At 44.5% G+C, this 72089-nt stretch overlaps 2 non-coding genes across 2 annotated transcripts; one reads left to right on the top strand and one right to left on the bottom strand.

Moving 5' to 3' along the window:
- Positions 1–31650: 31650 nt before the first annotated feature.
- On the top strand, positions 31651–31723 carry Trnaa-cgc. The gene has a single exon. It is a non-coding gene; the product is annotated as a tRNA-Ala (tRNA).
- Positions 31724–37833: 6110 nt separating this feature from the next.
- On the bottom strand, positions 37834–37908 carry Trnat-ugu. Its single transcript has one exon. It is a non-coding gene; the product is annotated as a tRNA-Thr (tRNA).
- Positions 37909–72089: the final 34181 nt, after the last annotated feature.

Below are 72089 nucleotides of genomic sequence, written 5' to 3'. Positions count from 1 at the left end.
AAAAACAACGTAGCAGCAGAACCTTCATACAGGCGGCCGTATTGTCAGACATTCGCCGCAAGTCAAAACAAAAAGACATCGCCAACGCCTTTGTGGAACAATACGGTCATCTCTATGAAGAAGTGGAACGCGATCAGGCAGATCATGAGGTCCCACGAACGCTATACGAGTGCCTCGACGTGCCGTCCGACCAAGAGTTAACTGGGGAAGTCACAGGTAACGTCGTTATAGAAGCGCTCGATAACGGAGCGTCGAACGAGTCACCGGGGCCTGACGGGTTTCCGTTAGAGCTTCATCGCACATTTTAAGATTTCATGACTCCGCAATGGAGTGCCATGTACCGCGAATTGACGTCTGCCAACGTGCCTCCTCCACGCTACTTCGTGGAAGGAACCATCATCCCTGTTCACAAACTATCCGGCGGCTCAGGGATATAGGCCTACCGGCCACTGACCCTTCTTAATTGTGACTACGAGATCTACGCCAGGATACTTGCAGCACGCATTAAACGCGTACTACACCAAGTGATATCATTCGATCAAACCCAACTAGGAGGGGACAGCAATATACAAACGGCACTCAGCGAGTACCGCAATGTTATCACTCTGGCAACAACATGTCGTCTCCCGGTTGTACTGGTATCGATAGACTTCGATCGTTCCTTTGACAGGGTGAGTCACGCCCATCTAATGGAAGTGTTGACGCAAATGAAGTTTCCAGAGAGATCTGTCACCGTCGTTATGAGACTGCTCCACGGTGCCTCATCCAGAGTGCTCATCAATGGACGCTTGGTGGGGCCCATCACCATCTCACGATCGCTCAGACAAGGGTGCCCGCTGTCGACGGTACTGTATGCCACCGCTGTCGAGCCGCTGCTCTGTGGACTCCGGAATCGACTCCAAGGAATGACGATAAGGAACACCAAGTTTATATGCAGAACATACGCGAATCACTGAGTGTTTTTATCACGGTCGGGCGACGAGACAAGAGTGGCCTTGCATTGGATTAATTTGTGTGGCATGGCTACGAGAAGTCGTATGAACATGGCACAGTCGGGAGCGATGAACATCGGGAGAGGACTTACGACGGGAAGTATAGCACCACTACAGCCGATAAAAAAGAAGAAATGCCAAGGAATTATCTTCACTACAGACGTTCGACGCACGGCGGCACTGAGCTACAGACATCTTCTGCAAACAATTCGTGCGAGTGTTCGAAGTCACAAGTTAAGGTCTCTGGACATGATACAACGGGTCGCCTTTGCCAACTCTTATCTAGCTTCTCGCATCCCCCACCTGGCCCAAGTTCATGATACGCCGGTGGTGTTGGCGCGCCGAATCCTGACGGCATTAGGATATTTTGTGAGCATAGGTCAGGTTTGAAGATCGAATGCGAAACTCTCACCCTTCCTGGTAGTCGCGGCGGTCTTGGATTCGTCCACGTCCGCGACAGAGCAGTGGCTATTTACGTAAGCACGATGATAAAGACGTGGACACGATACCTGACAAGTCTGACGGGCAGCTTGATAGACGAACTGGCTCCACCTTCTCGTCTGGCACCGGTAGTGCTGTCCAACATCTCACCATCGGTTGCCCACATGCGAACCTTTTTTGTGGAACACAGTTATGTCCATGTGGAAATGCCGACTATAAGGACGCCAACGGCACGTGATATATACCGCATCTTGACTCGACGACGGCCGAATAATGCCATAGAGCGCCGACAATCAACAGCCACATGGTCAGGAGTATGGCGTACGAACGCCTTGACACGGGGACGCGCGCACTGTGGTATCAGGTAGTAAATGGGACATACGTGACTCGTTCCAGCTTGCATGCAATTCACATGGCGGATGAGCCACTGTGTCAACAGTGCAATGTTACAGACACAGAGGGACATCGCCTGATATGCGGGTCTTCGGCGGACGTGTGGTGTTTGGTCCAGAAAATGATCGCCTTCCTCCTTCGGGTGGTGCCGGAAGCCATAGAACCACGGATACTACTTCTCCCGGATATGACATATTATCTCCGAACGAAGGCAAACATAGTGATTTGGATTCGGTGTCTGGCTGTGCTGTACCTATACCGAGAGGGCAGTAAAAATGTATTCGAGTTTTGGGCATTACTACAAGAACATCACTCACAGATTATGAGAAATCCGAGATATCGAACATATTACGCTAATTTTCTAGGGCGTGCCTTGCTTGATCCCCCACCTAGTTGGGATGTACCTGGTACGAGAATGTAATTATTGCCTGTAAGTGTTCAGAACAAGAAAGGATCAGGACAGTGGAGAGGATCCACCACCATACGTGAAGACGTATCCGGCACCAACGCGAGGTACAACGGGCATAGGGAGAAACAAGGACAATAAGAGGGACGCGGTCCGTTATTGTTTTGTACTAATAGAAGCAGTTAAGTTTGTTATTGTTAAGAAATATTTTATTTTGTTAAGAACATCGTCTTATTTTTTCCACAAGGGAAAAGTGGTCAGCATGGCGGAATGCTATGCAAAGGGCCTCGGGTTCGATTCCCGGCTGAGTCGGGTATTTTACCCGCTCAGGGACTGGGTGTTCTGTTGTCTTCATCATCAAATCATACCCATCGACACACAAGTCACCAGAGTGGCGTCAACTAAAAAGACTTGCACCAGGCGACCGGTCTACCCGACAGGAGGCGCTAGCCACGCGACATTTCATTTCACTTCTAGTGCACGGCATGTTGTCTTACCGTTCCTTTCCTAAAATAGTGCTTGAGAAGGATTTAGATGTGAAAATATTTGATTTCGGGGTGTACTCTGACTTACACCAAGAATACGTTTAATTATTTACGTAAATGCCTCCAGTTAATCAGACTACCTTTTTTAGTGTAGTATTTTAGCTAGTATGTATTTTCTGCAGTTTGAGCCTAGTAAGTTTCGTATTACTGTATCGATCTTTTAGACTTAACCTGGAATGTCAGTTGCTAGTTTATCGTGTTATTTTTAACTATCTAGGCATGTAAATAGCACAGGATTACTTACTTCAGAGTTCAGAGTCTAGGTTTAAGCACTAATTTGTCGGTTATGTGTCTATAGGGGAAAGGAGATACTTGACGTATCTATTGAACTTTTTTCATTGCTGACGTATTTGTCCAGACATTTAAGACTTGGAAAGAACACGACACTTGACATGCATCCTACATGTGGAAAATATTTAATTTGAGTCTCTGTTGTACTTTACCTCAAGTATGGTACTCAGATCAAACTATGAACGTTGTCACCTCTTGGCGAAGACAAGCAACAGTATCTTAATTTAATAGCTGATATCAATTCACGTTTTTGAAGTTTTGTGGAATAATACTTAAAGTAAAAGTGATCTCTGAAAATGTATATTGTTGTTGTTGTTGCTGTGGTCTTCAGGCCAGAGACTGGTTTGATGCAGCTCTCCATGCTACTCTATCCTGTGCAAGCTTCTTCATCTCCCAGTACCTACTGCAACCTACATCCGACTGTATCTGTTTAGTGTATGCCTCTCTTGGTCTCCCTCTACGATTTTTAACCTCCACGCTGCCCTCCAACGCTAAATTTGTGATCCCTTGATGCCTCAGAACATGTCCTACCAACCGGTCCCTTGTTCTGGTCAAGTTGTGCCACAAACTACTCTTCTCCCCAGTTCTATTCAATACCTCATCATTAGTTATGTGATCTACCCATCTAATCTTCAGCATTGTTCTGTAGCACCACATTTCGAAAGCTTCTATTCTCTTCTTGTCTAAACTATTTATCGTCCGTGTTTCACTTCCATACATGGCTACACTCCGTAGAAATACTTTCAGAAACGACTTCCTGACACTTAAAGCTATACTCCATGTTAACAAATTTCTCTTCTTCAGAAACGCTTTCCTTGCCATTGCCAGTCTACATTTTATATCTTCTCTACTTCGACCATCATCAGTTATTTTGCTCCCCAAATAGCAAAACTCCTTTACTGCTTTAAGTGTCTCATTTCGTAATCTAATTCCCTCAGCATCACCCGACTTAATTCGACTACATTCCATTATCCTCGTTTTGCTTTTGTTGTTGTTCATCTTATATCCTTCTTTCCAGACACTGTCCATTCCGTTCAACTGTTCTTCCAAGTCCTTTGCTGTCTCTGACATAATTACAATGTCATCGGCGAACCTCAAAGTTTTTATTTCTTCTCCATGGATTTTAATACCTACTCCGAATTTTTCTTTTGTTTCCTTTACTGCTTGCTCAATATGCAGATTGAATAACATCAGGGAGAGGCTACAACCCTGTCTGACTCCCTTCCCAACCACTGCTTCCCTTTCATGCCCTTCGACTCTTATAACTGCCATCTGGTTTCTGTACAAACTGTAAATAGCCTTTCGCTCCCTGTATTTTATCTGTGCCACCTTTAGAGTTTGAAAGAGAGTATTCCAGTCAACATTGTCAAAAGCTTTCTCTAAGTCTACAAATGCTAGAAACGTAGGTTTGCCTTCCCTTAATCTTCTAACATAAGTCGTAGGGTTTGTATTGCCTCACGTGTTCCAATATTTCTATGGAATCCAGACTGATCTTCCCCGAGGTCGGCTTCTGCCAGTCTTTCCATTCGTCTGTAAAGAATTCGTGTTAGTATTTTGCAGCTGTAACTTATTAAACTGATAGTTCGGTAATTTTCACATCTGTCAACACCTGCTTTCTTTGGGATTGGAATTATTATATTCTTCTTGAAGTCTGATGGTATTTCGCCTGTCTCACACATCTTGCTCACCAGATGGCAGAGTTTCTTCAGGACTGGCTCTCCCAAGGCTGTCAGTAGTTCTAATGGAATGTTGTCTACGCCCGGGGCCTTGTTTCGACTCAGATCTTTCAGTGCTCTGTCAAACTCTTCACGCAGTATCGTATCTTCCATTTCATCTTCATCTACATCCTCTTCCATTTCCACAATATTGTCCTCAAGTACATCGCCCTTGTATAGAATCGTCTATATACTACTTCCACCTTTCTGCTTTCCCTTCTTTGCTTAGAACTGGGTTTCCATCTGAGCTCTTGATATTCATACAAGTGGCTCTCTTTTCTCCAAATGTCTCTTTAATTTTCCTGTAGGCAGTATCTGTCTTACCCCTAGTGAGATAAGCCTCTACATCCTTACATTTGTCCTCTAGCTATCCCCGCTTAGCCATTTTGAACTTTTTGTCGCTCTCATTTTTGAGACGTTTGTATTCCTTTATGCCTGCTTCATTTACTGCATTTTTATATTTTTTCCTTTCATCAGTTAAATTCAATATTTCTTCTGTTACCCAAGGATTTCTACTAGCCCTCGTCTTTTTACCTACTTGATCTTCTATTGTATTCACTACTTCATCCATCAAAGCTACCCATTCTTCTTTTACTGTACTTCGTTCCCCCATTTCTGTCAATTGTTCCCTTATGCTCTCTCTGAAACTCTGTACAACCTCTGGTTTAGTCAGTTTATCCAGGTCCCATCTCCTTAAATTCCCACCTTTTTACAGTTTCTTCATTATTAATCTACAGTTCATAACCAATAGATTGTGGTCAAAGTCCACATCTGCCCCTGGACATGTCTTACAATTTAAAACCTGGTTCCTAAATCTCTGTCTTACCATTATACAATCTATCTGATATCTTGTAGTATCTCCAGGATACTTCCATGTATACAACCTTCTTTCATGATTCTTGAACCAAGTGTTAGCTATGATTAAGTTATGCTCTGTGCAAAATTCTACCAGACGGCTTCCTCTTTCATTTCTTACCCCCAATCCATATTCACCTACTATCCCATCATCATTTAACCATACAGTAAAGCTGCATGCCCTCGGGAAAAATTACGGCCGTAGTTTCTCCTTGCTTTCAGCCGTTCACAGTAGCAGCACAGCAAGGCCGTTTTGGTTAGCGTTACAAGGACAGGTCAGTCAATCATCCAGACTGTTGCCCCTGCAGCTACTGAAAAGGCTGCTGCTGCAAACCATACGTTTGTCTGGCCTCTCAACAGATACCCCTCCGTTGTGGTTGCACCTACGGTACGGCCATCTATATCGCTGAGACACGCAAGCCTTCCCACCAACGGCAAGGTCCATGGGCTCATGGGGGGAGGAAATAATTATATTATAATTCGTTAATTACATTACATACGGAAAAGTTGATTTTTAACTACGTAACGGGAGTATGTCTTATACTTTTTCGCATATTACACTGCATAAGCAGACATTGGGTTTCAACTATTTATGGAGAGTATGTTATATAATCAGTCTAACACTCCATAGCGAATGATATATAGCTTTCTATGAAATTTATCAATGTGACTCCTGAACCATTCTGTAAACGATTTTTTGAAATCTGTAGTGTAGGCATAGTCGACATTTTCATCGCTTTACTCAACTCAGCTGCTTTTTAAGTATCTGACGTATTTTTTATAAATAAGTCAGCTTGTTTGGATTCTTTTGAGCACATCCCTGATGGGGTTACACGTACCTGGCTGTTTACACATACCATGCTCTTTGATTTTACTGATGGCTAAACTTTCAGGCTCTGACTGAGGAAAGGCTGGGAAGTTTATACAGAATCTCTCTCTCTCTCTCTCTCTCTCTCTCTCTCTGTGTGTGTGTGTGTGTGTGTGTGTGTGTGTGTGTGTGTGTGTGTGTGTGTGTGTGTGTGTGTGTGTTCGTGTGTGTAATATGTTTACTATTTTATAGGAACTTGTCATTGTTATGTATCATTTTAAGAGTATGCTGTGATTGTCTGGAGAGGGGGATGGTGTGGGGGAAAGACGTGTGGCTCCTGTTTTAATTTTCCTACTATCACAATTGGGCTAGTTCCACCATCTTGGATCCTTGATTGGTTGTTTCATTTTAATACTAGATTGTGAGTGGCTGGCGAAGGTTCGGGTGGAAGATGCGAGGAACATGATTATGTAATGCATTCAAGCTGAGGGTCGAGGCAAAGGTGAAGGTGAGGTCAATGACATGCGCCAACAGATACAAACAACATGCAAAAGAGTCGTCTCATGTATACTACTTACAGTGATTTAAATTTTATTTGTTACGTTTTACCAGGCCGATTATTTGAACGATAGGAGTCATTAATATCGAAAATTGCACAGAAGCTACGTCAGCTGCAGCGCTGCTTCTGTGATACTAATATAGTAAGTCGCACAGTTAAGAAAACCAATAACTGATTTCCTTTCATATGAGAAGAACGGTGTCTGTCATGTAGCCACTTCACAGCGCGTAGGGCCATGCAACGATCTGGTAATATATTGACAGTGACATAGCCACAGAATTCTTTTTGGTGGTAGGCAGTGTCATGTCGTAAACAAATGTACCAGTATTTGGACCACTGTCGCCCATAATCAGGATATATAACACTACTGTGCCAATGTTCATTTAATATGCTGTCTTCTCTCCTCCACAGGATAGAAAACCAACTAAAAAGCAAAGCAAGTACAATTAGAGCCAATTAGTGCACCAGAAGTGCGGAAGCGGAAAGAACTCTCTGTGGTTTTGAAACACCTTGTCTACAAGCTTGATGTGAGCCACGTTTGTAAAATTTCGGCACATACAAGGCAATGAGAGATCTCAGGGAATCAATAACAAGTTACGTAGGTAGTAAGAGCTACGATGTTAATTAAGGCTTTCCGAAACTTGAGCCGCATCTATCATCATTGCATCCCATGATCAACTTCATAACTTTCAAGAAACGTCCGAACATGAGTACGTAAGAAAATAGAGTTAGAAACTGGCTGTCTTTGTGACTGCTACTGGTTTTGAAATCAGCACCTGAGGAACCACAGGACCTGTGACAGGAATGAAGCCTGAAAAGTCAGGTGGCCCTTTTGGCTGCTAAGGGACTCACCCCACTAATTTTCAAGCAGTTATCATTTCAACATATTAGGTCCAAGACGTCATTTCCTCGCTAATTATGAGTCACTAATCAGTTACTGCGTCACATATCGATCAATGCCTAGCCTGTTAATGCCATAACCTGGGGTGAAACGCTTTACTTGCCATAGCCAGTCTACATTTTTTATCCTCCCTACTTCGACCATCATCAGTTATTTTCTTTCCCAAATAGCAAAACCCGTTTACTACTTTAAGTGTCTCTTTTCCTAATCTAATTCTCTCAGCATCACCTGATTTAATTCGACTACCACCCATTATCCTCGCGTTGTTTTCTTGATGTTCATCTTCTATCCTCCTTTCAAGACACTGTCCATTCCGTTCAGCTGCTCTTCCACGTCCTTTGTTGTCTCTGACACAATCACAATGTCGTCGGCAAACTTCAATGTCTTTATTTCTTCTCCACGGATTTTTATTCACACTCCCAATTTTTCTTTTGTTTCCTTTACTGCTTGTTCAACATACAGAATGAATAACATCGACGATAGGCTACAATCACGTCTCACACCCCTCTCAACCACTGCTTCTCTTTCGTGCCCCTCGTCTCTTATAACTGCCGTCTGGTTTCTTTAAAAATTGTAAATAGCCTTTCGCTCCCTGTATTTTACCCCTGCCACCTTCAGAATAAGAGGGTATTCCAGTCAACGTTGTCAAAAACTTTCTCTAAGTCTACAAATCCTAGAAAAGTAGATTTTCCTTTCTTAAACAATCTAATAAGATAAGTCGCAATGTTAGTATTGCCTCGCGTGTTCCAACATTTCTACGGAATCCTAACTCATCTTTACCGAGGTTGGCTTCTACCAGTTTTTCCATTCGTCTGTAAAGAATTCGTGTCAGTATTTTGCAACCGTGACTGATTTAACTGACAGTTCGGTAAATTTCACACCTGTCAGCGCTGCTTTGGGATTGGAAGTATTACATTCTTCTTGAAGTCTGAGGATATTTCACCTGTCATGGCTGGCTCCCCCAAGGCTGTCAGTAATCCTAATGAAATGTTGTCTGTTCCCAAGACCTTGTTTCAACTTAGGTCTTTCAATGGTCTGCAAATTCTTCACGCAGTGTCATATCTCCAATTTCATCTTCATCTACGTCCTCTTCCATTTCCATAATATTGCCCTCAAGTACATCGAACTTGTATAGCCTCTCTATATACTCCTTCCACCTTTCTGCTTTCCTTTCTTTACTGAGGACTGGTTTTCCAACTGAGCTCTTGAAATTCATTGAGGTGGTTCTCTTTTTTCCAAAGGTCTCTTTAATTTTCCTGTAGGCAGTATCTATCTTACCCCTAGTGATATATGCCTCTATATCCTTACATTTGTCCTCTAGCCATCCCTGCTTAGCCATTTTGCATTCCTGTCAAACTCATTTCTGAGACGTTTGTATTCCTTTTTATCTGCTCCATTTACTGCATTTTTATATTTTGTCCTTTCATCAATTAAATTCAATATCTCTTCTGTTACCCGTGAATATCTACTAGCCCTCGTCTCTTTACGTATTTGATCCTCTGCGACCTTCACTATTTCATCTCTCAAAGCTACCCATTTTTCTTCTACTGTATTTCTTTCCCCTGGTCTTGTCAGTCGTTCCCTAATGCACTCTCTGAAACTCTCTAGAGCCTCCGGTAGTTTCAGTTTATCCAGGTCCCATCTCGTTAAATTCTTATCTTTTTTGCAGTTTCTTCAGTTTTGGTCTAGAGTTCATAACCAATAAATTGTGGTCAGATACCACATCTGCCCCTGGAAATGTCTTACAATTTGAAATCTGTCTTACCATATATAATCAATCTGAAACCTTCCGGTGACTACAGGCGTCTTCCACGAATAAAACCTTGTTTCATGATTCTTAAACCAGGTGTTAGGATTGATTAAGTTATACGCTGTGCAAAATTCTACTAGGCGGCTTCCACTTACATTCGTTATCCCGATTCCATATTCACTTACTACTTTCCCTTCTCTTCCTTTTCCTACTATCGAATTACAGTCCCACTCAACTATTAAATTTTCGACTCCCTTAACTATCTGGATAATTTCTTTTATCGCATCTTACATTTCTTCATTCTCTTCTTCGTCTGCTTAGCTAGTTGGCATACAAACTCGTACTACTGTGGTAGGCGTGGGCTTTGTGTCTGTCTTGGCTACAATAATGCGTTCACTATGCTATTCGTAATAGCTTAACCGTGTTCTTATTTTTTATTCATTACTAATCCTACTCCTACTTTACCCTTGTTTGATTTTCTATTTATAACCCTGTATTCACCTGACCAGAAGTCTTGTTCCTCCTGCCACTGCACTTCAGTAATTCCCACTATATCTAACTTTAACCTATCCATTTCCTCAGGTTACCCTCCATTCAGAAGGCTGTTGTACGCAGCGACTGTTATTGACTTATAATAATAGATTTCAGCTGTCAGTCGTCCTTTTGAAATTTTATTGGTAGATATGTATATTTGAGCTAGAAACTAGACATTTTCAATGCACAATCATTTTTGATCAATGCAAGTAATGCCTGTTGGTCGGGCTTCATCCACAGATTCGCGTGTTGGGAATCTTGTTGTTCTCGTTTTACATTAATCACCTTGGGACAATATTAGTTGTAACGTAAGACGTTTCTCCGATGATGCCATTGTCTATAATAGTGTACTGTCTGGAGAAAAGCTGGGCAAGTATTGAGTTTGATCTTAATAGGACTTCAAACTGGTACAAAGAGCGGAAATTTGGTTTAAATTTTCAGAAATGTGAAATAGTTCACTTCACAAAACGCGAATACGTAGCATGTTACGACATCAGTTTCAACGAGTAACTAATGTGATCGTCAGCTCATACAAATACTTGTGTGTAACACTTCGTAGGGATATGAAATGGAAAGATCACACGGTCTCACTCGTAGGTGAAACAGGTGGCAGACTTCGGTTGACGTAGAATAATAGGGAAATACGACCAGTCGACAAAAGAGACTGCTTACAAATTACTCTTTCAACCTCCCCTAGAATACTGCAGAAGTGTACGGTATGTGTACCAAATAGGACTAACACTGAACGTGTACAGAGGAAGGTATCACAAAGGGTCACAGGTTTGTCTGACCTTTACGGAGTGTCACAAGAGAAGCTGACGAACTTGAAAGGGCAGACACTAGGAGACAGAGGCAAACTGTCCAGAGACAGTTTGCTTCCAAAGTCTGAAGAACCGGTTTTAAATAAAGTTTCTAGCAATATATTACAGGCCCCTACTTACCTCTTCCACAGGGATCGTGAGGACAAGATTAGGTTAACTACAGCCATCACAAGAGAATTTAAACAACCATTCTTCCTGCCTTCCGTACGTGAATGGAATGGAAAGAAGCGATAATAATTGATACATTGGGAAGTATCCTCTGCCGTGCGTTTTCCAGTGGTTTTCAGAGAAAGGATTATGATGCAGATGAAGAACTAGAAGTTTGTGAAACGTTCACCACCTCAAAGCAATCTAAGTGATTGAACAGATAGCTCCATTATGAATAACTGTTGTGGAAACAGCAGAAGGGTCGCTGATACGTTGCCTAAGAGAGTGCACGATAACCATCCAACTATCTATCGTGGCCAAGCTCACTGCCCAGATGAATAGGGCAATTATATTGTGTACAACTACAATGAAAGTGCTGAAGGGAAAAAAAAAAACCTTGTGAATAGGTACGACGGGACTGAACCCGGTTAGCTGGTGTTACGCACATTTGGCGCCTCTAGTGGATCTAGCTTCTTGCTTTTGTAGGACTAGTAGATTTTGAACTGTCCAGAGCTGAGGTGGTCAGTGGATTTAGTTAACTGGTGCGTGACTCGAAGATTCCGAGTAGTGTGCAACGTCTCCTCTTTTTCGGATACCAACTTGTATGAATGGCAGCCGTTGAGTTTCTGACGTATGAAGACTGGTGGCGGTGCCCTACCTTTGTGATCTGTTTGGCGTTATCTTTCAGCAAGGTAAAGCAAGACTGCACGTGCTGCTGACGCTGCCTTGAACTACGTCGATACAGAGGGTGTTCGATCATTCCATTGACCAACACGTCCTCCAGATCTCCTACCCATTGAAGAATCTGGCATCTACTGTAGAGAGTCTATCATGCCAGAAATCAGTAGCCACTACGTCTGTTGAGCTCTGGCGAAAAGTTGAAGCGAAGTGGATTACATACCTGCGCCTATCATATAAAGAAAGTTCAAGTCGATGTACAACGAGGTCAAGCGGTGGTTGCTGTCAGAGGAGGTACTCTAGGGATCGCCGACTCTTGGGCTGTGAACAGATAATTTTTCATCGGGATGGAGGGGAGGAACCCTTGTGGTGTCGATAGACGCAAAAAAAAGAAAAGAAAAAAAATTGTTCTATTATTCCTCACAATACAATTTGTCGCCATGTCTTCTGTGGTGGCTGGTGACTTCACAAGCCAGAGTGGAATCTGCTGAATCCAGCGGAGACTCAGGGCTGCCAGAGACTGCTGTATCAGCCCTCTGTGCAGGCTAGTGAGTTGGAGTGTGGCGGGCTGCCCCACCCATTGGTTCAGAAGACAATTGCCATTGGTGCAAATGTGGCTGTGACTGTGGTGTGTGTGTGTGTGTGTGTGTGTGTGTGTGTGTGTGTGTGTGTGTGTACTTGGTCCCTCTCAGGTCACTGCCCGTGTTGTCCCAACAGATGGACTGCGATATTGCCATATTGGATGTTGTTATGTCTTCTTAAATTCTGATCCTGGCTTGCTGATTTGGTAGACTATCTGACCTGAATGACGCTGCAGTTCCAGACCAATTGGTGCCCTGATCTGCAATGGTGTTGACTATCCATATGTGGCAGCATCAGTACCGGATAGTGGTTCACAGCCATCCCTAGCTACAGCTTGGTGGTTATAACATCAGGCAGCAAGAATATGACCAATACAGGAAGTATCTCACACAAGATGTTACGATATAGTAATCAGACAATCAAATGTGTATGACATGAATGCCATCTGTCTTCCTGATCGACTGCCTGTAGGCTAACAGGCTGGTGCGTTTATGGCACCAAAGAGTGGCTTTATTGTATGTCATTTGTAATGACTGGTCTCTCTCATTACGAGTTGTAGTGGTCTTCAGTTCTGCTGTACTGACTTAATCAGTTTCTTCCAGTATCATAACTGCTTTGTCAAACCAGTGATAGGTGTTGAGTTATAGCTAGTGCTTCTTACATAATGTTACATGAGCAGTGCAGGCAGGCCGGTCTGCACTTGACTTAGACTTGTCCGATGAGCTCGCTTGATTCACACACAGAAATGTTGATGTCACACTCTTAGTGACCGATTAACTGTGTCGAAATGTTTAGGCCTGTCAGCTGGCTCGTGTTGATACTTCCGTGTGCTTTGAACAATGCTGGACTGTGGGGACTTTTCTTTCTGCTGCTCCTTTCCTATCTTGATGTGTATCAGTACTAAATTCGCACCTTTTACACCCTCATATCGGCTAGAAATTGACTTGTTTTCTGGAGTAAAATTTCGCTGTTTTCTATCTTTCCTGGTGTTGCAATTTTAATGGACAGCTGTATATCTGCCACAAAACAATATGTGTGGCGCCGTTCATAGCAGGGTGTGTCATTAGTCTGGATTAGCGCTTAAAATCACTTCGAAATGATCGCCATGACAATGTCGATGCGAGGCACCAGAGACACAGGACTGTACTCGATGTCGGAAAAAGTCGCTCAGTTAGAATCGACATTCGCTTCTACGGCACAAAGTGCAATCCGCCTGACACGGCCGACCGGAGGGAAGCGCTGGCTCGGTTTTATATTTTTTTGGGGGCCGCACAGAGAGAAGTCGCGGGGGCGCGCCCGACAACGGCGGCACAGCCCCTCGCCAAGTCAGCCGTCAGCGGCAGCGGGGGCGGGGGGCGGCGTCCCCCACCCTCCACCCCCCACTCCCGCCAGCCCACTGGCAGCCGGGCCGGTCTGGCGTCGGAGGCGGGGGCGGGGGCGGAGGCGGGGGCGGCCAGAGACGGCCGGATTCCAATATAGCGGGCGCCGGCCGGGCCGCCCACCGGCTCACATCAAGGGGAAAAACCGCCGGCATTTGCATACAGCTGCGGCGCGGCGCCGGGCCGCGCCGAGTCGAGCGGCGCCCGGCCGACGCCGCCGCCGACGCCGCCTCCACCAAAAACGTCTCCGCCATTCGCCCGGCCCGCCGTGGCCCGCACTTAGCGGTGACCGGGGGGTTTTGCAACGAGGGACGTCATTACAAACAATGCGACACTGCAGAGCTAGTGACGTACACTGAACGAATGGCAAGTGCTACACCACAAAAACACCAACGCGGTATTTACGGAACTTGTGGACTCCGCGTCGGATTACTGAAACTGGCTGTGAAACCTCCCACTGCAGACGTTACCACTGTTTCCACCGTACTGAGATCAGCACATGTGTGCGGGTCTTCGTTGGATCTTAAACCAGCGGAAAATACCCCAGTGTTTTGTAACTTTTATTAACCTGACGTCTTAGCTTCAGGTAGGCTGCATGACAAAAAAAAAAGTGGAAGACGCAGAACCCGTGCTGAATCATCAAAGTAACTTGCTACACGTACAGAACTTCGGCGGGTATGCAAGTGAGCAGCGTTGCAACTGCCTGTGACACCAACAACGATCGCCAGAGTGGATCTGACTTGTTACCAGGCCTGGCAGGGGACACAAGGCACGTGAAAAGCGTCAGATGTTGAGTGATTTGCTGTGAAGGACAAGTAGATACCGCGCACTCCTGTGAGACAGCGTTATTAGCACCTGCCGAGTTTGAAATATGCCTCATTGTTTGTCTCCATTTGGATAGCTGTCAAATCGTGCAATATCAAGATTTGTGGAGTATTTGGATGTAACAGTAGCTCGAAGTTGCACAGCATATGGGGACGAGGGTTAGGGCATACTCCTCGTTAAGTTTTCCGTGTACCACGTCTGACCTGCATAGGGGAAGACAGACTTCTGCTTTTGTAGTGGTAACGTGACAGGAAACCTAATGAATACCGCCCCACTGTGTTCAGCGGTGAATCATCGTTTTGCACGACTGTACTCCGCACGACCGTCGTCTGCGAGAATGGTGATGGCCTGGGGAGCGTTACGATTCCTGTAATGTTTTGCAGAGGTTTAGTGTTTCTGGACCTGGCATCATGGTCTGCGGGGCCAGCGGTTTTGACTTCAGGTCACCGCTGCTAGCGATAGAGGGAAATCTGACAACACAGTGGTACTGCGTCCTCATGTATTACCTCTAATGCGACAGTATTCTGGTGCAGTTTTTCAACAGCACAATGCTCTTCTACACATGTTAATGTAAATGTGAACATTTTACATTAGGGTTTACCGTGACTGTTATTGACATCGAATGAAGTAACAACTTTAATGTTACCAGATACTGCTTATTTATCTCCCACATCCGTTTGAAAGGTTTTAACCTCTACCATCAGGTAGATGTATGTTTGTTAGTATGACATAAATGTGTGTGTGGTATTACGATTTTTTGGAGGAACTTGTGGCACTGTCTAGCGGCAAAAGCCGGCCGCTGTGACCGAGCGGTTCTGGCACATCAGTCCGGAACCGCGCTACTGCTACGGTCGCTGGTTCGAATGTTGACTCGGGGATGGATGTGTGTGATGTCCTTAAGTTAGTTAGGTTTAACTAGTTCTAAGTTCTAGGGGACTGATGACCTCAGATGTTAAGTCCCATAGTGCTCAGAGCCATTTGAACCCCTTTTTTTTTTTTTTTTTTTTTTTTTTTTTTTTTTTTTTTTTGCGGGGGGGAAAACAAAACACTCCAGCGGTCACAAGTTCTTTTCACTGTCGTAACACATCACACGTATTCTGTCACATTTCGTTTTTACAACAGTAAACTTGTTTCATTCCATGACGTTAATGTATTCCTGTAGTCAACAACATCCCCAGATCTACACCCGATGTAACATGTGTCAGGACGTCGACTTCATCTCATTCATAATTATTCTGAGGGGGACGTTTCACTAGTATAAGGCGCAAGAGCAACAATGTAATGGCGGAAACGCAGTAGAGTATCTTGCCTAAGAAAAGGATGCTGCGGCTTTATGACACCTTTTCTAAGCGAATTAGTTCACCCATCCAAGCTGCACGTTGTGGCACGTCATTCTGATGTCGTACTGGGTTAATACTGTCCAGTTCTTTGTAAATTTTATTCAGTAACATTACATAGTCTCTCAACGCCTGAAGTTCCATTTCGTGTCCTCTCCCCCTTGTGGCTGCTTCATTTTTTTTTGCTTGTTTTTCTTTTTTAGTCAGGCACTGTGGTTTGTCCTAGCCCGCAGTCACTGGCGAGGCGTCGATTCTCGATCAGGCAACTAAGTAAGGTGGTCGAAATTTTGCAAGGGATTCGAATTGTCTTATTTCCAGTCTTGGGTTTGACGAAAATAACAAAATCGAAACCACAAAACTGCATACTCCCAACGATTAATTATCTACTGCCCAGACCCAAAAATAATCCACATATGTTACAAGAATATTTTTCATCCTCAACGACCGAGGGATAACTTTCCTGATGGAACAAATTGATTAACCCAGTACAGCAGAACTGATGACCGGTACGACTCCTAAAGAGAGAGATCAATTCAGTCGTTACAAATGACATTATATAACGAAGCCACTCTTTGATGCCAGTCAGTCTACAATGTCACCACAATTCCGCCCAATGCAACAGCGGGCGTGTCACATCCCTCTTACTCACATTTCACCCCATCTTTTGACGCCTCTGCGATAGAAGTCAGAACTGCGATGCTCAGCGTTAAAATCACACGGTTTTCTCATGGAGAAAACATTTCAGGCACATTGCTGCTCAGAATCTATACGAAAAGCCCTCAGTGATTGGCATAAACGGTGTCAGTGAAACAATCCCTTCACCTGGGGCGTTGATTCCCACACATTTCGCGGTTGGAAGCGACAGGCGACAGTTCGCAGTGCGATGGGCAACAGAAAGATGTTCGTCACAACCTTTGACAGTGCTGATGTCCTCGGACGTTTGGCCGGCCGAAGTGGCCGTGCGGTTAAAGGCGCTGCAGTCTGGAACCGCAAGACCGCTACGGTCGCAGGTTCGAATCCTGCCTCGGGCATGGATGTTTGTGATGTCCTTAGGTTAGTTAGGTTTAACTAGTTCTAAGTTCTAGGGGACTAACGACCTAAGCAGTTGAGTCCCATAGTGCTCAGAGCCATTTGAACCATTTTTTTCCTCGGACGTTTCAGCCCCTCCTATAAGGATATTGTGGGCCTGCATCCACATCGACCGTTATCCCACCCGTTTGGAGAGCAGTGCGACCGCAGTCTTTGGTCCGGCTCACAGAATGCGACGAAATCTAAACATGATCCGAAGCAATAAAGGAAGTTTGTGCTCTTTCAGCGCCCCTGTTTCGTGTGTTCCTGTGGCGTGGTCGTGGGGGGATGTGACACCGACACATGTGTAACTAAAACGGCAAAGGGTTGCTGTAACAACCTCTAGTTCAGCAAAATCCTCGGTGGCAGCCGCACACTTCTATCGAGCACTTTTAAATGAACCTCTAGGGACAGGGCGGATACACTATTGTGTTTTCACCATTACATTGTTGCTCTTGCGCCTTATACTAGTGAATCGTCCCCCTTAGAATAATTATGAATGACTGTGCTAGTAAACTTCTACGTTATTTGATACAAGGTCAGCTGAGTAAAACTGAACGTACTCAGATAGTTCTCTTTTTACTTATTCTGATCATCACTAAACTCGCACACAATATTTTTTTGCGCAACGGAATCGGACTTTCAATAATCCCTATAAAAGAATGACTAACAATAACCTATACCTTTGATGAATCACTTACCTCACAAAACTCTTCGTTACTCGAACTACTGCAATACAGCGAGCGCCAATACTGCCAGCTATATAAAAGATTCTAACTACTGAAGGCACTAACTACTGATAGGTATAGTTAGCAAATTAAAGATTTTGATAGAGAACAAACAATGTATTTACCTTAATAGTGTTCAAAATTCATCATATAAATCTATCAGTTCATGACATCCATCTTTACAAATTTCCTTTTTCTGGCGGACACACGTCCAGATCGACCGCCTATAGCAACCTCTCAAAACTCCGCCATCTCTCTCGCCACATCCACCACTGCTGGCGGCTCACCTCCAACTGCCCAACGCTACGCGCTGTTCACCTCCAACTGCCCAACACTACACAAGCGAATATTCCAACAATGAGTCCAACCAGCCACAGACTGGACACATAACAGTCAGTGCTTTTCATACAGAGCGCTACGTGGCGTTACCAACATAAAAACCTAAACAGCCTACTTACATTAGGTCATCTGGAACTGGGGAGTACACAAGGGGTTGCCAGTCTGCAAGCACCTAGGACGTCGTCGCGAGTTGTCTGTAAGAGTATATTTTTAAAATTCTCAATAAAGGTGTGTGACGCCACCAAGGGTTTTGCCGAAGTGGGGGGCCTTAGAAGGAGCCATTGCCATTTTATTCACGCACCTGTCAACGTCGCCTCTCCCCGGGATCACACCACAGGAAACCACGAAATAGGAGTGCGGAAAAAGTATGAGCACACTCTGCTGCTTCGGATCAGGTTCAGATTTCGTCGAGTGGCTTTGAATGCTCCCTAACGGTCGTACCCTGCAAGGCAGACCAAAAATGGCGGCCGCCCTGCACCCCAAACTGGTGCGATCACGTTCAATGTGGATGCAACCCCATAACGTCCTTAATGAAGGACTAAAATGTCCGAGACTGTCAGCAATGTCTAAGTTTGCAAAGAATTTCTTACTGCTACTCATCGCAATGCGCACTGTCGTTTACGTTGGGGGAATGTGTGGGAATCAGCGCCCCAGGGAAGCGGGTCGTTTCACTGACGTCCGTTACGCCACCCTCTGCGGCCTTTTCGTGCCGATTCTGAGCGCCGACATGTCTCGAATATCTTCGTTGGTGACTCATCAGAAAACTACTTGATTTCAACGCTGGTGTCGCTGTTTAGACCTCCATCGCAGAGGCGCCAAAAGAAGCGGTGAAACGTGGATAAGATGTGGCACTGAGCAAAACTGTGGTGAACTCTGGTGCCAATGTGACATCATTAACCCACCTTACACGTCACACAATATTCTGACTTGTGGCCTTTATATCGCATATGTCAACACCTTGCTGTTCGAAGCGAAGGTTGACGTCGCAGGGCGCCACGCTTTTGCACCAATGCGGAGGAAAGTTTGTAACAACAACAACGCTATACTATTGTACATATAATATTTTTTTCTTCTGATTTTCGGTAAATTAGTGTAATCGATATTCTGATTTCATTTCTTTTCTTTTCATGTCATTGTGTTGAGGAAACTATAAACAACTTTCGATGTGAATATTAATGTTTATGTCAAATTGCAAGCAATATTATAACAAAATTGAAATGTAAGAAACATTGAAACTGTTGTAAGATGTTAAAGTTGTATTTGTGCGTCTGGTCCATACGTAGGCAATGTATTAGGATATGTAGAATGCAAAACCTTTGGTGAATACCCTGTCTGTAGGGGAGCGGTAAAAGGTGGATGGCAGGCGAGCGCGGGAAAATGCACACGGGCACTGTACGGCATAACGGGCTCAGCAGTAGTAGTCGGAGTTGGGCATCGGTCTGAGAAACACGCTCTGGATCGAGGAGGCTCTCCTGGAAGACGTAGTTTCATTGAGCCTCGGATGTGCCGTTTCCGACGACTATACAGCATGGCAAAATTCCATAGGCACTAAATGGGAAAGTATTGCGACGCTATGAAGAAGTAAAGTGCCGATACATCAAGAGCCATTGCTGTGGTTGTATGTGTGCTCCGTGCCTCGCAATCTCGCCGCCCGCCAACCGCCTCATCTATACGAACAGGTTGAAACTTTTAGTACTGTATTCGTGTGGACCAGTGTTACTTTTGTTCCATACTGTTCAATAACAACTTAACTTTTACCAGGACTGTCCTGTCATTTAATTATCCTCATCACTAACCTAGACAGGGTCCTTTCCACATGTTGTGCAATCCGAGTGTCCCGAGATGAAGATTTAAAGTTTATGTTAATAATAATTACCTGCAGACCTATCTATGTTAGAATGATGTTTAAAGAAATTTGTTGTTAATGAATATATAGGTAAATAATATAGGTCTGACAAAGTTGGAAGATAATGTTGAAATTGGTTTAGTAATGAAGGCTAATTAATTTGAGACAAAAATAATGACAGTGAAATGAGCAAGAAATAAGACAAAAAGAGTAGTAACTCATATACTGGAAATCTTGAGTGCTTAACGATTTCGATAATCAAAAATTTCAGTACAGTGATCATAACAGTTTCAGGGTCCCCCCCCCCCCTTTTCTTTTCTATTCATTTAAATTCTGAAGTGTACTGAACTGATTTGACCAGCAAAGTTAAAGTCAATATAAAACCAAAATTTATTAGTGTTTTACCTTTTTCAAAATTGACATTGTATGTGTGTTTCGAAAGTGCTATTTCTAGGGTAACCTATGCCAGATTTTAATCAGATCCATAGACAGTACGAAGTTTGTAGTAAACATTATAGTGTATTGTTGTGTATTTATGGCTTGTCCATATTAGTACAGAAAGTGAAATTATTAGTTCACTAGATTTTCTGGTTCTAAAATTTACCATATTATGCAGTGTTATTACGTGTTGTTTGTATGAACGTGCATCAACTTGTACTGGGAAGAAACTCAGTTAATGCCTAATTAGGCTGGCGACCGTATTATTAACAATTTGGTAGCATCTGCTGTGTTGTTTCTTGTCCGTCCTAACGTGTGGTTGCACTCCGGAATTGCTTGACGTATCATTGTTATTACTGAGTGGGTGTAAGTCTGATTTGCCTCCATTCAGGTACACGCGGTCAAAATCTATACAAAAATCCTTTCTCTTAAGGTGAAGCCCGTCAACTTACCATAGTACAGGCTTTAAAGAGTATCGTGCGCAGTAGCGTAGGGTTACAAGTTGCACACATCTTTCAGCCAAATTTCGAACATAAGCGTTGCAATGGCTAGGAGTCACGGTGTTTCGAAAAAGTTATGCTCTAATTCTGTTGCGAAGTGTAATATTGAAGCCAAAGTTTTTGACGCAATAGTCGTATTCCAAAACGGCCAAGTATATCGCTGAGCCGTGCATGGCTCGCCGTCCCAAGAATTTCGTATTTCACACCCTGTTTTAAGGTATTTCCATTTCACCACGTTGATTTAAATTACTGTCGTTACTGAGTTGCTGTTTTGCGTCACCGTCATCGGTGCTAGTAGCGCATATCGATATATCCCCTCTGATGGGATCTTTGCTCGGCTGCTATTACTTCCCGGTTGTCATCTGTCGTGGAGTCAGTCGGAACGTGCGAGGAGAAGAATTCACGGCGGCAGTTTGGGTCGTGAGTTGGTCCCTGGCAGTCGGTTGCAATGCGTCTAGAGAACAGCCTGGACCAGCCAGTCGCCGGCCTGCAGCAGCAGTGAGCCCTGCGTGGACATCGCCCGCCCCACCGTTGCCGCCACGCATCACTTCAGCCGGGCCTAACTTTTGGTGGGTTGTCGGTCGGTCGGTTGGTCCGAGGACATCTCCGTGCGGCGTAGTCCACTGGCCCCGCTGGCGGTCTCTGCGCAGAGTCGGAGTCTGTCTGGAACTGTCCGCTCGGTACGAGCATCGTCACTCGCCGACCCAGGACGTGAAGGTTAAGGGGAGCCGGAGGTGCCTATGCTGCCCATGTTAAAATCACTAAGTTTGAGGAACATTTATGAATAAACTACCAAATAGAAAAATGTGAATTTTTTTTACATATAGAGTGGTTTAGTATTGCAGTTATGACAGAGGGATTTTGGAGTATCTTTTCTAGTTTCCTTCCAATTATTTTTTTTTGTTAATGGCCCAAATTTTTTTACAAATAATTGCTTTATAATTAAACTGAAATGAAACTACTGAACATATTGCCAAGTGGCTGTGCTACAATGTAAGTTTGACCGCTAGGAGTGCTGTATAAAAATTTCATCTCTCTAGCTTGAGTGGATTTTGAGAAAATGTTCCTTATATTCGAAAAATTCTAATTTACGCGAAATGGCTATCAAAGTTTCTCAATACATTCCTGCACTATAGGATGGATTATCAGGGTCTTCTTCTTCATCCTCCAAAAGTTTCCTCTTCTGTCTTCCTTTCTGGCCTGTTGTTCCATCATACGTCATACGCCTTTCTCTTCTTTCTGCTCCTCTTATCCTTTCTCTGTCAATATTTCTTAGTGTTCGTACAGTGTTCACCCCAGATGTAAATCCTAATGCCTTCAGAACTTCACACTTCACACTGTTCCCTTGGTTGTAGGTTGCTATTGCATCATAAATGCCAAAGTGCAGTGTTTTTTTGCTTACAAACATCCTTTTAGGAATAACTTTCCAAATCAAATTGCTTACGCTCTCATTAGGATTCTGCGTCTTTCTGTGTAGACATTTGTGTAACAATTCTGGCTGTGCTAAGTCATGAAAAATTTGTTTTATTGTTCCCTCCTGATTCTTGTACATACTGCATATTACCCGCTTTACACAAGAAGTATAATACTACCAACAACAGGCGCAACACTGAACTAATTCGAAACGGTAAACAGCAAAGAGACGATGTTCCGCGCTCTTATTAATTGTAGTATCGCAACTTGGTATTAGTGTTAATTTTCTTTTCCCTACGTTCTTCCTCTTCTTATATACATGGTTACTAAAACGTCGCATCGTAACCAGAACAAAAGTGTACGACAATATTAAATGGAGCAAGATGTTCGAAATTCTGAGGAAAATAGGAGTAAGCTGTAAGGTTCAAAAATGGTTCAAATGGCTCTGAGCACTATGGGACTCAACTGCTGAGGTCATTAGTCCCCTAGAACTTAGAACTAGTTAAACCTAACTAACCTAAGGACATCACAAACATCCATGCCCGAGGCAGGATTCGAACCTGCGACCGTAGCGGTCTTGCGGTTCCAGACTGCAGCGCCTTTAACCGCACGGCCACTTCGGCCGGCAAGCTGTGAGGAAATACGGGTAATATTTGTCACAGAAAACAATGTAGCCAACCCTTGAACACTCGCTGTACGCGTAACATCAGGCGCTGTATGCGTAACAGGCCGAGAAAATCCCAAGCAGTTCGCCAGGAAGTCACGAGAGGGTGTTAGATGCATTCAGCGGCCGCCCATTTCCTCTGCAGGCGTGGGGGAAAATGGTAACAACTCCACTTCTAGGGCGAGTAGAACAATAATTCAAAGTTTACATTAAAGAGGAATGTTCCAATTAATTTTCGGTAGCAAAAAAAACAAAAATCGTAATTCTTTGGATTTGACCACCTCCGGCTCCCCTTAAGTGGTTTTGAGCATTACGTTGCTAGTTCCGCCGTTGCTGTTGTGGAAGTTTTCCTGTGAGCAACAACGAGTGAAGTGTTCGAGATAGCCGCCGTCAGGTGGAATTGATTAAATTAATTTATCCATGGTTAAGAGCACCAGCGGAATTTTTTGTCTTGTGGCCGTTTAGTGTTCTGGTTACCTACCTGGCCGCTAACGTAATTTTTAGGCAGTGTCTTTTCCTCACCGGTTGTTTCTGCGCAACATGGTGTGTAGTTTTGGCAGCTCAGTTCGCATACGCGTTATTTTGGGGATAGTGATACCTGTAGCTTTTGGGGTCTTGAATTCTGGTGTACTCCGTCGTGGCAAGCAAGCGGTTGGCCGGTCGGTCGGTGACTGTTCCTTGTTTGGGTTCGGACGAATTAAGTGCAGTTGGACTCACCACCAGTCTCGCCTAAGTGAAGGAGGGCAGACCGACCCACTGGAGACTCCTGAGGGCCATTCTCTTAATCATCCTTTTTCCGGTGTTAATGTTGTTGTAATTTAACTGTATTTTATATTTTTAATTTGGCAAGGTTAGATGTGGGCCTTCAGCCCTGGAAACATGTTCTCAGAGTTTCCTTCAAGTCCAAACATTATCGCCTTCTCTTCTTGAAAGGTTATTGTAATTTCCTCTTAAAGATTTTACAAGTTATTGTGGGCCTTACGCCGTTGCTGTTGCAAAAAGAAAATTTTTAAACTTAACGTATTGTTTCACCCATTGTTGCAATATCTATTTCCTTAATTTGCAGAATTTAAATTTGCGGCCTTCAGTCATCTTATTGCGTTTGGGGCCATCATCCCTGTTAGCATCTTAAAACATTGTGGCCTTCTGGCTTCAGTGATCAATATAGTATATTTGGAATTTTGAAGATTTAATCCGGCGGCCTTCAGCCGCTCCGCATGTTGATCTCATATATGTATACGATTTATCTTATTCTTAAACTTAACTGTGGTCATGTTTTTTCAAAATTGAACTTATTCTAAAGCATGTGTTTGGAGGCCTTCATCCGCGCAGCAAATTTAATTTTTTCAAAAGTGTATTTCTGAACGAAATGATAATAAATTACAATTGTGAAATGAATCCGACCGCAAATCCCTTGGCCCTTTCCACAATCCTAATGACCTGTTAGCCCTGCGTGATTTAGCGGGCGTTACAACCGTGTAAGGCGTAAGGATTTTGGACACCTTACATATCGGGTGCCTCTGTTTTACGTGTCGTTATAGTGTTGCAAGACACTGGTTTTGCAACATGGGACGGGTTTTTGAGTGTATATTTCACTTGTTTGAGATTTAATACGCGTGGCATCGAGTGTGAGGAGAACAACTCCCTTACGTAAATTTGCATGGTTAAGTTAGGTAGAAACAGGGTGGAAGCATCACGGGAGGGGAAGCCGGTTTTAGTTATCCACGCTGTGACACAATGGCCTGCAGAGCCGCAGCCTAGTCAAGGACAAGCGCAGGCGACGGGCACGGCGGAGAACTGGGGGAAGAACAGTGTATCACGTGAGCGGCGCGTGAGGACGTAACCTACCACAGTTGCGGATAACAGAGTGTTAATAAGAGGGGTAACACAACTCTCTGGTCACTTCAAAGCCAGCCAGTTACACGACACTGCGCTTATTAAGCCAATTGCTGATTGGGCAACCATGGCTACTAGAAATGAAAGAGCGACTGCCATTGGCTGTTCCATCCGGTGTCCAGCCCCACTGCAGAGGGAAGGGAAGCCAGGCCGAGGACACTTTCCCTTGAGACATCGTCGAGTGTGGTCGCAGGGCATCACCCTCTGACGTGACGACATGGAAAGGAGATATATTGGTGTGAACACTTTGTTCAACCAGTTCCAAAGTTCAGCCAAGAGCTGACTGAATTCTTTTCGTAAATCTCCTGAGCGGCCAACGAAGAGAGCCTATATAGTTAAGTTCTTGCGTGAACAGCGAGGACAGAGTAACACACGGAGCGCCAGCCTTGCGCCTGTGCTTAGCCAATAAAAGCAGACTAGGGCGAAGTCAACGTTTTTCGCTTCACGAAAACATAGGGCAAGTTTGCTGCTATAGAATCAGCCAGGCTCAGTACAAGATTTTGGTAGGTTTACAGATCCGACGACACACGGCAGCAGCCAGGCCGACGACGCTGTGCAACACAGGTTAAAAATGCAGCACGCCATTAAATGTAAGTGACGTGTCATAAGCCAGTTTTTACTCCAGTGACATGATACTCAAAGTAGGAAAACCTGTCCTCCTTGCAGTATTTTCCGGAATTATTTGTTACAGCCGGTAACATTGTTCAGCTCGACATAAGGATAGTCTTCCACCACACAGTATTTCTCTTACTTACAATAATTAACTACCCTGAATTTTGTGATATTATTGATCTTTTATATTTTATGTTATTTGAGAAATTTAATAGCAGAATCCCATTGTCTGAACAGGCCATACCTGAGATTGCTCTTTTGCATTGTCATGACCCGACGTGTGCAAAAGTGATTCCAATAAATATAATAACAGGGAATAGTTGTTGTCTGTTCTTAGAGGTCCGATACAGGTCCCCATCCTATCTTTTAGGAACATTAATGGCAGCTATTCTTCTGAAGTCTAAATTCTTGGTGAATAATAGCACGTTTCCTTACAGATCGGGTTCAAACTGCGTTTTTCTCGCTAAGAGGAATCGTGCACACAATGCAAACACAGCATTCACTTATTACCAACCAGAGGCGTGTTTAGAACCGCGGTGGTTCTATGTCGTCTAAAACCACCCGGTTACTGAACTTAAGTACCGTATGCAGACTTGCCCTTGTGGGAAACTCCGATCAGCACTCCAGTGTGGTGTCAGCTGGCTGCTATGACACGTTAGATGCTTCACATCCCAACAAACAACCACGGCTGCAAGAGCCAAAAATGTTAAAAGATGTTCGTCACATAATGGATATTAAATCATAACACTTTCATTCCATTGAGAAGTGATCTCATCATCAACACAAGTAAGAGGTATGATCCCCACGGGCACGGTTAGTCTTCTGGCGTGGAAGCAAATCGCCGCCTTCTTTGATCTACAAAGAGCATCCGAATGTATCTGTCTGTCTGGCGAACACAGGAAAGTTGTTGGTTATTTCCAGCTTCGTCGTTTCTCTTCTATTTTCTCGCCAGATGACAGCTGATTTAAAACTGTAAGCATACTATAAAATCGATAAATCGATAGTGCTCTTGGTAGAAAAGCTACTGGAAGCAGGGGAACACTAAAAAAGAACGTCAAGTCAGAGAAACATGCAAAAGCCACTGCAGTTCAAAATTACAGGAATTGAATGCACAATGTCATGTGCAGATAATTCAAAAAAATAAAGCTGAAAAAGTGTAAAATCACTAAATAGTGTCCTATTCAATTCAGAATGTATATTTCATTAGTAAGGAAAAACCCCCCAACCAACCAAATATCAACCTATAAATCGTAAGATAGTACTGAAAAGAGACATTAGCCTTGAAATGTGGGTTAAATTTCAGAGTCAAAGATTCACATATGTTAGCATATATACTGTATCACCACTATTAATTTTCATTGGTGAGGTTCTACTCTATCAAGATCAAACATCTGCCAATAGTAAACATTTTTCCTTAAAGGCAGACGAGTCTACAAGTATTCCTAACCAGAGTGAACTGTCTTTGCTAGTTTGTTAGACTATGTTGCACCGTCTCTACCTTAAGAAGTAAAGGAAAAGTTCTTATGTGTGATTGATTTGAATAGTTCTACAGCTGGATATATGTTTCCAGCTGATATGAAACTTCCTGGCAGACAAAAGCTGTGTGCCGGAACGAGTCCCGAACACTCGCCCGCGAAAGCCAGAGGTCCCGAGTTCGAGTCTCAGTCCGGCACACAGTTTTGATCTGCCTGGAAGCTATAGTGATATAGTCTTTCGATGTCGCTGCTAATTTCAGTGGTTCTGTCACTCGGGTCCTCTTTCGAGTGTCGAAAAAGGGGCACGGGTTACCATACATTCATTGCAGAGCACTTTTTTTTTTCAATTGCTGTCACCTTCTGTGGGGATAAGCGCCCTATCATAAAACGCACATTACATATTGTTAAGGAAATTTACAAACTTTCTTATGCTTCTCCTAAATGAGAAAATGTGTAGCATGAAATGGTGTGAGCTTTATGACCTCCTGTCTTAAGAATACCGAAAGCTGTTGAAACCTACTGGATGATTACCTATCGCACAGTTATTCCCATATTCTAATGATACAAGTCCATTGCGATGGCATGTCAACATCTACACAAGGGCGGTTAGTATTTAACAAATTTGACTGGAGGTATCTTGTTAGAAACGATAAGTTACAATTTCATTGTAGGTTGGGTAGTTAAACACTCACTCAAAATATCACAATTCCCTATATTTGTTTCAGGAAGTCGAAACATTTAAGACACATCGGCTGCCTTTGCGAGTGCGATGAACATAGTGCGGGAAATGAAACACAAAATAAAACTAAAAAAAACTAAAAGTGGATGCAACAGAAGTTAGTAGTATGCTATTCACGGAGGGCAAGAAAAAAAACTATGAAAAACGCAAGGAAATTTGTGAAAAGTATGATTACTGAAATTGAGCAACAGTTCAATGACAAGGCTGTGAAAGTGATCGAGCTAATTGCATATTTTAGAAGTTGAAAAGCATTTCAGGATTTAGTCATAATGATTGCAAAGTGTTGTGCGTTATGTTGGTAGCTGTTATTGGAGACTTGCATTCTTTTAAGTATGTTGCCCGCAGTAAATAAGAAGATTCTTATCTTACACCTTTTACTTTAAGGGCCGACATCGGCTATGACGCTCTAAGGGCACCCTCATAACGTGTATTGTGCATTCCTTTTCCCACTTCCGCTGATCAAAAGGATGGTGACAAAATTAAGAAGTAGGATAGGTCAGGATACGCTTCAAACATGCGTGAAGGTGTCAACAGAAAGGGGACAAGAACCCACAGAAACTGTCAACGGTGATGTCATCAGTAGATACGCTGCAGAAAAGCCTCGATGCACTAGTCTGCTTAAATTGAAGTTATTGCATGCGTTAATATTATTTTATTGTTTATCATAAGTTTATTCTTTAAGATAATGAAATAACGTACTCTCTACTGACTTGGTACTTAGACAAAATTTAATTAAATATCAGAGATCATTGAAACTAATTATTAGTACCGTTGTCGCTTTTTTAGTATGATATCATAGAAATTTGAAGCGTATAACATTCCCTCCCTCCCCCCTCCCCATGAAGTTTAGCGTTCTCCCCAACCACTACCCCGATGATTGCGTCCCACTAAGGTGCCAGGAATTGTTAAGCAAGCTTTCAGTATTGCGAAAGCTTTCAATATTTAGTATTATATAAGTTATGTGTGGCTCCGCAGTTTGTTATCCATTGACATAGCACCCTGTCTACATCCAAAATTGTAAACATACCGAGGAAGTGATCGTAATTGTATCATAAACTGTCTTCTTAGATTCTACCTTTCTATTACTAGCTGTTTTCCGAATCTTTGAAACTTCATTATCATGGTTTTCTCAGGTGTTAAACAATCCTCTTTCCTGAAAATATTTCACAACTTATCATGGCTAACATATTATCGAATCATTTCATGTAATCTATAAACAGAACATCAGTCCTCGCTGGATATTCTCAAAGTTTTTCAATATAACGGCTACACGTAACAACAGAATACAGTTTTTTGTGATAGCAAGAGATCTTCCATTGTTTCACTCTGCTTCTGAACATCTGTTACGTGCTGTGTTGAGCGACGATACGCTACTATAGGGTTCTTCGTTTATATTTCATTTTTAGGGTTCCCTAACTCAATCAGGAGAAACGAAATCATTACACACCTTGTTGTCTGTCTGACTGTCTGTTAAGATCCCTTTTCTGAGACACAGTTAGAGGTAACAGGTTGAAGGTTATGTCCGTACCAAAGCCTCCGGTCCATTGGCGGTGTGAAACTTCTAAGCTTTTAAGTCCATGCAGTCAAAAGATACAGCCCATTTACGTGACGAATTTTGATACTCACAGACTCACTCCTCAAAACCAATAGGGCATTTCCCACTGACCTAGAATCGTGAAATTTGAGAAGAGGCAAGGTTTCACAGTACAAGCAAAGGAAAAAAATCCGAAAATTGTTAATTTGTTATATCACATAAGCTTTTTTGCCATTTGTTGTCCGTCTCTCTGTATGTCCATCTGCTAAGACCCCACTTTGTCAGAAACGGATAGAAAATACCAACTTGAAATTTGTGTCTAATGCTAAGGTCTGCACTCCCTGGGCGTTGTAAGTAGCTTAAGCTTGGAAGTCACTGCAATGAAAATATGCGGTCATACATCCATATGTGCCATATACTGACACCCGCAAACTCTGTTATGAAAATCTATACGTGAACTATATGAGCTGATGGTCTAGTGGTTATTCCTGCTTTGCGCATCGCGTTAGTAGGACGTCTTAGTACTGTGTCTTAATGTAGCGCCGCGTGTCTTCCTTGTTTCTGTCCACCGTCGCTTGCGTCCTTGTGTGCATTGCACTGCTGTTTGTCGTCTTGTTCAAATGGCTCTGAGCACTATGGGACTCAACTGCTGAGGTCATTAGTCCCCTAGAACTTAGAACTAGTTAAACCTAACTAACCTAAGGACATCACAAACATCCATGCCCGAGGCAGGATTCGAACCTGCGACCGTAGCGGTCTTGCGGTTCCAGACTGCAGCGCCTTTAACCGCACGGCCACTTCGGCCGGCTTGTCGTCTTGTGTCTGGTGTTTGTGTAGCCCTTCGTGATGCGCCGTAGTCTCGTGCCGTGTTGTCCAACAGGCATCCCACATCTATTCCACGTGCACGTACTGGCAGCTTCAGTTTTGATAAAACTGAAACATCCATTGAGACTCACTTCTGGGTTTTGGAGATAGCGTGCACCAGAAATTTGCCTTCTGAAATGTTCTCGGCATGAGCAATTTTGGTGTTGGTGCCAGGAATAGAGCTTTGGATGATGGAAAATTCAGCCCTACAGAAGTTATATTGCGTATTGTGTTTATTCCTTCAGCGGATCTCGCCCGTAGAGTTTGAAAGACGACAGATGAGGTTTTCTTGCAATTACTGTAACCTTTATGAAGCAGCGAGTATAAATTTGATGATTTTCTTAGTGATTTCTATTTGCGTGTGTATAAGAAGTGGTGTACTAGCAGCTGGTCTATTAGAGCCTCCGAGCTAGTCTAGGGTTACATCAATGTTTGCTTAGATGGCTCACTCACTTAGGTGGTAAATTTGTCTTTCAACTGTTCCGTTCAGAGTCCGCAGGCGGTACTTAATGTGCACTGGTGTTTCCATTTGTTGTTCTTTAGCTTTAAGTCATTCCTTATCTGTCGTAAGTTTTGAGCAATGATGAATCAGCTTTTGATGATTTAAACTAATGTTCTTTTTCAAATTTGTTACAGATAGCTTTAAATCTTGAGGGCCTGCAGCCTCAATCTTATGTGTAAATGTTAAGCCGGAGTTTGATTCCAGCAGTAGCTGATAAACAAGTTGAGTTCTCCGGATTTTCTATTTGATGGGTGGTTTTAAGGAACTGCCTTTTCGAGCTTTGTCTATCTTGTGATGTAACGTAACGAAGTTTAGAATCTATTTACTGTACTTGAGTTTGCAAACATTTACTATCCTTAAGTTTTAGAACGTTTAAATTCCATCTGTAATTCACTGTTCTTAACAGTCAACTTGGACTGACTTGGTTGTACACTTCCTGTAACTCGTTCCAACTTTACCAGACTTAAAGTTATGAATTGGCCCTCTTTCTCGGAGGAGTGATTCTTATTTTTGGTTGTTATGTAATTTAATTTAGGAACATTAACTGTTGTACTTGTGTGGGTTTTATTGAAGGGCCTTATGGCCGTTTAAAACTTTGTGTGACTTTAACTTGAGTTTTAAGAGTGGCCCCTGCATTGTGACAAACAGTGGTTATTTCAATTATTGTTTCTCCATTTTATATTTACTTGTGTATAAATTGGCGTTTCAAAATTGTAAACATGGCTGAAGCAGCAACAGACAAAATCAAATGGCTCTGAGCACTATGGGACTTAACTTCTGAGGTCATCAGTCCCCTAGAACTTAGAACTACTTAAACCTAACTAACCTAAGGACATCACACACACCCATGCCCGAGGCAGGATTCGAACCTGCGACCGTAGCGGTCACGCGGTTCCAGACTGTAGCGCCTAGAACCGCTCGGCCACCCCGGCCGGCAGCAACAGACAGGTAGACCCCTTAAAGTAAGATGTAAAGAACAAATGCGAGGTAAAAATGGGGAAAACGTGTACAATTCCACGTTTGCTGAACGTCTGTTGCTCTTACAACATACGCCACCTAAACTGGATATACCGAGCGAGGTGGTGCAGTGGTTAGCACACTGGACTCGCATTCGGGAGGACGACGGTTCAATCCCGTCTCCGGCCATCCTGATTTAGGTTTTCCGTGATTTCCCTAAATCGCTTCAGGCAAATACCGGGATGGTTCCTTTGAAAGGGTACGGCCGATTTCCTTCCCGATCCTTCCCTAACCCAAGCTTGCGCTCCGTCTCTAATGACCTCGTTGTCGACGGGACGTTAAACACTAATATCCTCCTCCTCCTCCAAAACTGGATGACGTAGAATTGCTACACGAAGTGAGTAAGGGTTACAAACTGGACCTGTTCGAGGAACCAGAAATTTTCAAACATCTATATCAAAAATATGGAATTATTCTTAATAAAGAGGTGCATCTTAGAAACAAATTTTTTTTTGATAGTTTCAAACCCCTTATTGCTGTAACGTAATATATATATATATATATATATATATATATATATATATATATATTGAGTTTCGATTCCCCCCGAAGGGGGCGGGCTGGCAGCAGCTTAGTACGCCGCTCTTCAACCTACAGAATTTTTAAAACATAAGAAGAAGATAATAAATAATAAAAACAGGCAATAAAATCGACGACTTAAATGATAAAACGGCGGAAAATCATGGAACTTAAAACATAGAACAAAGGGATGATGGTGCTAATAAAATACATATGAAGCAGACAGGTAAAATAATAGTCAGACAATTAATAAAACGCAGCAACAGTCTGGTTTCTCTTCACGAGAGATATAAAATTCACACCCAGCGACAGCATGATTTCTGTTCGCAACACTGAACATTCACTTGAACACTGCACTAAAAAGTTGGCACAAATATGACATACCACAGACGAGGGCAGACAGGGGGAACCTGGAGAGATAATGGGAAAGAAAAGGGGGGAAGGAGAGGAAAAACGAAGTTGGGAGGAGGGGGGAATGAGGACCCATAAGAGGGGGGGGGGGGGTTGCTGGGCAGATACGACAGGAAGTAGGGAAAGGCAGAGGAGGGGAATACAAAAGGACTGGGGGGGGAGAAAGGAGGCAGAGAGAGGTTAGGTGGGGAGAAAACAGGATGGGAGGGGGGGAAGAGGGAGCCCAGGGAAAGGACAGAGGAAAGGAGGGGGGGTGAGGATCGGCAGGGATAAATGGAGGAAGAGAGGGCATCATCCAGGAGGGGGAGTCGATGGAAGCCACCTTGGGAAAGGAGATGAAGGGTGTAGAGATGGATAGTAGGGGAGACACAAGAGTGAAGGCATGGCAGAGGGTGGAGATTGGAGAGGAGAGGAGGAACCAGGGGGTGAGTGGGTTCAAGGCGGCAGGAGGTATAGAGTATGCAGATATGATCAAGGAATAGGAGCAGATGGGGGAAAGGAATGAGGTCGTAGAGGATCCACGTGGGTGACGGGAGGCTTATATGGAAGACATGGCGCTCTATGATCTGCAGGGACTTACAGAATTTGGGGGGGGGGGGGGGGCGTATATCCAGGTGGGACTGGCATAAAAGAGGATGGGATGGATTAAGGATTTGTAGGTGTGGAGGATGGTAGAGGGGTGCAGCCCCTATGGTTGGGCAGAGAGAAGTTTGAGGAGTCGGAGGTGGTTGTGGGCTTTGGATTGGATGGAGTGGAGATGAGGGATCCAGATGAGGGGACAGTCAATAGTGAGGCCAAGGTAGGAGAGGGTTGGGGAGAGGCAGACAGGATGGGCGCAGATGGTAAGGGAGAAATCCAGGAGCTGGAAGGAGCGAGTGGTACGAACTACGATGATTGCCTGGGTCTTGGAAGGATTCATTTTCGGGAGCTGTAAAAAGGTAAGGGTGATTCTGGAGAAGGAGTTGGGACTGTTGGAGGGTAGAATCGAGGGCAAGGAATGTGGTGTCATTGGCATACTGCAAGAGGTGTACTGGAGGGAGGGTTGGGGCATATCTGCTGTGTACAGGGGGTAGAGGAGAGGGGAGAAGACAGAGCCTTGGGGTACACCTGCAGAGCGGTAGAAGATGAGGGAATCGGCATTATGGATGGTAACATAGGAGGAGCGGTGGGAGAGGAAGTAGGCCATCAGATGGATGTGGTTGACCGGAAGGGCGTATGTTTGGAGTTTAAAAAGGAGACCAGGATGCCAGACACGGTCATAGGCCTTTTCGAGGTCGAGGGAGACAAAAATGGTGGAGTGACGGGAGTTAAGCTGGAGGGACAGGAGATGAGTGAAGCATAGGAGTTGGTCATCAGCAGAGAAGGAAGGTCGAAATTCACATTGAGTGTTGGGGAGGAGGTGGTTTCGGTGGAGGTGGTGTTGGATGCGCCAGATAAGAATGGATTCCAAGAGCTTGCTGAACACTGAGGTGAGACATATAGGACAATAGGAAGAGGCATCAGATAGAGGCTTATTGGGTTTGGAGAACATCAGGATATGGGAGGTTTCCCACAGGTCGGGGTAGAAGCCAGTGGCAAGGATGACGTTCTAGAGGGTGGCAAGGACTGCAAGGAAGGAGGGAGGGCAGTGTTTGAGGTGGCAGTAGGTAATGTGGTCGTGGCCGGGAGCAGTGTTGCGTTTAGTGCGGAGTGTGAGGCTGATGTCCCGTGTAGTGATGGGAGTGTTAAGTTCAGGTGGTGGTGTGTGGCCCAAGTACTGGAAGCTGAGAGCAAGGGGAGGAACAGACGTATTCGCACGGTCGATGACAACAGGGAAGAGGGAATAATCAAATTGGGGATCATCTGGGATGGAAAAAACATTAGATAGGTGAGAGGCAAAGTGGTTGGCCTTACTGAGGTTGTCAGGAAAGAGATGTTCATCAAGGAGGAGAAGGTACTGGGGGGGGGGGGGGGGGGTGGGGCGGTTCCCAGTAAGGCGGTGGAAAGCAGACCAATACTTGGAAGAGTTTATTGGGAGTGCGGTGTTGAGTTGTGTACATGTCTGGCGTCAGGCGCGGCGTTTCTTCGCAGTAAGCAGGTTGCGGATGTGTCGTTGTAATTGCCGGTGGCGGGTAAGTGTGTCCCGGTCACGAGTGCGGAGAAAGAGCGGCAGAGGCGGCGGGACTCTCGAAGGAGAAGGACGGCCTGTAGAGGCAGGGCGGGGTGGTGAGGGTGGATGGCTTTGGTGGGGATATGGGTGGTGACGGTGTTAGACAAGGTCTGGTGCACGAAGGCAGCAGTGTGGGAGATGTCATCAGGAGATTGGAGGGTAAGGTCGTAGCCTTCTACCTGGGTGTGAATGGATTCCCGGTAGGCATTCCAGTTGACACGGGAGTAGCTGTGGACAAGTTCAGGAGGGATGTCAGGGTGGGGATGGCGACCATTGGAGACAGTCAGGAGAACGGGAGCATGGTCACTGCCAATGGAGTCAAGGACATCTGCGGTGATGCGCTCGTAATATAGTCTGGCTGACCAGAAGCTAGTTTTCTTGTCTGTTGATGCTGATGAGATGCTCCTTCCCTGTCTTGTTGGGATTTTACGTATTTTTGATAATTGTTGTTCACGGTTTTTGATGTGTATGTGTGGTTTAAATGATTCTGTTACGTTTCTTGTTCATGGCGACAGGTGGTTTCGATTTACAACATTTTGTTCGTTTTCGCTAGTATGTATCCTAGCCTTTAATTTGCGCGAGATTCTCGCGCATAAGACTAGAGCCCTCTCTCGTCGGATATGTTCCTTAGCGCAAGCTTCACCTGCTTCACACTAGGACACAAGTAAATTGGTGTTCACATTTACTATTGTATGCTCGTGTTTTAAATGGTTCTGATATGTTTTATTTATTAAGACAGAGGGTAAATTAGCACAACCTTTAAAATTTTGAAGCGCATGGATATGGATCCTGGTATTTTACGAGTAATGTGCGCGAGTGTCTCGCGCATGCGTAAATACACTCCCTCGGTGAAATTGTCTGCCCTAGTGCTTCCACACCCTCTTCATGTTATTTCAGAGGCTAAGTACTGATAGTATGTCGTGTTCGCATCGACCATCTCTTCATAATTATGCTGCACAGATGGAGGTGATATTTTAACTACTGACGCCTTTGGTACGATTGTTTTTTGCATCTCCACAGCAGGGTGTGATTTTAGTAAGTGACTAAAAGTTTTTGTGCTTGTAATACTACGGTAATTTTCATGGTTACTGAAAGGTATAAGTGTCTCTTTCTTTTGTCTCAGTTATACTGCTGTTTTTTTCTATTGAAGGTGTGTTCTTGTTCAGGCGTATATTTGCTTCTGATGAAGGTATATTTAGATATACCGAAACCGTGGTCAAGGATTTCGATAAATCTTTATTCTGCAACTGTTTGGCTGTTATCTTTTACCGTATAAATTGACGTTTCTATTGTCTAAAGACTGTTTATGTAAGAGAAATTTGCTGTTCATTGTTGTAAAGATGATTGTGGTTTTAACTACCATTCTGATTGTTGGCATATTTAAAATAAATTTGTAATTTCTTGAGGAAAAATGATGTGCTCAGTCTGGGTTCGCCCTTGCGCATCTCCTCTCCTTTGTTCATCCCATGCACGGACATTTCACCCAAACTACTTATGCGCCTTCTGGTGCGGCCTCCACGTCATAACTTCTTCATAAGCATAACTCGACTGATTCCCAAGGGCAGGAGAACCCTATCGTTACTAAACACATCTCTACACGGGAGCCCCCGTCCGCCTACGAGGGGGGTGCGCAGGCCTCCCTGTCACCCAGTTTGGACTGGACCTTCTACATGACCCGCCCACACAACGGCATGAGTTAGCGGCAGTTTCGAGGAGCCACAGCAATCAACGTGTCCAGCCTGAGAGAATCACATAACGGACGAAGAAAAAGCATTTGGAAGATCGGGGAGACGTTCACACTTCTTCTCCCACAGTTTCGTCCATTGGTTCTGCCAAGGATACTGGTACATAGCCCCCTTAGCCGACTGCTTTGTTATTGTGTAGTTTTCGTTCCGGTTCAGTTGTCTATGCGGATATATACTTTTCTCATTTTCAGTGGTAGCAGGATTGTTTGTAAACTCCGGCACGCCACTTTGCGACAGTGTATATATTACACTGACGCAGAAATATTATTTGGCCAGAATGAGATTTTCACTCTGCAGCGGAGTGTGCGCTGATATGAAACTTCCTGGCAGATTAAAACTGTGTGCCCGACCGAGACTCGAACTCGGGACCTTTGCCTTTCGCGGGCAAGTGCTCTACCAACTGAGCTACCGAAGCACGACTCACGCCCGGACCTCACAGCTGTACTTCTGTCAGTACCTCCTCTCCTACCTTCCAATCTTTACAGAAGCTCTCCTGCGAACCTAGCAGAACTAGCACTCCTGAAAGAAAGGATATTGCGGAGACATGGCTTAGCCACAGCCTGGGGGATGTTTCCAGAATGAGATTTTCACTCTGCAGCGGAGTGTGCGCTGATATGAAACTTCCTGGCAGATTAAAACTGTGTTCCCGACCGAGACTCGAACTCAGTACCTTTGCCTTTTGCGGGCAAGTGCTCTACCAACTGAGCTACCGAAGCACGACTCATTTATTATTTGGCCACTTTTCAATTCCTGGATTCTCGACCCTTTTTAATGTGGCTTCCAAACTTTGTACACACACTGCCTTGTTTCATAGAGAAGGAATTCCGTTATGACGTTTCTAAGTTCTGCGCGAAGGTAGAGGTCGAGGGTGCAACTTCTGTGATCTCACTTTACTTCTTCTCTATGCCCTTTCTGGCTATGGTCGGTCGGTCCACGGAACGTTCGCATTTTAACAGAGAGGAAATCATTTACTTGTTTTGTAAATCCCCTACAAAGATTCTGTTGGGTGGTGATTTTCATTGCGTTCTACTGCCGGTGGATCAGTCTCCTAATTTTAGTTTCAGTAAAGAACTCGATGGCATGGTGCGCTCCTTGCACCTACGTGACGCATGTGTTTGTCGCCGGTCGGTGTGGCCGAGCGGCTGTAGACGCTTCAGTCTGGAACCGCGCGACCGCTACGGTCTCACGTTCGAATCCTGCCTCGGGCATGGATGTGTTATGACCTTAGGTTAGTTAGATGTAAGTAGTTCTAAGGTCTAGGGGACTAATGACCTCAGATGTTAAGTCCCATAGTGCTCAGAGCCATTTGTGTTTGTCGGTATCCTGGACTTGTCTGATATAAAATGATAATTAAATGGACACCCTAGCTGCAAACAGGCGTTGATGTACTTCACTGGGGACATGTTGAAAATGTGTGCCCCGACCGGAACTCGAACCCGGGATCTCCTGCTTACATGGCAGACGCTCTATCCATCTGAGCCACCGTGGGCACAGAGGATAGTGTGTCTGCAGGGACTTATCCCTTGCACGCTCCCCGCTGATATACTTATTTTCTTGCCACCTCTAACAGTCGACTTGATCGCTTTTATCTTTCCAATACCTTGCAGGGGTAGCTTTTGGTTCTTGACTGATACCGCCTATTTTACTGATCGTTGTGCCGTAACCGTCACATTTACCTCTGTGCGGCAGCCGGTATCGTCTTCCCTGGATGTTCAAAATAGCCGGTCTACAAGACTGTGCCCTTGATGATGTCATTCAGTAAAATGGGCCCGTTGCTCTCGTGCTATAGAACGGTACTCGTGGAACTGTTGAATCGTGGGCACTGCATACCCAGCTACAAACTCGTAGGGTCTCGTGAGTTTGGTGCCGCGAAGGCAGCAGACGTCCGGCGGACGTAAGAATTTTTTCCTCCCATAGAAGGACAACTTTATGATAGCGCTAGGCAAGCTTCACTACGGATTGTGGACGTACGGCAAATTAAAGCCAAATTTTTCAGATGAAGGGACTCCTGACGTGATCAAAACAACGTTCCATTTTGCAAGAGTTAATGACTTCGTTATACCATCTTACCCTATCTGGGCGTGCAGGTCACATGTATGCACTGCATCCCTCTCTAAAGGCAATGGTCGAGTGTCAACCTCTCATCGTGACATTTTCAATTTAATTTTTAAATACATTACGGGACTGTACGATGCCCACGTTCCAGTTGAAAATTTTCCTGACAAGTTTTCTCCTTTGCCGGATCGCGTTGTCACCATGAATTAAATGACATTTCTTTCACATAAACGATATATATGTTGTTACTGGGTCTCGGTGACGCAAGTAACCTGTATTGGATGATGTTCTTAAAGAATAGGTGACACAATAAAGTCGATAGTTAATAAAGTGACACGGGGTGTCTCGCTACTTGCTCCTCTCAAGGAGCACCGGACCTTGTCACGCGTCGTCCGATTACTCTCCTAAATTACGACTATAAAATTGCCGCTCGAGCTGTAAACACCCATCTCTCTAAGCTGCTTGACTAAATTATTGCCGTTTACCAAAGTCTGAGCTTGGTCACACGATATTGACTTCTGTTATCGAGTGTCGAGATGTCGTTTTGGTGGCTGCGGACCCTAACATCTTGGGGCCTTGGTTTTTATCTACTTCCACAAGGCATCTGACGATGTGAGTCTCAGTTTCTTAATGAATATGTTCGCTCCTTTGGGTTTCAGTCACGACGTACGCCAGGTCCTACATAGTCTTTTCACTGGTATCCATGCCTCAGTAGCTGTGAACGGTCACCTCGTCCCCCCCCCCCCCCTTCCTCACCCAAGATTTCGAACCGATTGGGTCTACCCCATGTAAGCCCCTCGTCCATGTCACTCTTTGTTTTGTTCTTAGAACGCTTGCTTGAGCGTACTGCTATGTAATTACGTGGCTTGACTAGACTGGGGGAACGATTTTCAGTCCGCGCTTAGGGTGACGATGTCATGATTTCGGTACTGTAACACCATAATTAATACTGTAAATATTTTGTACTGATTAATTGTGTTCAATGTTAAGTATGTAATTTTCACTATGTAATGTCTGTGACCTATTCTAATGAAGTGGAAAGTTGTGTAAAATGTTTTCTCTTTACTATTTAAAATCTTTGTAATAATTGGAGGAAAACGTTATATAAATATGTGGCTTTTGTGTTGACATGTTAATGTATTTAAATATTAAGATTTTTAAAAAAAATGTTTGTTTACAACTATGTACAAGCTGGTTCATACCTAGGGACTTGCATTGTATACAATGAAAAGCAACAGTACTTCCCATTTGCAACGGAAGTGAGTTGGCGCGCGCCAAAAATGTGGCGCTCAGTCTGGGCGCCAAGTGAGAGAGCACAGTCAGTCGGCAGCTAGCTGCTGGACAGTCTGGTCTGAGCAGCAAGTGAATGAACAGCGCAAGTGCCGAGTGAGACATCCAGTACCTGGATTAACATGGAAAGGCCTCCGATGTGTGGACGACTCTAAAATAGTGCTCTTATTGGGAAAGGCCCTGAAGTTGGTAATTTCGTCGCTAAGAAGAAAGTAATAGAGCAATTGCATCAAGAGGAAAGACCAGGTGGCCACCATGTGATGGCGTCAGTCATACGATCACACCGCCGCCAGAGAGATCGAACCGCCGGATGCGATTCTCTCGATAAACGGAACAGAAGAACGGCTGTGCTATCCAAAGAGTACACAGCCAGTCGCAGTACTTACGCTCGCCGCCGCGAGGCCACTTCATATGCAGCAGGAGAGTAGTTCAGTCGTGCCAGTCTACAGTTCGTAGCCGCGCTCAGTGGTCAGCCAGCGCTGATGTTAGTCATCGTCTGCAGCTCAGTCGTTGCTGCCATCAGAACTTTGTAGCTCCGTTCCAAGTTAGTCTTCAAATTCACCGGATTCGACATTCAAGATTACGAGAGATTACTTCGTCACTGCAAGCTTTGTGATTTGTAAATTATGTCATTCTGCAGACGCTTAGTCTAGTCGCGTCTCCTATAATTGTCAACCAACTGATCATGGACTACAGCAAAGTTAAGTAATAAATACTTTCTTATTTTGTACTCCTGCTGATTAATTATGTTTTCCTGTTGTAGTTACCAAGCAGTCTTGTCATAGTAGAACCCACGTTTCCACATCCTTGGCTGCCTCATATTTGCCATCTCATGTTGATGGACTCGATTATGGTTGAAGATCGAGAGCCATCACAATGTACTCTCCACCAATATTGCGCCATCGCTTTAACTAAATCTAAGAGGTCAGATTTACGTCAAAGTATGAACCAGTACATTTAAGTGTTGTTTAATTTGCAATAATAAGGCAAATTATGCTAAACTGTGTGTCCGACACTTGAATTGGTTCCTCTCACCATACCTCTTAGGATCCATTCCACATAATTACCAGCATTCGAGTATCCTGTATGTGAAAAACGATTGAAAATAAGTGATTGTTGGTGTTGCTTAATTCTGAATGCAACAAGATATATAGAAATACTGTGGTTTCATTGAAATCAACGGAGGTAGTTAGTATTGCATTTATGAAAACCTCTATAATGTTTGATTTGTTTTAAATCAAAGTATTTGTGCTTCAAAGATTAACTACATTTAATTCAATTCTGTGAGTGAAAATTACTAGTTGTGCTAATGACAAAAGAAAGCACGTTATTTTGAGATTGGTTAAAGCAAAACGCATTTAAAGTCATACTTAAGAACCTGCATAAAAGATCTCCAGCATTAATTGTTTTAAAAGTACTGCAAGGTGAGTGAAATCTGTGAAAGAGTAATACCTAAATTTGCACCTTACAAATCGCCTCAGAAAAGTCTGTTTAGTTTGCTTCAGTGTAATGGTCAGTTGAGGATCTCCACTTTTAGTGTTGCTTAATATGACGAAACATTCTTACGGAATTTACTAATTGCATTATGAAGTAATTCCAGAGTTTCTTGTGCTTTGTGTAATAAAAATTGCAAAGACAGTTTGAGGGCCCCAACCTAACAAGTATTTGCCTATCAAAGATGAAGTTACTGTAATTGCTTTTATTCATAAAAATAGAAATAAGATTGCTTCATAGAGAACGTAAAAATCGTATTGCAAGTGACTTATAATTATCTTTTTACTATATGAAAAGTTACTATTGAAACATGACTGTGTCCATGTCCTACTTGGTTTAGTAGTGTCTTTCACAACATTTGATGATCAGATAACTTATACAGGGTGATCCATTGATCGTGAGCGGGCCAAAAATCTCACGAAATAAGCGTCAAACGAAAAAAACTACAGAGAACGAAACTTGTCTACCTTGAAGGGGGAAACCAGATGGCACTATGGTTGGCCCGCTAGATGGCGCTGCCATAGGTCAAACGGATATCAACTGCGTTTTTTTTTTTTTTCTTTTTTTTTTTTTTAAATAGGATGGCTGAGCGGTTCTAGGCGCTACAGTCCGGAACCGCGCGACTGCTACGGTCGCAGGTTCGAATCCTGCCTCGGGCATGGATGTGCGTGATGTCCTTAAGTTAGTTAGGTTTAAGTAGTTCTAAGTTCTAGGGGACTGATGACCTCAGATGTTAAGTCCCATAGTGCTCAGAGCCATTTGAAACATTTTTTTTAAATAGGAGCCCCCATTTTTATTACATATTCGTGTAGTACGTAAAGAAATACGAATGTTTTAGTTAGACCACATTTTGCGCTTTGTGATAGATGGCGCTGTAATAGTCACAAACATATGGCTCACAATTTTAGACGAACAGTTAGTAAAAGGTAGGTTTTTTAAATTAAAATACAGCAGCCGTGACGTCATTCAAGGTGGCGGATTTTGTCGGGAAGATAGGACAATTGGGCTACCTCCACTAACCTAACACCCTCCCCTCCACTCCCTCAGAAAAATGGCGGTAAGTTGAAATTCCAACAGGATAATGCATCACACCACGGTTATCTCTACTAACCTAAGAAAATCGCGGAAGATAAGGCACTTGGGCTACCTCCTCTAAAATTCGACAGAATTGTGTAAAATAAGTATATATATAGGGAAAATACGCTGAAATGTGGGGAAATTGAGGAAGTACTTGCATGTCTTCTGCTTGGTGCAGAACAATTTGTACATGGGATTAAGTACACGACAGCAAGAGGAATCCGGGAAAACATCGACACAGAAGCGAACTAAAGCAGGGCAACAGTCACTTTTTCTTCCGCTGAGGCGGCATTCAACTGTATTTCTGTTGAGATAACGGCGATACACGTGAGTTGACTACTGTATTTGACGCTTTCCAGGAAGACAGAGAACCATCTGCTTCTAAACTTACTTGCATCTATGTTAATGGATAATAGCGAACGGACAGGGTTGTCGTTTAAGATGGAGCTGTACCGAGGTATGATTTAATGGCAGGCTGATGATGCATTCTAGATAGGGACACATATGTTGGTGCAGGTCATTTGACTGATACATCAGTCGCATGGCATACAGGCGTTCGACTAGTATACAACTGCTTGTTCTGTGTGAGTCTTAGGGCACTGTCTACTTATGATCGTTAACAGTAAACCTCTCGGCCATCAGAGGACTTCCATCTCACGTGTGATGAACCATGACACATTCCTCTAAACGAACGAAGATTTATGCGAAGTGCTCCGTTCCCGGTCGCATGTTAAGTGTAAAATCGATACTTCAGTTTCGTAACTAAGTTAGCGATACGTGTTTGTGAGACACTGCAATCCCCATGTATACATCTGCTTGACTGATGTGCTATTTACAGAGTTAGTGGCGGCAAGACTTGTAATTCCACATGTCGGACACCACTGCTGTGTGTTAATCTATTTCCTTGTAAGAGGTATTCTCAGTTACTAACGATAATTTTATATAGAACTGATGTTGGCATTGCATAATTTCTGGATCATGATCGGATGTGGACGGTATACAGCTATATTGTCCAAGTATCACACAGAGCCAGTATTTTACAGTTTTCTGCCATAATTTATGGTTGATAAAGCTGCAAGAAGGATGCATGTCATGCGCTGGAAACATATTTCTTACGTTGGAATATTAACAGCTGTGCATTCCACATGACTGATAGGTTGGAAACTCAACCTATCTAACATTATAACCTGTTTTAAGTGCGGAACGTTGTAGCCTTGGGAGTGCAGGTGTTTATGTTTTCTCATACCAATAACTTCCAGTTACTGATCCTGGACTCTAGAACCATACCTTAGAGTTGATAGCGTAGTTGATTCACGTAAAATGCTTCGAACTCCAGACAGATGGAGCTCCATCATGCATAAAAATTACCCATTGCTTGTTCTTAACTCTGTGTCATTTCATCACAACACTTTAAAATCTGTTACTATACCCCGATAAGGGGTACTAGCCTCCTTGATATGGGTACATCTGGGGAACTTTTGTGCACTTGGACGGGTGAAGACTAGGCAAGCTCCATTCATTCACGAGACGTGGCATGTAGTGGTATATTTATGGTCAGCTGCAGATTAAATCGGTAACGGTGCTGCAGGGCAGGCTGGTCAATGATAGTGCGGGAAGGCATTTCAGAGTCTAATTTTATCCTAAGACTGCGAGAATGCTCTATGACTCCCATCCCCTCAGACATAGATCGTAAATCATGCACTATGCTCGAGGTGTCAGAAATATGTAGAGTGCTGTCTGGTATACTTTGATGATTTATGTGTTCGAGAATTAACGATGAATGGACGTACTGCACAGTCATCTATCTACATTTTCAATGATACTCGCATAGGGGCGGTTTAGCTATGATATTGAAATGGGGGAAACATGCTGTCATATAATGGGCCGGTATTGAAATTACTGTAATATTGTTAAAATGGTTCGCACTATTAACTGTGATGCTTATTATTACAGTACATCGACGGTGCCTTTCCATCCCATCCATCCACTGACAGGCTGTTGGTTACCACATAATGATTGACAGACAACGCTTGTTTGAGTTGGGGAAAGACTTTTGTGGATGGGTGACAATTCTGGGGGTTGCTAGCACCGAAACAGTGATCACGTACATGAGTGCAATATGAGGAATCAGTCGAAATGGAATGCAGAGCCATCAGTCTGTCACTGTGACAGACGAGTTTAAATGTAGAGGTATCCAACTTGATCTATCTTCCCACCAAAATTCAAACTTCCCACCAAGGAGGCTTGGCAGAGGGCGTGGCACTTTCCCATCAAAAGCTGCCATCTTGAATGACATCAATCGCATAACAGTGCAACGTCTTGCATAACTGTAGTGTGAGGTGATGTCCTTGTTGCCTGTGAGAGGTCATGGATCAGAACATCTTAATGTCAGTTTAGAACCTGACACAGACGTCTAAGTCGTGGCATAAAAATAAAATGTTTGGCAGTGTATGAAGCGTGTTAGAAAATAATGTTTCAGACAACGAGACATTGCCACAGGGGAGCGCCTCTTGCGACTCACAGTATAGTCTGCTGGATACGATCATTCTTCTAGAGTACTGGTGATGGAACTTTAAACTGGTCTGAGCATTTGATCAATACCTGTATATTTAATAGGATCGTCACATGTGCTCGATGCCTGCTCGCATGCGGTATTTGGTTTCGATATATGGGAGGAGAGAGATGTGTTAAAAATCTTATCTTGTTCTCTATCGTATGAAGTTAGTTGAGCTTTTATAGGTCATCATTTTTCTCTGGTGGACAGTGTAGAATAATTATGATAGAATGTTGGGGTGATAGATGTGAATGGACCCTGAGGGACATGGATTGTAGTTTGGAGAAGCACCACAATGCAGTAGCAAAATCCACATCCTTCCCCCAGCTCCCATACTATCTTTTAAATTACCTCATGTTGTAGTCTTCGTTTCCGTTTAATGGTCCACACACAGTTCTGTCACAGTAACTCAGCTTCGCCTGTTTCTACATGGGTTGCCGAAGGTGGTGGCCGTATCTTCCTCCAAATTTTACTCAGTTCCGACTTACATTGGAACAATCACATGCGCAAAGCTGTAGGAACGGTAGCGCAGAGTCTGAGGGGTAGTTTCACGATACATAGGGGGTACTTAAACCCATGTTGGAATTTTACTGTAGCAGATAAGTTCGAGAAAGGTGGCTAATTTCGAGATACGTGAGCGCCAGAGATATGATATGGCATCGACACAGAATGCGTTACAAATACTGGAGAAATGTCTAGTGGTGGTTGCGTGAGAGGGTTGCACATATGTTTCATAGCACACTCCTTAGATGAATCACTTTCAAAATTGGATAATTTTATTATGAGGGTGCACCGTTGGCTGCGTGTAACCGCACTCCTGGTGTGATAATATACACTCCAGTGACCAATGTCTATATTCAGTGTCATGGTATTTGTCTGGAAAAACCACATCATTCATAGGTAATGCCATATGTGGATTTATAAAGCCGGTATAGCTTTTAACATGGAAACTTGTGTGTACTTGTAGAACTAAGACCGCTTGTGACAGTAACATACAGTAGTTGTTGGCACTTCTTTTTTTTTTTTTTTTTTGCATATGAGACGATTACGGCTCTCTTTCTAAGACGCAGTGGTATCACTCACAAGAAAAACTTATGAGACATGTCCACCTGTCACTGATTTTCTCTCAGTATTATTTTGTATCATAGGTAATCAGTTATTGGCGAAATATTATACTTAGTAGTAGTGGGTGCGTGATAGGTTCGTCTTGAGCATCAGACTTATAAAGTATGTGTTTGTGTTCCAACATATGCAAAGGAAATGACTATGTCCATTCGTAAGAAAGGTATGGATTTCATGTTGAATAGTGTGATAGCAAAGGGAAGAGTATGTCAAGTAATAAGAATGGTGTAACTCTTCAGGCTTTCCCGGCGAGATCTTGACATGTGGTATAATCGGGTCTACTGCCAGATGTTTGTGTCACTCTCGCACAATATTTCAGCCACGTAACTCGTTGCCTTCTTCAGGTGCTACCTGAGACTGCCGTGTTGGAGGATCTTGTCCAGTACTTATGCCAAGAGGGCGCTGGGTGCTCTCTTTGCCGTCCGCGCCCGCCTGGCGCTGCTTCTAATGTGTAGTCTCTTCCCCGGTGCTCCCTCGAACGTGCGCGCTCGACTTGGTCGCCATCTGTGGCGGCTCTCTGAGGCCCATCCTGTGTCGGGATCCTCCAACACGGCAGTCTCAGGTAGCACCTGCAGAAGGCAACGAGTTACGTGGCCGAAATATTGTGCCAGAGCGACACAAACATCTGGCAGTAGACCCGATTATTCCACATGTCAGTAAGAATGATGCTGATATTTCTATTTACAGAGTCACAGCCGTCAACAGGCTGTGTTTCTGATACTTCGCTCATTATCAAATGTTGTTCAATTGAGACCGCGATCATAACCTTTAGTTGTAAGTACAGGGATAATATATATATGACCGATTTCTTGGGATGATTGATTCTACCTGTGTGTGCTCGGCCTGCAGCGCCGGTGACCTGTGTGGTGGTGACTCACGTTTTCCGTTAATGGTAGGAGCTGTCAGAATGGAGAGGCCTGTTGGAGTGTAGGAATGTAGATGAATTAACTTTGTCGTCCTCTAGATGGCAGAATAGCGAACTAATACTTAGTATTTGTTGGATAGCTTTCGTGATCGCTTGGAAAATTGAGGCGATTGAAAATGGAAGTGTGTTGGCCCTGGACCGTTATTCCCATCCACGTAAATTGTTTGGTTGACTGCTTCTGCACATTTTGCGCCTTCATTTAGTTGATAGAAGATCGATTGTGGTGTGTTCATCTAGCATGTGGAAGACCGTTTTCTGGTTCTCTAGACATGTGAAACACCTTAGTAAATAATAGGCATGATTTCGAATCTGTTACATCACCAACATCGATATTCGTGAGTGGAAATATCAGTTTATTGTATTGGTTTCGAGTTCTCACATAAAGGTCCTCACAGGCGGGATAAGCACTAAAGTTTCAGGTTTGTAGAAAAATAATTTACAGTTTATATATTCGGAATTTTGTCGCGTGAGCTATACTGCTATCCAGGCTATACGGCTATGTGCTCGATATTGAGAAGTAGCACGAGAATGGTATGGTATTCTGGCAAACCATGCAACAATACATGTTTTCTTGTAATCCCCAAGTCTGGAGATGGGTGTAGAAAAGCAAGCAAGCAACAGGTCTGGACCAGAAACAGTAACGCGTTTTTGCCGAGGGGAAACGACCTCGAATTTATAGAACAATGACTTCGGTCCACTGAGGGCGTTCTGGTCATGTGTTGGTCACAGGAAAATATCTAGTGTTTTGAGGAGTATATATGGTGCTGCCTGTCTTTGTGGTGTATGTACGAATGATGTAGAAAGGGTGATTTTATATGGTGGAGGATAATAATTGTTTGTTTACTCCATCGACACAGTACACAGTGATGTATTGATGGGTTGGAGATTGGTTTCACGCTCTAATATGCAAATCTCCTGTCCTCAGTGAGATCGCAGTGTAATTGAGTATAATAGTCTTTCTGTATTTGACTATGTGTTGGGCAGTTTGCAAGGTTTAATTGTTGGTTCAATATCGCGATCTGTGTGAAAAAAGTTTTTTCCATTGAAAGTCTTGTTTGCATAAAGAAAAAAAAGGCAGATGGTGCTTCCACACCAACAGTATCAGAAATTTGGCAGGTAAATTCGATAAGAGCCAATCATAATGCTTGATTCATTCACAAGACATCCTTTGTGCTGACATATTGGAGTGTACGCAAATTGATTCAAACAAGATGGAAAGTTATTAGAAAGCAATTGTTGAAATACAAGTTAAAGCAGACCATCGATCTGTGGCAGGGATGCTGTCACTCATCCACCACTGTGGCATTAGGACATCTCCAGACAAGCAGCTGTGGGATAGCACAAATTCAAGTCATTTTTCTCTTCTGTACGATAGTGCTTGGAATTCTGTTTGCGTAGTTGTTCTTATTTCCTTCCCCATCTATGCTTAGACCATGGTCTCTTCCCAAACAACAATAACGGACAAACATGATGATTGCTTTTAGCAGTGAGAACGTTTGTGTATATGTTGATAGCGGGAAGGGTAGAAGGGATGACCCATTAGGATTGCTAGGGACAAAGCAGTTGATGTTAGACCTGTTATGTAACTAAGTGGGTTATACAGCTCTCGCATTCCATGTTAGGAATGTGAGGAAGTGTTGTGCTACTCTGGAAGCATTGCAACATCTCTCTCTCTCTCTCTCTACGCTGGAACACAGGCAGAGCGAGGGGTCACGCCAGGAGTGGTGAAGACATGGCACTCATTTACATAGAGATGTGATGTTAGTATGCACAGGTATCATGTTAGCAACAGTAAAGACACACACACAAGGCCCAGAGGATGACTTGGAATTTATTTAGATAGACATGTGACGTTGGTATACTCGAAAATAGAATCAACTTTCACCTGCGGCAGCATGAGAGTGATGGGTTATGCTGGCTTGCATCCGGCGACGGCTTTTGGTGACGTCTTCACTCCCATCCGGTTGTGTCAACTACGGTGCCTAGGTGAACACATATTTCGAAAGGAATTTCTCAGATACTAAATATGAAAGGGATGTCACTGCCTCATGCAAGCGGGATCCAAATGGACACCTCTGTGTGGTTTGACAGCTGACAGCTGCGTCACTTCGCGAGGCTGTCGGTAGGCTCCTGTGCAGTCTGGTGGACAGGGGGTGGCAGGCGGTGTCTGTGTACGTTGTTTGTGAGTCTGTTGCATTATTTTGTGAGCGGGTCTGTAGGCTGCACTATGCACTATTTGAACAGTTTATGAGTTGATTTCGTGTCTGCACATCTGTGTACTACATTTTTTAGGAGGAGTTTGTATGTCTGTACTGAAATTATTTCAGTTAGTTAGGAGTTGTTTGCGTATCTGCAGAGTGTTATTTAGGAGTAGTTTACAGATCTGTGGGCTGTGTGGCGTGACTCCAGGCATGTCAGACTGTGTGTTTTGTATAAGTGTGATAAATATACTCCATCCCTAAACAAACTGTTCAACAATAAATAAAGTACACTCCTTCCTTACTCTCTCCAGCACCCCTGCACAGGCTGAGTCATTTTTGTGCCATTTTCCCCCTCGGACCACCATCTTGAATTATGTCACAAGAGGGATGCCAGCACCATCTGGTGGCAGTAGTGTGTACCAGGTCAGTTGGACTCTAGATCTCATGGTGGAGTAGCTGCCTGCAAAATAAAGACTTATGTCTAGCACAGGCAGAGTCCATTTCCCACCATTTCCTCCTCCCCACACTGTCATTTTGGATTATGTCACAGAATGGATGAAAAAGCTCTCTGGTGGTGGTACTGTGTACTAGATCACTTGGGCCTCGTGGTGAACACTCAGTTTCCCGTCATCTTGGATAACGGTACTCATGTCATCAGAGGCCATCTTGGATTACATCATGGATGAGAGCTCCCTCTGATGGTGATACTGTGTACTAAGTCAGTTGGAGTCTGCACTTCATGGTGAACACACTGGATGGCTGTACTACATTAAATTGTTTAAATGAAGACTGCCCAGCGATGGTTGAGTCCTTTTCCCGCAAATCCCTAGGAAGAAGTGGCGGTTGGGTGACTTAGGTTAGTGGAGGTGACCTTTCTTTCCCGCCATTTTCTTAGGTTGGTAGAGATAGCCCAATAGATCTTTCTTTACCACCAAAATTCAAACTTGGCGCCAGTTCCTAGGATGAGGTGGCAGTTGGATGACTTAGGTTAGTGGAGGTAGTCCAAGTGACCTATCTTCCCGCTATTTTCTTAGGTTAGTAGAGATAAGCGTGGTGTGATGCATTATCCTGCTGGAATTTGAACTTACCGCCATTTCTCTGGGGGAGGGCAGGGGGGTTAGGTTAGTGGTGGTAGCCCAATTGTCCTATATTCCCAACAAAATTCACCATCTCGAATGACGTCATGGCCGCCACCTGGGATGACGTCATGCACTGCTGCCATCTCTACATGTCGCCATCTTGGATGACGTCATCGCCGCCATCTTGGATACATCTGGCAACAATGCAGAGATGGAGTGACACGAACTTTGTCCCACTACTACTATCTCGTCCCATATTAGTTTTTCTATATCACTGATGGAGATCGCTTCATCGTGGTATAGGATTATTCATCGTTTAATACCTACTGCCGACCGTCTTTTTCGCATAGGCATTCGCCCGATTGATCAGTATGACGAATGTCATCACATTGGAAATTTACTTCACAGGCTGTGGACGAGATATTGGCTCTGTATTCGTCGACAATTGGCTTTGATTTTTCGAGGGCATAGCAATTTGTTATCTGTCCAGAGGTATCGTTTTTTTCTTCAGACGGAAACTAACACGATCATCTGGTTCCTGGGTCGGTACATTCATTATGTTGTTGAAGGAGAGAACGATCCTGGAGCCCATGTTTCTCATCATTATCTGGAGATCGCGTGTTGGAAGTGGCTGCTGTTGCCTCGTTATCGAACGCTTTTTGCAGATATGCTTTTCTTGTTTTTGTCAACAGGGTGTTGCTTAAGCACCCCTGTGGTGTTTTATTCCTCATTGTTTCTGGCATTCAATCACGTGAAGGCTTGTTTTGTTCACTTTTATCTTTTTAACACAAATAAAAAAAATAAAAATGTACAAAAATGAAAATTAAAAGAAATTAAAAATAGACAATAGGTGGTGAGTTAGTTCCTGGTTACTCAGAATCTTTTTCTCTTGCTGTATTATTAATAATTATTTTGATTCTGTATTTGCAGCTCATATTACATTACAATTTTGACAATGGTCGTCTGAATCGTCATGAAGGTACCGTGCCAGTCTACTAATAATTAAAAAAAAAAGAAAGCGCTAAAGTGCGTGCGAGGGAGCCAAGAGGTCGCGGGATTGGATCCCGGTCCGGTCTTTTTAATGTCTGGCATGTTCTCTTATAAATCCGTGATGTTAATTAGTTTCACGGCTAACAAGTATGAACACATTTTGTTCTGTTGTGCTGGATGCACACTAACATTTATCTTGACGCTGCTACTTTCATCTTGTAGTTTTAAGTGTCTCTATTGTCAGGCGTCACTATCCGTAAAGCTTGCTGTAGTATACCTTGATATACACTACAAGTATACCCCTTTTATTACGCAGGGGCCTGAAGATGACATAATGAAATGACGAAACTGGTAGTTGCAGTATAATAAAACAACATCTCAATTGTATGGCAGTCGGCGGATTTCGTTGTTAAATACGTGCCAAACTGCTGTCCCATGTCCATAGTGGATCAATAAAGATAGCTTTTCATGTCTCAGCGATGTGAGGAACCGCCAGTTACAACACGTGGTCCGGATTCCACGTTAAGGTGTAGGTCCGAGTTCCCCGCCTTGGTGACTGGTAGGTTAGGGACACACACGTCACCGAAGTGGCGTCCAATAGAAAGACTTCCAGCGGGCCACTGAGACACGCGAAATTGCTATTATAATTACCTATAGACGTAGTTAAGTTTGTACGGAACGCTTTGAAAGCGAGTCCTACTCCCATTACTTTGGATTTTCTTGTTTTCTAAAAAATTGGTGCAGCCGTCTGAGTTCTACGCTCTTCCGTTTCTTTGTTTCGAGTTTCGCATGTAGCCTACTGGCCATTCAAATTGCTACGCCACAAAGATGACGTGCTAGAGACGCGAAATTTAACCGACAGAAAGAATATGTTGTGCTATGCAGAGCATTCACACAAGGTTGGCGCCGGTGGCGATACCTACAACGTGCTGACATGAGGGAAGTTTCCAACCGATTTCTCATACACAAACAGCGGTTTATCGTATTGAGACATTGCTGCTCGCGTTGGTCGAGATCCAATGACTGTTAGCGTAATATGGAATCGGTGGGTTCAGGAGGGTAATACGGAACGCCGTGCTGGATCCCAACGGCCTTGTATCACTAGCAGTCGAGATGACAGGCATCATATTCGCATGGATGTAACGGATCGTGCAGCCACGTCTCGATCCCTGAGTCAACAGATGGCGAAGTTTGCAAGACAACAACCATCTGCACGTTTGCATCAGCTTAGACTATCAGCTCGGAGACCGTGGTGGCTGCAGTTACCCTTGACGCTGCATCACACACGGGACCACCTGCGATAGTGTACTCAAACGACGAACCTGGGTGCACGAATGGCACAACTTCATTTTTTCGGATGAATCCAGGTTCTGTTTACAGCACCATGATGGTCGCATCCGTGTTTGGCGACATTGCGGTGAACGCACATTGGAAGCGTGTATTCGTCATCGCCACATTGGCGTATCACCCGGCGTGATGGTATGGGGTGCCATTGGTTACACGTCTCGGTCACCTCTTGTTCGCATTGACGGCACTTTGAACAGTGGACGTTACATTTCAGATGTGTTACGACCCGTGGCTCTACCCTTCATTCGATCCCTGCGAAACGCTACATTTCAGCAGGATAATGCACGACCGCATGTTGCAGGTCCTGTACGGGCCTATCTGGATACAGAAAATGTTCGACTGTTGCCCTGGCCAGCACATTCTCCAGATCTCTCACTAATTGAAAACGTCTGGTCAATGGTAGCCGAGTAACTGGCTCGTCACAATACGGCAGTCACTACTCTTGATGAACTGTGGTATCGTGTTGAAGCTGCATGGACAGCTGTACCTGTACACGCCATCCAAGCTGTGTTTGACTCAATGCCCAGGAGTATCAAGATCGTTATTACGGCCAGGGGTTGTTGTTCTGGGTACTGATTTCTCAGGATCTATGCACCCAAATTGCGTGAAAATGTAGTTACACGTCAGTTCTAGTAATATTTGTCCAATGAATACCCGTTTATCATCTGCATTTCTTCTTGGTGTAGTAATTTTAATGGCCAGTAGTGTATTTAATAAGTTTTCAGAAAGTCGTGTAAATATACCCGTCCGAGTGAGCGGCTTTCAAGCTGCTCGCAGCCCGGTGCCTCCTCGCCCAGGAGAGCCGATCCTCCACCCACGCAACGCGAAATAATGCGGCAGGCAGCTCGGGACACCCGCACCACGGCACACAGCTAGACTTTTTTTTTCGTGCGACAGAGCACTGGTCCGTCCGGACTGCCTCTGCTCCTCCTCCTCCTCCTCCTGCTTTCCCGCCCCCGTCCTCCACTACTCTCTCTCCCCCTGTGTCGCTGTCCCGCCGCCGATATTATATCGCCGAGCCGGCGACTCGCCGACACTGCCGGCCAAAGCGACGCCGAAGCGACGCCGACGCGGACCGGCGCGCCGCGACGCTGGGCTTATAAAACACGGCGGCGCATATTTCAGCGGCGCGCGTGTTTGTTCGCGTCTGCAGCGCCTGCTCAGAGATGGCTCTCCGGCATTCCGTATTTTTTTTTTTTAACTCCTCTCTGTTTTGCTGGGGGAAAATAGGAAAAAAAAGAGGTGCTGGCGTCGCATCGAGAGATAGCCGACGACGCAACGTCGGCGGTGACAGTACGAGTTATGGCGGGATAAGCGCCGCCGCCTATATATATAGTACGTACGTCCGGACGTCGGCGTATTTAGCGGCGCCCGCGCGCCCGCTCGGTAATACTGCGATCCGCGCTAAGCCGGCGGCTGCGGACGCGCAATATGGCGTCGCGACGCTGCGGCCGCCATGGCCGGCGCCGCCGCCGTCCGTCCCGGGGAAGGAAGGGCGTAATACCGCGCGCCGGCCCCCGCTTTATGCCTCCGGCCGTAATTTAGGGGGCCGTGCGTTACGTCTATAAAATGTGGCAGAGGTCGGCCGCCGTCTGCGTTTGTCACCGGCCGGCGGAAATCCCCGGCGCTGCACCTGTTCTCGGCCCGCGCTGGCTTACCACCGAAAAGATCGCTGCCGGAGACGCCCCGCCGCATTAATCACGCGGAATGCGCCCGGAGCCCTGTTTACAAGAGCGACTTTCTGCTCAAAGTGCGTACGCATTCCGTGCCCGCGTGCAAATCAGCAACCGACTACGACATGAGTGTGTCTATGACGTCGGTGATCTACAGGGTGGTCCATTGATCGTGACCGGGCCAAATATCTCACGAAATGCGCATCAAACGATAAAACTACAAGGAACGAAACTTTGTAATGTCTCTTGCAGCGGTCTGTCCGCGATATTTTCAGAAATTTTTTTATAAATTATATAACTCAGTACATATCTCGAAATATCTCTTCTTATCTTACCGATTCCTAAACTTTAATATACGATGATTATCAATGCAAAGTAGTTTCAAGTCCTATTATTCCTTGGAGCGTGCATTTACTCCATGGAATAGCTTCTCTGCTGTCTATGTTTTCTCTTATGAAAAGAATGATTGATATCTTGCCGATTAGCCGTGAAAGAACGACGATGTATATGTATTTATTGTTGAGCTAGTCGCCATCTTGATGAGATTCTGTATGAGAAGGAATTTAATACATGAACTAAACTAAAGTAAGTGTGTTCGCGTATTATTTAACTGATTATTATTGACAGTGTCTGGTTACTATGCTGCGTTGCACGGGATCAGTGGGGAACGTCTGATTTACACTGGACGAACCTGCCGTTTTGTACGCTCAAAATATCCAGTTGATTACTTTCAATAAATGGCCTAACACGGTCTTACCAGCAGATCTCCCGTCTTCCCCATGTGATCACCGAAAGTTAACAATTATTACAAATGTTTTCAGCAGATCAACTGACAATTTTCGTCGCACCGAGACTTCGAAATTGCTTCACTGCCTTATTGAATTTAAGTTAAGCTCAATTTAATCAGGATAGAACAGTATTGAACTGTGTGTATGTGATAAGCCTGCTTTGTGAATGAAAATTCCCTTATTATTATTATTATTATTCGTTACAGTCAACTTTGGACTACGCTAAGCATCAGTCATTTCTTGTGCTTTTTCTTGCGTTCTTCCCAGTACTTCTTCATTTTTTCTGAGTGGGCTTCTTTACGTTCTTGCGACCAGGTTGTTCCCGTCTTCTTTGATTGCGTTCGGTCTTTGAATCCCTGTATTTTGTTGATGGCATTCCTATATTCCATTCTGTTGTAAACTGTCTCTGGTATAATGTTCATTTCTGCAATGTCTTCTTTTACTTCTTTCAGCCAGTTAATTTGTGTCTTTCTGCTTTCCATGTATTCCAGGATTCTCTTTGCCGTTCTTTCTGGTGCCATTCTTTTGACATGCCCATAGAAACTCAGTCTTCTCTTTTTAAAGGATGTTGTCAGTTTTTCAATTTTCTCGTATAACTCTTTATTGGATCGCAATTTATAATCCTGTCCATCCTTTTTAGGTCCTAAGATCTTTCTCAGTATTTTTCTCTCTTTTATTTCCAATTTCTCCAACAGACGTTTTCTGTTCAGTGGGATGCATTCAATCGCATACAAACTTTCTGGTTTTATTACCGCATTGTAGTGCCTGAGCTTGGCATTGATGGAGATCGACTTTTTATTGTATACATTTCGGCATAGCTGGTATGCCGTTTCCATCTTTATTGCTCTTTCCTGTAGTGAAACATTTGGTAACCCTGTCGGTGTAATCCATTCCCCTAGATACTTAAATTTATGAACTCTCTTAATTATTCCATATTTAGTTTGCAATGTCTGTGTTGGGTCTGTTTTGTCCTGTATCATCAGTTCTGTCTTTTCATACGATATTTGTAGACCTGTCTTCTCAGCGATCTCATGCAGCATTTCTATCTGAATCTTTGCTGTTTCGATGTCATCTGCCAATATTGCCATGTCATCAGCAAATGCCAGACATTCAATTTTTGTTTTATTTCTTCCTAACGTTATCCCATTTTTCACTCCAGCTTCTGCCATCTTCTTTCTCCATTCCCTGACCACTTTTTCAAGGACAATGTTAAACAACAGCGGGGAGAGCCCATCCCCTTGTCTAACACCTGTTCCAATTACAAACGGCTGTGACAATCTACCCAAAAACTTCACTTGCGATTTTGTTCCTGTAAGGGTTTCCTGGATTAGACTTCTGCTTTTATCATCAATCCCAAATTCTTCTAATGTGTTAATCAGAGTTGGTCTATCAATAGAATCATATGCTTTTTTGAAGTCTATGAATGTAATTACTAGATTTTTCGATGTGCGTGCGCGAAGTTGTATTATGGAGAGTAGACTGAATATCTGTTCACTGCATGATCTTCCTTTTCTAAACCCAGCCTGATATTCACCCAGTTCTTTCTCTACCTGATTTTCAATCCTGTTTTGTAGTGCCTTGGATAGGATCTTATAGGCCACTGATAACAATGAGATACCTCTGTAGTTATTTGCATTTGTCTTGGCACCCTTCTTATGTAACGGATGAATCAATGCTGTCTTCCATTCCTCCGGAATCTTCTCTGTATTCCAAATCTCTTCAAACAGCGCCTCGAAATTATTTATTAAGTTTTCTCCTGCGTATTTCAGTAGTTCAGAAAATTCCCTTAATATACGCATGTTTTTTTTTTTTTACCATCCTGATCAGTGAAGCTAAATCAGGCAGGTGTGAGAGAGGTTTTTAAATTTTTGATCCCACAAAAAAAAAAAAATTAAAACTTGTCTAGCTTGAAGGGGGAAACCAGAAGGCGCTATGGTTGGCCCGCTAGATGGTGCTGCCACAGCTCAAACGGATGATATCAACTGCGTTTTTGTTAAATAGGAACCCCCATTTTTATTACATATTCGTGTACTACATATTGAAACATGAATGTCTTAGTTGAACCACTTTTTTCGCTTTTTGATAGATGGCGCTGTAATAGTCACAAACGTATAAGTACGCGGTATCACGTAACATTCCGCCGGTGCGGAGATCACACAGGAAATGCCATAAAAACATTCCCCGCAACGCTCGCTCCTCGTTTGCTTTCAGACAATTCACGCCGTAAGCGTCAACGGGAATATGATGAGTAGAGTGTGAAACCTGTATTCATCTGAAAACGCCACCTGTCGCCACTCAGTGTACGACCCGTTTCAGTACTGGCATGCGGACGTCAGCCTTCGTCGCCAATGAACAGCAGTCAGCAAGGGTCTGTCAACCGGGCGCCTGCTGTGGAGGTCCTCACGAAGCACCGTTCGCTGAACGGTCACCGTTGGCAGCCTCTTGTTTCACGTGGGAGGTCGGTTTCTCAGCAGTTGCTCGTCTGTTCACCCGCAGCCGTTGTTCAGCCCTACCACCTACTGCCGGTGGTGCGCCGCAGTTGGCACGACGCCTGTACCGGAGAGCACCATTTCGCCATGCACGGAATACCTTCAGCACGATGACACGCTAGCAGGCTACAGACTTAGGTGTTTCGGAATTGCTTCGACCCTTGGCCTGGAAGCCCATCTTCATGCCGTTTTGGACGTCAAATAAATGGCTCCGTTTCCGCGTTACAGCAACGACTACACTGTTGTCAGCGTCCCCTCTGGCACGCTTTGTACATCCTCCACTGCTAAGGCTCCCACATACCGTCTGTGAGTGGTAGGTAATTAATTTCACGTTGACGTCGAAAACTACGGTTCGCGCGGCTCCACCCGTCGGACGTTATCCTCCCTCGAGCATCGCTGTACGTGTTGTCCTTAGCATAATTTAGATTAAGCAGTGTGTAAGCTTAGGGACCGATGACCTCAGCAGTTTGGTCCCATAGTATCTGAACACCACCAAGTCGAACACAGGCGGTAGTCACGTTAATGTGACTGGACGGCGTAGCGGATGTTTCACGAAATATTTCTGATGATTCATATTACACTCCTGGAAATTGAAATAAGAACACCGTGAATTCATTGTCCCAGGAAGGGGAAACTTTATTGACACATTCCTGGGGTCAGATACATCACATGATCACACTGACAGAACCACAGGCACATAGACACAGGCAACAGAGCATGCACAATGTCGGCACTAGTACAGTGTATATCCACCTTTCGCAGCAATGCAGGCTGCTATTCTCCCATGGAGACGATCGTAGAGATGCTGGATGTAGTCCTATGGAACAGCTTGCCATGCCATTTCCACCTGGCGCCTCAGTTGGACCAGCATTCGTGCTGGACGTGCAGACCGCGTGAGACGACGCTTCATCCAGTCCCAAACATGCTCAATGGGGGACAGATCCGGAGATCTTGCTGGCCAGGGTAGTTGTACTTACACCTTCTAGAGCACGTTGGGTGGCACGGGATACATGCGGACGTGCATTGTCCTGTTGGAACAGCAAGTTCCCTTGCCGGTCTAGGAATGGTAGAACGATGGGTTCGATGACGGTTTGGATGTACCGTGCACTATTCAGTGTCCCCTCGACGATCACCAGTGGTGTACGGCCAGTGTAGGAGATCGCTCGCCACACCATGATGCCGGGTGTTGGCCCTGTGTGCCTCGGTCGTATGCAGTCCTGATTGTGGCGCTCACCTGCACGGCGCCAAACACGCATACGACCATCATTGGCACCAAGGCAGAAGCGACTCTCATCACTGAAGACGACACGTCTCCATTCGTCCCTCCATTCACGCCTGTCGCGACACCACTGGAGGCGGGCTGCACGATGTTGGGGCGTGAGCGGAAGACGGCCTAACGGTGTGCGGGAACGTAGCCCAGCTTCATGGAGACGGTTGCAAATGGTCCTCGCCGATACCCCAGGAGCAACAGTGTCCCTAATTTGCTGGGAAGTGGCGGTGCGGTCCCCTACGGCACTGCGTAGGATCCTACGGTCTTGGCGTGCATCCGTGCGTCGCTGCGGTCCGGTCCCAGGTCGACGGGCACGTGCACCTTCCGCCGACCACTGGCGACAACATCGATGGACTGTGGAGACCTCACGCCCCACGTGTTGAGCAATTCGGCGGTACGTCCACCCGGCCTCCCGCATGCCCACTATATGCCCTCGCTCAAAGTCCGTCAACTGCACATACGGTTCACGTCCACGCTGTCGCGGCATGCTACCAGTGTTAAAGACTGCGATGGAGCTCCGTATGTCACGGCAAACTGGCTGACACTGACGGCCGCGGTGCACAAATGCTGCGCAGCTAGCGCCATTCGACGGCCAACACCGCGGTTCCCGGTGTGTCCGCTGTGCCGTGCGTGTGATCATTGCTTGTACAGCCCTCTCGCAGTGTCCGGAGCAAGTATGGTGGGTCTGACACACCGGTGTCAATGTGTTCTTTTTTTCCATTTCCAGGAGTGTATTTATCAATGAAAAGCAAAGCCACGTTCTGGACGTGTTATGAAAGCAGAATTCTGATTAGTTGATTTTCGTGAATCTTAACGGCCGATCAGCAATTCGACACGTAATCTGGACCAAATGGACGCTCTAACTTTGCATATTCTTCCTTCGTATTCCTTTATGCTCGTTCTCCAAGGGTTTCTCAATATCGTTTGTAAACAAAATTATTATAACAGGTCGCGATACTTGCACTATCTGTAACGTTGTTACACAATCTGTATCTTTAGCATTTGGGCACATGTAATGTTACTTTTTTTTTTTTTTTTTTTTTTGAACACACATCGGTATTTTTGACTCAGTATGGTTTATTCAAAACTGTTATTATTGATTTTACGTAGCCTCTGCGCAATGGTTCATAATACCGGGCCTCTCTCTCTCTCTCATGCTCAGGACTCGCCTTTTGTAAAACACTGAACTATGAGTATTACATACTCAGCTGGCCAAGTGTTTTCCTTCGCCGCGTGACTAAGTTTATATCAGTCTACGAGACGCGCTACGGGTGCATAGAGCGATTACTGATAGTATAGATTCATTTCCGTACTATGATTAATAACATGGGTTGTTAATGCACACCCTTACCGACTGTTAGAGGTACCTATCCATTGGATTTTTTTGTCATCGGTGTTTCTGTTCAATTTCGTTACGTCATATTTCCAGCGTCACAAGAGTTAGCGCCAGCTTTTTGTTTCACCAGTTCCAGACAGCGAGATGGAAGGCAGCCGGCTTTCCGTTGTCCCAACTACGTACATGCGTAGTAGCATGTAGTCTTGTTTTAATTCATTACTTTGATAACATTACGCTGCTCGTACAGCACATGAAATATTTTTTTCGTTTCTCCTAAACCTCCATTACTCGTCCGTAGAGAATAGAAAGGTTTTTCGTTGTTCTTTTCTTCTGCCAACTGTATTTCCACATTCACCTTTCTGAAAGCAATAGTCCCATAGCTACACTGCAATACCGCCACATTAACTAGCCTGGTTGCGGTGATTAAAGAGAATAATATTTGATTCCCGTAATGTTCAAGAATCTGAAGACGGTCGTGTCAGAGCCTCCTATAGCAAAACGATTAAATTGTTTTTTCTGTACCTAAATGCAGTTTCTGATCACTAGAAGGTGAACGTTTAGCGCTGAATTAATCAAGGCGTCTAATGCGAACTATGAGTGCACTATGATGTAGAGTTAGCCTTAATTGCAAGATTCAGAGTTCTCGTGTAGGCGCACAGTTTATTTTGACGAAAACAGAACACATACTCACAAGGCTAATGCTAATACTCGAAGCTGCTAGGAACTATTGCATTTGCGTGTAGAGATGCATACCACATTTGAGAATCATGAACAGGCGGGGAACTTCAATGTAGTATGAATATAAACTCCAGGTAAAAATAAAATCTTACTTGAAAATTAGGCCAACTAAATACAGGGTGTGACAAAAAGGTACGGCCAAACTTTCAGGAAACATTCCTCACACACAGATAAAGAAAAGATGTTATGTGGACATGTATCCGGAAACGCTTAATTTCCACGTTAGAGCTCATTTTAGCTTCGTCAGTATGTACTGTACTTCCTCGATTCACCGCCAGTTGGCCCAATTGAAGGAAGGTAATGTTGACTTCGGTGCTTGTGTTGACATGCGACTCAATGCTCTAAAGTACTAGCATCAAGCACATCAGTACATAGCATCAACAGGTTAGTGTTCATCACGAACGTGGTTTTGCAGTCAGTGCAATGTTTGCAAATGCGGAGTTGGTAGATCCCCATTTGATGTATGGATTAGCACGGGGCAATAGCCGTGGTGCGGTACGTTTGTATCGAGACAGATTTCCAAAACGAAGGTGTCCCGACAGGAAGACGTTCGAAGCAATTGATCAGCGTCTTAGGGAGCACGGAGCATTCCAGGCTATGACCCGGTACTGGGGAAGACCTAGAACGACGAGGACACCTGCAATGGACGAGGCAATTCTTCGTGCAGTTGACGATAACCCTAATGGCAGCGTCAGAGAAGTTGCTGCTGTACAAGGTAACGTTGACCACGTCACTGTATGGAGAGTCCTACGGGAGAACCAGTCGTTTCCGTACCATGTACAGCGTGTGCAGGCACTATCAGCAGCTGATTGGCCTCCACGGGTACACTTCTGCGAATGGTTCATCCAGCAATGTGTCAACCCTCATTTCAGTGCAAATGTTCTCTTTACGGATGAGGCTTCGTTCCAACGTGATCAAATTGTAAATTTTCGCAATCAACATGTGTGGGCTGACGAGAATCCGCACGCAATTGTGCAATCACGTCATCAACACGGATTTTCTGTGAACGTTTGGGCAGGCATTATTGGTGATGTCTTGATTGGGCCCGATGTTCTTCCACCTGCGCTCAATGGAGCACGCTATCATGATTTCATACGGGATACTCTACCTGTGCTCTAGAACATGTGCCTTTACAAGTACGACGCAACATGTGGTTCATGCACGATGGAGCTCCTGCACATTTCAGTCGAAGTGTTCGCACGCATCTCAACAACAGATTCGGTGACCGATGGATTGGTAGAGGCGGACCAATTGCATGACCTCCACGCTCTCCTGACCTCAACCCTCTTGACTTTCATTTATGGAGGCATTTGAAAGCTCTTGTCTACGCAACCCCGGTACCAAATGTAGAGACTCTTCGTGCTCGTATTGTGGACGGCTGTGATACAATACGCCATTCTCCAGGGCTGCATCAGCGCATCAGAGATTCCATGCGACGGAGGGTGGATGCATGTATCCTCGCTAACGGAGGACATTTTGAACATTTCCTGTAACAAAGTGTTTGAAGTCACGCTGGTACGTTCTGTTGCTGTGTGTTTCCATTCCATGATTAATGTGATTTGAAGAGAAGCAATAAAATGAGCTCTAACATGGAAAGTAAGCGTTTCCGGACACATGTGCACATAACATATTTTCTTTCTTTGTGTGTGAGGAATGTTTCCTGAAAGTTTGGCCGTACCTTTTTGTAACACCCTGTATATGATACGGCATCTCACAGCATCAGTGGAACACTTCCGGGCAAAAGACTGAACCATTAGTGTTCTGGGACAGCATTTTATTTGCCGGCCGGGGTGGCCGAGCGGTTCTAAGCACTACAGCCTGGAACCGCGCGACCACTGCGGTCGCAGGTTCGAATCCTGGCCCGGGCATGGATGTGTGTGATGCCCTTCGGTTAGTTAGGTGTAAGTAGTTCTAACTTCTAGGGGACTGATGACCTCAGATGTTAAGTCCCATAGTGCTCAGAGGCATTTGAACCATTTGAACAGCATTTAATTTAAATAATTTCGATATACAGCTTATGAAGATGAACATGTGTAATTCTCAATCGGTGCGACTCTATGGCTTGACAGTGACCTTAAGAACAGGCAATACGAGCCGTCTGATTGTTGGAGAAGTTACAATGGAAGAGTGGTCTCTGGAACCCTGCAGGGTCCATTCCTTGGGCCACTCTTCTTAACGACGTATATAAATGATGTTTTATCTGGGCTTCTTTCTGGTAACCAGCAGTTACTTGCTGATGATATCCAGTTGTACCTAAGCACAAGCCTGAAGCACGTCGCTGTTGCAGTGCCGACTACAACTGATGACCTGTACACAGTATCTCGATTGGCAATAAACCAAGAGAAGCCTCAAGTCAACCGCATATCGCACCGAACGTTGACCAGCGAACACGTATATCAAAATGTTCCTCCCATACTCCTCGATGGTATCCAATTACCATACCAAAATCAGTATTTCCACACAAAATAAAACGAAAATTTGTTCATTCTTTGACACTGTCGAATGTTTCTACTCTGGAGTGTTCAGCATGGCACAAATAGTGGAGGTGCTTCACACCAGCAAAGAATACTTGTGTTAAATATATGTGTCCGGTTGTTTGATCACGTCACTCCTTCCTAAGCTCAGTTAGGGTGGATGGAATCTGACAAACGGTGCTAATTAAACCTAAACTCTGAACAGAGCAAAAGTGTCGCTGCCTCCCCCCCCCCCCCCACACAACCCTTCACCTTCCCCCCTCCCCCCCCCCCTCTCCCACAACTCACAAACCCTCCTTTTTAATACTGCAATGCCTGAACTATCTTATAAACTGTAATTGCGCGCGCGCGCGCGCGCGCGTGTGTGTGTGTGTGTGTGTGTGTGTGTGTTTCTGTGTGTGTGTGTGTGTGTGTGTGTGTGTGTGTGTGTATGCGAAACTTAAGGGCGAAAGGAAATTTCGCATGATGTTTCACTGCCAAGTAACATAGCTTGATGAAACTTTGCTCATACATAGAATGAACTCCTGCTTTGTAATACAGAAGGTAATTGAAAGAAATGCGCAATGGGACGAGCGGAAATGACACTTTCATTCGAAGACGATAAAGACACAGACGTCAGCGCGATTTATGATGCTTCCCTCGACGTCACAAAACGTGGGACGTGGGGTGCTTAATACGGTGCGTGAACACCACCGACGGCGAAGCATGCTCTACAGCGTGCTGCCATGTTGGCAACAACGTCGGTAAGCAGTTCTCTTGGTAAGGCGTTCCATTCCTCCACCAGTGTAATTGACAACTGCCCCCCCCCTCCCCCCCCCCCCCCCACCCAACGCATCCCACACGTTCCGCATGCGATTTAAGTCGGGAGGACGGGTAGGCCTCTTCATTCGCCGAATATTCTCTAACTGCTCCTGTGCCTGCACAGTTAGCCGGCCGGAGTGACCGTGCGGTTCTAGGCGCTACAGTCTGGAACCGAGCGACCGCTACGGTCGCAGGTTCGAACCCTGCCTCGGGCATGGATGTGTGTGATGTCCTTAGGCTAGTTAGGTTTAATTAGTTCTAAGTTCTAGGCGATTAATTACCTCAGAAGTTAAGTCGCATAGTGCTCAGAGCCATTTGCACCTCCACAGTTCGATGACGTCGCGCATTGTCCTCGATAAAAATGTAGTCAGGGCTGAATGCGCCCCTGAAGAGAGGGACATGAGGAAGGAGTACAGTATCACAATAATGGGGAGTGGTGGGTGTACCATGAAACTTCATTGTGGATTAAAACTTTGTGTCGGACCAAGACTCGAACTCAGGACCTTGCCATTCGCGGACAAGTGCTCCAACTACAGAGCTATACAAACACGACTCACGCTCCGTCGTCACAGATTTATTCCCGCCGGTACCTCGTCTCCAACTTTTCAAACTTCACAGAAGCTCTCCTGTGAACCTTTGCGAGACTAGTAGTTCTGGTAGAAAAGCTATTGAGGAGACATGGCTCACCACAGCCTGGGAGATGTTTCCAGAGTGAAATTTAGTCCCGATTTTGAGTCTCGGTCCGGCACACAGTTTTAATCTGACAGCAAGTTTCACATCAGCGCACACTCCGCTGCAGAGTGAAAATTTCATTCTGGATTATACCTTGTAGAAAGATCTGGAAGTCAGTACACCCATCCGACATTAAGCTTCCACACACCTTAACATCACCGAAACGACCGTGTTCGAGAACGTTCCTGGGTGCATATCGTGTTAACACCTCCCGCTATATGAGGATACGTCTAGAGTCACTACTCAGACTGATTCCGTTCTCATCCCACAAGAGCACACCATCCCAGTCTTCGTTGGTCCAGTGCCTACGCTCCTGGCATCATCGAAAATCTTTGAACACAGAACACTCACTGGTGAATGTAATTGTGATACTGTACTACTTCCGCACATGCGTCTTTTCAAGGATGCAGTCGGTGCTGACGTCATTTTCATGGATGGCATTTCGCAACCGAATCGATCTGCAGAGGTGGAGGAGCGGGGACTTCGGTGTACGTATGTCCTTGAATAAAAGTGCCCATTTCTGTTCGTCTCGTTGCGTATTTCTCTTAGTTACCTTCAGTACTGTAAGGTAGCAGTTCCTGTTATAAACGGTCCCAGTTTCATCGTGCTACATTGGCAGTGGCACATCACACGAAATGCTTTCGTGCTTAGTTTCGCACACCATAACTTACACTATGTACTCGGATTAGTCTAAAATGCCGTCTCAGAATTCCAGTACCAGTTTTAAAGACAGCCTTCAAACAACTTGTCTTTTACCAGTTTTAAAAAATGCATTAAAACAACTTTTCTTGTAGTCTTCGAATAATAACTCCACTCTTAGAGAGGAAGCATTTTCTGTTATTAGCTGTAGTAGCAAAGACTCATGTTCTTAACAGAAGGGAATGATTTCTTTGCTTTACATTGTAAACAAAAACTAAACTAAACTTCTTCCGAACAGGCCTTGAACGTCCAACAGTACCGACCACCCGCCGAATCCTCCTCAGCCTACAGGCGTCATGTAGGGTCACGTGGTCAGCACACCGCTCTCCCGGCCGTATGTCAGTCTACGAGGCCAGAGCCTCTACTTTTCTATCAAGTAGCGCATCAGTTTGCCTCACAAGGACTGAGTGCACCCCATTGGCCAACAGTGCTCGGCAGAGCGGATCGTCACCCATCTAAGGGATAGCCCAGCCCGACAGGGCCTAACTTTGCTGATCTGACGGGAACCAGTGTTACCACTGCGATAAGGCTGTTGGCATTGTAAACAAAAACATCTAATGTAAAGCAGATGTATGATACTGAAACTGACATGAGGAGTACCCTGAAGTGTTCAGTGCCATAGTGAACTGTTTACAATATGTGTGCTGTTTCCACTCAACAGTTCGTCCATATTCCTGAGAAAGCATAAGCAGCAAGGCAAGACGACTGTCGTCAATTGGGACATAATTATGTAAGTACGTACAGGAACATGCCCAAGTGTGTGCAACGGTCCGCTACGTATTTTATCAAATGAAGGCACATTACCATGTTTTTAACGTCTATATAACACACAGTAAACACTGAGAAGGAGAAGCGACAGGATGATATGACATCTGTTAGGACATCGGGAAATGACTTGCGTGGTACTAGAGGGAACTGTAGAAGGCAAAAACTGTAGAGGAAGACTGAGAATAGAATACATCCAGCAAATAATTCGGGACGTAGGTTGCCAGTGCTACTCTGAGATGAAGAGGTTGCACAGGAGAGGAATTCGTGGTGGACCGCATCAAACCAGTCAGAAGATTGATGACTCTAAAAAAGAAAAAAAATGCAGTATACGAACTGACTACATCTGCTGACAAATCCACTACGTTAATTGGACAAGTTAAGTATCTGAAGATGGTCATGATAGCCCGTAACCGGTCATGGCTTTAAAATAAAGGTTTATAAAAGTATTTGTCGTTGATTGCGTTCTTCACCAAGAATCGTTCACGGCTGCGCAATTTTGTAGGAACCACGATGGATAAAATACCATTAAAAGGAAAGCTGCGTTCGACGACGCACTGTGAGTGCCCACTGGCCCTCATCATAGACAACTCAGTCCCGTTCACGCCACCATAAAATTCAGATAGTTCAATTCGTCTGATTCTTGACTCTTAGAGGAAGGTGTTTACATAATGGGTGCCGCGTACTGTACATTGCGGTGTTGAAGGACGAACGCATAGTTGACTTGGGTATTGGTTGGAGGCATCTGCCCGGACGCTGCTTGGCTCTTAAATTACCCTCAGTAGCGGTCAGAAGCGTGCGACATCTTTGCATTGAATCTACAGCAGTTCAATACGTAACAGCGTCACCTGCCTTCTTGAACCACAGGACTACATGGCTGAGACATTCATCAGTGGCTGCCCGCCCCCACACCTCTCTGCTACGACGATTGTCATGCGTCAGATGCATCCTGCACTCGTCGTAGCAGAGATCCCACGCTAAGACATGCACCTGTTTTTAAAAATATCGGGAATCTCATATATCGATATTTAAATAAATATCATTATCAGGCATCGATGTACCGAAGTAAGCATCGAAATATCGACGACAAAGGTATCGACCAATCGGTCTACAAAAATATCGGCTGCACATTCTAAATACAGGGTGTATTATAATTAATGGCGTAAACGCATACAGTTGAAAGTACACGATACTAGAAGCAAAGCAGTGTCATCGAACATAGGGTCCAAAATGCATACCTTAAGAACTACGAGCAGTTTTTCATCTTCGATAGTGTGAAACAAATCTCTTCTACTGCAAGTTCCTCGCTTTCCTTATTTTGGGAAGTGGTAGTATGGACCAAAATAAGGAAAAAATGTCCAGCAAACATGTATTCTAAAACGCGTCCGTCTAAAAGTGGGCAGGTAAAACACAGTAAGGTAGTTGTAGAAACGATTGTTATTGTAGCTGTAAATTGTCGTAGCTGTGATGGGAAATAAACAGAGCTCCAAGCCCTAATAGAAAGCACTGAAGCTCAAATAGTTGTAGGTACAGAAAACTGGCTAAAGTCGGAAATAACTTTTTTCAAACGATCTAACAGTGTTCAGAAAGGGTAGATTAAATACAGTTGGTGGTGCAGTATTTATTGCTGTCAGAGGTAGTTTGCCTTGTAGCGAAATTGAAGTAGATAGTTCGTGTGAAACACTATGGGTAGAGGTTATATCTGACAATCGGACTAAACTATTAATTGGATCGTTTTACCGACCCCTCGACTCAGAAGATATAGTTGCTAGACGGTTCAAAGAAAACTTGAGTTTCATTTCAAAAAAGTACCCAGCTCATACGATTATAGTCGGTGGCGACTTTAATCTACCCTCGATATGCTGGAAAAATTATACGTTTAAAGCCGGTAGCAGGCATAAAACGTCGTCAGAAATTGTACTGAATGCTTTCTCAGAAAATTATTTTGAACAATTAGTCCACCACGGCGACGAACATAGTTCTCCCAACGAGAGATAGTCCCTGTAGAATATTCGACTTTGTTGATGGAACCCACAACCTCACCTCTGCTTGTACCGTTTTATCACTATCAAGGTGATGTCCCAGAGAGTGTTCTTTAAGTTTTGCAAACAGATGATGATAGGATGTGACCAAGTGAGGACTGTATGGGGGATGATAGACGACAGCGAAGCCGGCCGAATGGTCGAGCGGTTCTGGGCGCTACAGTCTGGAACCACGCGACCGCTATGGTCGCAGGTTCGAATCCTGCCTCGAGCATGGATGTGTGTGGTGTCCTTAGGTTAGTTAGCTTTAAGTAGTTCTAGGTTCTAGGGGACTGATGACCTCAGAAGTTAAGTCCCATAGTGCTCAGAGCCATTTGAACCATTTTTGAACGACAGCTAAACAAAGGCGTCGGATCGTTGCAGGTGGCGCAGCGCTCGGGTGTAGAACGGCATTGTCATGCTGAAGGAGAGCTTATGTGGACGAACTTCTGGAACTGTAAACTCGATTACAGAACGCTATTTCTCACGCACCAACGTAGTTACGTTACACAGCGCCATCTTAGGTGCTACAAATCCGCAGAACATTAATAACGTTTATTTCTATTAAAGGAACTTGAGTATTGTCATAAAAAGCTGCTAGGCAATACTTTTCAGCACGCTCTCATTGTAGACAGCGACAGAAAAGTACATTGCTGGCAGAAACTAGAGTGGCGTCGCATAAAAGTACTGACTAGCCGCGCTTTCAAGGCGTCTCGTCACGGTTCGCGCGGTTCCCCCCGTCGGAGGTTTGAGTCCTCCCTCAGCCATGGTTGTGTGTGTTGTCCTTAGCGTAAATTTAATTTAAGTTAGATTAAGTGGTGTGTAAGCCTAGGGACCGATGACCTCAGCAGTTTGGTCCCATAGGATCTAACCACGAAAATAAGATTACTGACTGGCTGGGGGGAAGGAAAAGGACAGGGTACGGAGTGCAGGTCATGATGATGGTACGGAAACGTTTTTTGAGTAGTTTATACAGGGTATTGGGTGATGGCAGTTACTGGCACGTAAACATAATTTCTTATGTGGTAGTTTACCATATACAGCATGTAGTAATGTGCCATCAACTTTACGACGAACGAAAAATCCAAAAAAGTGAGGCAGCCCTCCGTTCATGCAAGGTGCGTGGAATACCGAATATTTGTATGGAGTGTAGCCATGTATGGAAGTGAAACATGGACAATAAATAGTTTGGACAAGAAGAGAATAGAAGCTTTCGAAATGTGGTGCTACAGAAGAATGCTGAAAATTAGATGGGTAGATCACATAACTAATGAGGAGGTATTGAATAGAATTGGGGAGAAGAGGAGTTTGTAGCACAACTTGACAAGCAGAAAGGACCGGTTGGTAGGACATGTTCTGAGGCATCAAGGGATCACCAATTTAGTAGTGGAGGGCAGCGTGGAGGGTAAAAATCGTAGAGGGAGAGCAAGAGATGAATACATCAAGCAGATTCAGAAGGATGAAGGTTGCAGTAGGTACTGGGAGATGAAGAAACTTGCACAGGATAGAGTAGCATGGAGAGCTGCATCAAACCAGTCTCAGGACTGAAGACCACAACAACAACAACAACAACAACAACACACGCTTACTACAGACAGACAAGTCAGCTGTGGCAGAACATAAAGATAAACGAAAAAATACCTATGAGCCGTGAACGGCTCGTGTTCATTCCGTTTATTGTTTGTCATCTTCTCTTACGGTACTGCCGCCTCGTTTTCTTATTCCATTTCCTGGCGTCACTAACTTCCTGCCTTACCCGCCCGTGAGTGGCAGCAGCAGCAGCGCTTATCGATAAGCGCTTTGTCGTACTATCTCTAAAGCGACCGATAGTGTTTTCGGATCGTCGTATGTCTGGACGTGAGTCGGGACGCAGTAACACTGAAGTGCAGTCGTGGACGGAGCGCCAGTGAGGTGCGGACAGCCAGTGCTCGCCGACCGCTGGCGACACACATGAATTGTCCGACGGAAGGAGATTGGAGCGGGACGACCGTTGGTTGGTCGTTCGGTTGGTCGTCTCATCGGGCGACGTGTATTTGGTCTTTCGACCGTTTCTGGGCTTCGTCAGTTGGTCATCTTGCCGGATGTGGGTCGGTTCCTTTCTTGTGCAGAGATGTCATGGACAATTGGCAAGAGATGCTTCTGCATGGTTGGGTCCGAGCCAGTGTGCCCGGGTCGCCGTGTCTCCCGAGTTCCAAACGGACATGGGGTTGAGTCGGGTTGGAGCTGCAGTCAGCTTGCCGACACACGTGACTTGACTGGGAAAGACCTGGGTTGGTCGTTCGGTCGGTCGTCTCATCGGACGTGTATTTGGTCACCGACCACTTGTGGAAACTCTCTGTGTGTCGAATTGATTCGTCCTTCATGTTTCACAGTGATTGCTTTTGCGATTGTCGAGTTCATGTGCAAGTGTGTTTACATGGAACCGTGTGTAGCTTCTGTGGTTTCCACTGAGCAGATGAATGCTGTCTGAGTACTGCAGTAGGCATGTGGTCGGTTGCGACAGAGGGAACTGATGAGGCTGTTGGTTGGTTCTTCAGCCGTCCCTAGGTCGTGCTGCAAGCCGATTGTTTATTGTTCCGCTTGGCTGCCTGTCTCACCTAAACTGAGGAGTTAGAGTTTCCTCCCCTTGGAACACCTCTGAGTACCACTGTTTATTGTTTGTGACTGTCATTTTATTTGGTCGCAGGTACTGTGCCACGCTTTCAGCCGTGTATTAATATTGTCTGTTTTATGTTTAGCATACGGCCTTCAGCCGAACGTCATGACAACTGTTTTAAGATTAGACCGTTAGCCGTGTTTTATTTAAAATTCTTGTTGCTCTGTATTTAGGCCTTCAGCCGCATTTGTTTCAGAATCTGTGGCTCTAATATGTGAATCCTTGTCTGTAAGCTTTCCCTTTAATTATCTTCACTTCTGGATCGGCCTTCAGCCGTGTTCTGTAAATGTTTATCTTAAGGTTGTCTTTAATTATTCTCGAATACTTGTTCGGGCGAACAGCCAACAAGTTTTCTTAAGATGTTTTCCTGTTGTACTGTGTAAAAGCTATTCTTCAAAGCCTCTCTTTTATTATGTAAAGAATTTTTTTTATTGGGCCTTCAGCCGTAGAATTAACTTGAATTTTCCTTAATATGGCCTTCAGCCGGAATTTGTAAATCCTTGGCTCTTAAGGAATTCCTCAGCTGATCTGAAATATTATTTCGGCCTTTAGCTGAGAAGATTTTGCAATTTTACTTACTTCAGCCGTTGCTCTAAATGCTGGTGTTTTAAAAGCAACAATTCAAACTGATTCTGGAGAAGTTACTTGGGCCCTCAGCCGTGAATTGATCTTTGTTGTTTTAAAGAGAAAACTGTGCATTGGTTTGAGCAATAAAGTTGTGCGTGTTCTTGTATAACAGTAACTGACCTTGGCCCCTTTCCACAACCTGATCCGCTCTGTCCTGCGAAATCAGATTTCAACTTATTTAAAAAATCAGATAAAAATTCTCTTGAGGCCTTCCTGAGAGACAATTTCCACTTCTTACATTTTAGCAATGTACTGGTAATTGTGGACCAGGTGTGGCTTGAATGAAAAGGAACGGTATCGACAGCAAATGAGAGATTTATACCAAATACATTAACAAACAATCCTCCTTGCTACGCAAAACGAGTCAGAACACTGTTGCAGAACAACGAAAAAAGCATGTTAAATTTGAACGAACGCTAAATCTCCGAGACTGGTGATCATTTACAGAAGCTCGAAATTTAACGCGAA

Source organism: Schistocerca piceifrons, chromosome 4, assembly GCF_021461385.2.
Source record: "Schistocerca piceifrons isolate TAMUIC-IGC-003096 chromosome 4, iqSchPice1.1, whole genome shotgun sequence".
NCBI classification, from domain to species: domain Eukaryota; kingdom Metazoa; phylum Arthropoda; class Insecta; order Orthoptera; family Acrididae; genus Schistocerca; species Schistocerca piceifrons.
The sequence above is the reverse complement of the archived record's forward strand: the minus strand, read 5'-3'. Positions and strand labels throughout refer to the sequence as shown.